Below are 72089 nucleotides of genomic sequence, written 5' to 3'. Positions count from 1 at the left end.
AAATCTCATCTGTGGTAATTTACTTCTTATAATATAATACATTTGATTTTTATTTTTCTTATCATGAAAGATTGTAACAGGAAAAAGAGGGAACATAATGATTATGAAGAGAATGATCGAAGGCAGCATGGAGGGTATGATAATATGATTAGAAAAACAATTGGATGCAAGAGTTCGGTTTACCGGGGAGTTACCAAGTTTGATTCTCTCTCAACATAAGCAATTACATTACATTTCATGTTCCAATTTTTTTTTACCTTATTGAAATGCATATATAATCTTCATATAGGTGCAATGACGAGCGTTTCGAAGCTTATGTGTGGGATAACACTATTCCAGGAAAGAGAGGAAGAACAGGTGAAATATTCGCATTTTATATTAAGATTTTCAATTTTCAATTTTTTTTGCTAGATTAAACAACTCGATCACTAACATAGTAACTTTATATTTGGTTGTACGTATGTCTGGATCTTCTTCGAAATTGCAGTTTATATTGGTAAGTACATAATGTTTTTCTATACAAAAAATTGCTGAGGTTAATGTTAATAGTAAAAAATAAAATATTGGTTTTATTTACACAATTAAAGTGATTGAATTCTTTCCTTGATATGCTTTATTTTTATACTAATCTTATTGGATTTTCTTTTGGGGGGAATTGGCAGGTGGGTATTCCACTGAAATTGAAGCTGCCAGAGCTCATGATTTGATTTCAATTAAGATATGGGGATTATCTACATTAACAAATTTTCCTGTATGTCGTAGTAGATAGATTCAAGAATTTCATGTAGATTTTGATTTAATTATTATAAATTAGTTGAGTTCCATCTCATAAGCATACTTTATTAATCGTATATAGGTGAAATGCTATTGGAGGGAAATCGATGAAATGCAAAATATGAGCAAAAGAGATTATATTCTTGCTATTAGAAGGTAAGATGTGAATTAACAGAAATAAAAAGTGTGTGATTAGATTGAATAACGTTATATTCTCTTAATATTTTTCTGTTAATATATTAAATATTAGATATTAAATATTAAATGATAAATTAAATATATTTAATATTTTAAAAATGTAAAAACATTTAATATTTTTCATTGCAATTAATTTTTTATAGCATACATGCATTATTTTAAAAAAATGAAATGGGGGGATTTTCTTGACGGTGAGTTCATTTGTTTTATGGTTCAGTAAAATTAGTTTTAAATTATTAAATATAATTAAAATGCGTGTCTATATCAATATTTGTCATAGACTTTACATGAGAGTTTTATCACGGTGAAAGAAATTCATTCTAAAAATTATCTAAATGGAAACTATCTTAAAGCAAAAATAAAAAAATTAAAATTGGCATGACTAGTTTGATTTGATTTTACCCGTTAAAATATAAGACTTTAGTTTTTAAATTTAAAGTCGAGTAAATTAATTTTTTTATACTTATATTAAAAAAAAACAGAAAAACATACGTGCTCATAGTCTAATCTAATTGATTGACATAAAAAAACAGTATAGTACGAGTCAAATTATATAAATTTATTACTCGTTAATAATAATAATAATTATTATTATTTATACATTTTGCTTATAAATTATAATTATATGAGTTGGTCTGCATAAGCCCAATAGTTATCTAAAACCGGGCTTAAGGCATCAATTTACAAGCCCAAAGTACGAAGGAATTGGATAATTTGAACTTACAGATTTAATGTATTCGTAACACTCTTATGATAACGAAATGAAAGTTAGGATTAATTACTTAAAAATTACCACATTATGCATGCGATCCATTAAAAAAAGTTGCAAAAGTTCCATACAAATACTGTCTCCAAGATTTTTTCACCCTCAGCTACGTGATTAATTCATTGCACCTTAGTATTTGTTTTACATGGCGAAGACTAAATCCTTAAAAAATCTTCAACCATTGATATGAGTTAATATCTTATCAAAATTTCAGGAAGGGCAAGGGCTATACTGAGAACGATTCCCCTTATCGTGGTGTCCAAAGGTTTGCACTTTCCTCTTCTTCTTTCGCTATTTAATCTCTCTCTCTCTCTCACACACACACACACACATTCCTATCAGAAACAGGGTCACGGAGGGTAGAAGATGGGAAGCGAGGCTGGATTATGAGGGGTTGCCAACCATATTCTTGGGAACATATTGTGAGTGACACTTCAATTCATTTTATAATTTATGTGAATTGTTTACCATCGACATGTATATGAACTATAAGTTATTTGTGTATAAATTGATAAAGTATGTTAGCATAGTACACTAAAAATTTAGTTTTGATATATTCTAAGTGTAAATATTTTTACATCATTAATCCATTAGAAAACTCTCTAAATATAACTTTAAAGTAGTTATTATAAAAATGAATAAATTTTAATCATATTATAATCAATCGAATTAATACTTGAATCATTGTTGGAAATACTAAAGTTAAATTTCAAATCTGGATACCGGCTACGATTCTTTTGCAATCCAGGTCATGCAAAAAACGTCAGGTCAGCGCGACCTATTTCAGTAAAGATCCTAAAAAAATATTTTTAAATTTTTTTTTTACAGAAATTTCTATTTCCCTGCAAGTCGACCCACTATTTATTATTTAAATTTTTTTTATTTTTTCTTTTCTTTCTTATTCTCACGTTTTCCTCTTCTCCATGTACATTATTTATGCTATTTTTTATTATATTATTATTTATTTTTTATTGCATTATTATCTTTTACTGCATTATTGTGATTCTTCTCTCAATTTTTTATTCTCTATTCAACATTTCTAGTATTCTCCTTATCTTTGTCAGAATTTCTATTTTTTATTTAACTTATCTTCTACTTTTTCTAATTATTTATTATTAACTATATACTGCTTACTTTAAAATGTTAATATATAAATATATTTTTTTATGTCACATTACTTTTATATTTATATTTTTTTATATTCTAAATTATTAATCTTAAATCTTATAATTCAATATATGATTCGATTCACGTTAAAAAATAAGTATTACAATTTACAATTTGAATTACCTTGACCAATATATTTCAATAAAATTCTTATACTAAAAATATCAGAGTGTAAATTTAACACGAAATATTTTTGTCTACTTCAACTATCAGACAGTGCTGAGGATGCAGCCAGAGCTTATGACATTGCATCAATAAAATTGAAGGGATGGGATGCAATTACGAACTTTGATTTGAATAGTTATGACGTGGATGGCATCGTGGGGAGTGCAAGGCCTAATGCATGGGGCATGTCAAATTCTCATATGCCACAACCAATGGATGGATCAGTTGTTTTGCAAAGAGGACACAGCATTGATGAAATTGAACCATATTCTCAAAGCAAACCTTGTAATAGCACTGGAATTAATGGCAATTCAATTGGCAACTATGGAGCAGCGTTTCCAATGCAGGGTGCTACATTGCATGTTAACAATGATTTCAATCAGAACCTTCTCAACAATAACCAGTTTCTGCACCAAAGTTCTAGCCTTTCCCTACTTGCTCATGGCTCCCAGAGTCTTGAGATACAAAAGTGTCTTAATTTCGCAGATTGGCCATCTAGTTTTGGAAAAAGGTTACTTGGGGGGAACATGAAATTGGAACATTTAAGCAATTTTAATAGTACCTTGAATAGTGAATCTCTAATGTATGATATTATGAATGAAAGTACAGGAGCAACAAATGGGGTTTGTTCATTTGGGTTGCAATCTACAGAGATCAACCCAATGGAGCCATCTAATCAGGAATTTGATGCAATAGAGATAAAGTTTCCTGAGCAGGACCAAAGTTATAAGCCATACAATTACCATCCCAATACTTTGAACCAGAACCCACCTCAGAACTTGAACTCTTGTTTCTCTGATAGTATTCAGAATCCCTGTTCTGAACCATACAAAACTGATTCCGAAAGTCAGATGACAGAAAGTCATAATGATTTGGACATAAGCGATTATCTCAACAGCTCTAATACAGAAAGTGATTTTGAGGAATGTTTGCAGCAATTAATGGAGGTTGACAAGGGTATGAACTAGTTAATTATCATTATAATGGTTATGCATAGATGATTGAACTTTGGCTCAAAAAATGTGGTCTGGATGTAAATTAGAATTAGTTCTGTATCAAGTTTCCGGAACTCGGATTTCTATTGCCTATGAGTGAGCTAGGTGATGGATGAATCCAGATGGTTAATTTTATTTTACCTTCATGAATTTGGAACGTGAACATTGTTGTTTCATGAGTCTCATGAACTTTGGTTCAATTTGAGAAGACATGACTTGGTGAGAGGCCTAAATTATTTGTTTCTTTTTCCAAGCCAAGGGCATATGCACATGTTTTTGTTTCTCTCTTAGGTGGTAAAATTTCACTTAATTAGGAACTTGTAGGCTTTAAGACGTTGGTAACTAAATTTTGGCAACTTCGCTTATGAATTTTCAATTGATTTTCCTTTAATTTAAAATTCATTCATCAATAAATTAAAATTTTAAATAGATGCGTGTTTTATAAATATAAACTTAGATAATTTTTAGTGAAGAAACTTTACACACGCATACACACACCTATACATATGCGTGGACACGTGTGCACAATCTTATGTTTAGTATAATTTATAAATAGATCAAACCATTGCTCTATTAATTATTTTTATGCACTAAAGTAATTATATGTTTTGATTTTATTTTTCTATCTTGGAAATTGGATGATAAAGATGTTGAAGTTATATTATGTTTATATTAATTTTTATAGATATTTATTTATATTTTATATTACCATTTTTATGTCATATATTTTTAAAGCTTTTTCTATCTCTTTTATCGTAAAAAATGCTATAAGAATTTATTTTGGGAGGAGAATTTATCAAGAAGTCGATTGATAGCTTAGAAAACACATTGATGCCCTCTATATCTCTATTATTTATTTCTATTGAATATTTGTGAGTTCTAACTCTTAAAAGTAATAAGATTTGTGAATTTGTTCTCTTTCATATAATCTTAGATAATCAAATAAAATATACTTTCTCCATTCACCTATGTTAAGCATGTAATTCACTCTTTAAAGCGAGAGTATGCAATTTTTTAGCTTTTTTTTACATTCTATTACCTATGATAGTCTGTTTTTAATTTTAAAAGTTTTATTTCTTTAACTCAATATTATTTAATATGATAAAATATTAGTTGTTATAATAAAATTATTTTTTAAAATTATTAATATACTTTTTTATTAAAAAAAACTTAATTTAATGTAATTAAATTCGTGTAATACACACACAAAAACAAAAATTTCTAAACGTATGTATTATAAATTATAAATTCTTGAAAATTATCTTCTATATATAGTTTGTTAGTATGGATTTTTAAATGAGAGTATGTTTGGGACCTTTCTTTAAAATTAAAATACTTTTAGTAGGATTTTTTTCCCCCCTTCATCATATTAAGTTTTGTTTTTTATATTAAGCATTTTTTTTTACTTTTATATTAATTTAAGTTTGACTTTTTCATCATTCATATTTTAATTTAAATTTTTTTTGTTCATCTTATTTTATTTAATATAATAAAATATTTTTTATTAATAATTATAATATTTTTATAATATAGATATTAAATTTTGTGTGCATTACATTAATATATTTTGAAATTGATAAATACAAATTAAAAATCAGAATCATTTTTATTACTAATAAATATTTTATTATATTAAATATAACTAAATAATAAGATATGACTAAATCATATTTAAATTAATATTATAATAATATTAAAATATAATTTATTTAAAACTGCTCTTAAAGTATTGATTAAAAATTATAAAAAAATAAAGATTTGTTTATGAAAAAATATCACTAACATATCAAATTTTATAATCAACCGCAAACTTCTTCTAAGAAAGATATCAAGTTTTAATTTTAACAATTTTACAATATTCAGTTTATTGTTTTAATGTGTAGACACATGATAAAAAGACAAATATATTAAATTATTAAAAATATTTATTATATTAGAAAATATAATTCATTTAATATTTATTATTTTTAGTAAATCCTTTAATACTTTCATTCGTATAAAATCTAAATTTGAACAAAACTAGTACATTATTTCTTAGGTTCTGTAGGTACTCTTTACAAATAAAAAATAAAGTTTTATTTTAATAAAATATTTATATAAATGATATTATATATTACTGAAATAAAATTCTTATCTTAGTTCAAGGAAATTATAAAAAATATTTATAATATTATACTTAAACTTTATTTTAAATTTTTGTTTGTATCTCTACCCGTAGAGACATCGTTAACATTTGAAATCTGACTAATTCTGGACATGTTATTTAATGATGAGTTTAAAATTCATTTGAAACATAAATATACTTATCATAGACTAGAAATATTTATTTTATTTTATTTTATTTTTTGTGTCCATTTTAATATATAGTTCAAAATTTTTAAAATACAATTAATATTACAATAAAAAGTTATATATGATAGGTATATAAAATAGTTATCAATCATTAATATATGATAAATATGTAAAACATTTAATAATTAAGTATATAAAAAGTAATTAGTATTTTATTTAACTAAAAAAACAAAAAACAAAATTTATAGAGGGGAGATATAAACTAAAGAATAAAAATACAAATATGTTAAAACACGAATTATAAACGAGCTAACCCAAAACTGAATATATTTATACAAATTTAAAAATATGATTGTTTTATGCATAAGATATCTATAATCTAGAAAATAAATAAATAAATATATCTACGTATATGAGTAATTAATGAGTGTTATGTGAATACAAATCTTATAATAAATAAGGCATAAAAATATGATAATTAATGCATTTAAAAATATTTTTTAAATTTTATAATTAAAAATAATTATATTAATTACTTCTTATAAAAAAATAGTAGAGAGAGTAGTTTTAAATATTGTAATTCTACTTTGTCAGTTAAAAAAAATATATATATATAAAAATAATTTGAGGTAGAACATAATATATTAATTTTGTGAGTGTGAATCTCACAAAATGTAAAAATGTATGTATTTTTTTTTTTTTTTTACTTTAGTGAACCATTCAATAGATTAAATGAATTTTTTTTATTTTCTATTTTATGGCTACATGCATGTGTGTAAGATCTTATGAATATAAAACTCATTTTTTAGAATAAGTATTTTTGAAATGTATTATAAATTTAGGAGTAGAATCTTTTAACACTAATATAAGTATAAAAATTTTTACACTTGATCTGAGTCTTTCATTTAACTTACATGTAATGGCTAGTAAAGTAATAAATTATAACTCATTAGATGTAATTTAAATAAAAGGCTTAGATTGAGTGTAAAAGTTTTTAGACTTATACTAATAATGTGAGAAATTTTTTTTTCCATAAATTTATGATATATAACTACTTTTTATTGATCTTGATAAATTAATTATTTGTTTCTTATAAAAATAATTAGAGGGAGTATTAGTTAATGAGCATTTTTTAAGTATTAAATAAAGAATTAATAAATAAAATGTCTTGAATGTAAATTAGGTGGTGTAGTGAAAAATATATAAAGAAAACATTATTATATTTTAAATAATTTTTAAATTAATATTCTTAAAATATTCATTAATATTTCCTTTTTTTTAGTAAAAAAAAGACAAATGAAAGAAACTCTTCTATCACTAACGTTTCCCCTTTTAAAGATTATATATCTCCAACCCAGATCTTGTCCTAAATACTAAACATAAAATGGTGAACAAATTAGAACTCATTGCATAGGTAAGGGAAGAAAAAGAGAGGTAAATACAATCTCATAGTACTCTTCTTTTCTCTTCTCAAAAATTAATTTAAGGAAATATTGATTTAATTTCTATTTTATTTCTATGTACATCTCCATCTCTATAGTTATAAGGTACAAGCGTTAATTTTTTTTAGTTTTGTGCAGGTTTTTTGGTCTTCTCAAACATCATTCTTCAAACTTAGATATCGGCCAAATCAGACTCTGGGAAGAACATTCTACGAAGAGTTGCTAATACTATTTAGAAACAGATAAGTATGTGATAAACTCATCTTTTACTGTAAAATTATTTTTCCTTCCTTTGTCATGATTGTATGAGTTGATCTCCTAATTAGAGAGAGTCTAGTTAGGTACTAATCCAATTTTATTTTTAACACAATCTCTCAAGTTGAGAGATCTAGATTCTCTTTTGTTGTGACTGGAACTAGACATTCAATTCCATTTTCACTTAAGCGAAAATAGACTCCCTTAAGGAAAAATAGAAAAAATAACAAAAAAAATTTACGCAAAATTATTTTAAGCGAAATTTTTGTTTCTTAAGAGCATCTTTTCTTTCAATTTTCTCCTCTCTTTCTTCTCCATACCTAACACTCCCTCATCAATCTCTATATTCAACCATTATTTCCTTTTCATACCTAAGTCCTCTCTTCCTCTTTTCACCCTTACCTCACCCCATATCTATCTCTCTCTCTTTTCTCCATACCTAACTCCTTAACCCTCCACTCTTTCTACCATCACCCTTATACTACCTACTTTCTCCATCTCCAGCCATTCGAGTCCCCTCTTTCCCCACGCCCAATCCCTATATGTACAAAATTTGTTTAAACTAATTTTGCATAAAAAAATGTCATTTTATTTAAGCAAAAATAGAATTAGATGTCCAATTCTTGTCACCTCGAGAGGGGGTCTATATCTCAAGTTGAGAGAGTTCAAAATTGAGACTTGATAAACCAGGTCATATTTGGATGTGATTTTTAAGTTGAAGTTTTGAAAATTATAAAAATTACGCTTAATTTTAGTTTTGTGGTTTTGGTTTTATTTTTTTCTTTTATATAGTTTAGTTTCTAAATTTTTAATTTAAAATATACAAATTATTTATTACATATGTGAATTTATTTGTGAAACACAAGAATAATTAGTAGCAATAAATAGGCAATGGTAGTAAATAGTTTAGGTGATCAAGGATAATAATAAAAGTAGTGACTAATAGTGAAGTTCAAGGTGATAGCAATAATGGTGACTATAATAACTTATGGTAGTAATAATTGTGACAATAATAGTGATAAAAGAAGTAATAGCAGTGATAATAGTAAAATGATAATAGTGATAATGATTAGGATGGTAATAAAGGTGGAGATAGTAAAATAATACTAGTGGTAAGTGTTTAGAGAATTCAAGTAGATCATTCCTAAATTAGGCCAAAATATCTACAATTTAAAATGTCCATAGAGCCAAAAAGTTCTCTGAGTTAAGTAAGAGAGGCCTAACCCATTGGCCAATAACCTTTAAAAAATTATTAAAATCTATAAAAGATATTTTACATAATGTATTTTTTACTATAAACTTGTAAATAAATAAACTTGTTTAAAAATAGACAAAAAAAAATTAAATTTGTATAATATTAAATATTTATAATGAATTATTGTTATTAAATAAAATATAATACTTTATTATCAAATTAAGTTACATATTTATCTAATATTTGATTTTATTATTAATAATTATTAAATCATAGTAATAATTTTGTTCATATAATTTTATAAATAATTTTTTAAATATTATTTTATAATTTTATTTGAGTATTAACCATAAAATTTTTATGTTTTACTATTTTATATTATCATTTTATTAATTTATTTTTATAAATTATTTTAAAAATATTACATCTTCTTTAAATATTTTTAAAATAACAATACAAACACAAAACTGACAATAAAAAGTAATATTGACTAAATTTATTAAGTCATATGTTATCCAAATATTCAAAATAATTAATTTAAATAAAATTTAATGTGTTAAAAAAATTAAATGCAACATTGTTATTATGAAAATCAGTAGACATATAATATATAATATTGGTGAATGAAAACAATAAATAGTTGAGGTAATAGAGGTGAAAATAGTAAAAGAGCAATCATAACAGCAACATCGATGTTAACTGTGACAACTAGTAATATTAATATAATGGTGATACTAACCTCGGTGAGGATGAGCAATGACAATAATAGTATATAATAGGCAATAGATTCTTTTATTATTTAGATGGTTAATACCGAGATCGAGTGCGGAGGGTGACAAAGAATTTAATTATATAAATGATATTATTATATTTTACATTTTTTATTTATTTATTTTTATTTTTTTTAAAAATTATTTTTTTTCTAAAGATTAATATTTTTATATGTTTTTTTAGAGAAAATAACTCGGAGGTTCATCCACTTAATTGAAAACAAATGTGTAATAGTTTTTTTTTTTACTTAAGGCTCTTAAACAAAAATCATACCATGATCCAATGGTTCAACCAGCCCAATTGCGAAAAAATATATAAACTCCTATCACTACTTTTACGGTTACATGATAAACCCTTGAGAATTGTGCATTAATATCACTCTTACAGTGTTCCCAATGAAACTATTGTTTCCGAGTTTGGAAATTGGTGCTATATATGCTAACTAGTCTAGCACATGCATATATTCATTTCTATCAAGGTATACATCTATACTAGTAGCTCAATAAAGGAGTAGTCATAGTATATATATACATATGGGAACAATTGCATGTTACATAAATAGTACTATTTTATCGAAAAGATTGAATAGGATATATAGTAAGTAGAAACGTATGGTGTTTTTGCACTACCATATGTATGCATGTTCAAATGTGAATCAACCGTGACAGCTAGATGAGTGTTTATTCAAACTGTTAGTTTACTAGGAATTTTTCTTTGATCTTTAGGATTTCCCTTTCTAATCAGTAAGAAAGCAAGAAAAACATGAATCCAAGCTCCAATCATGATATCTCATCTGTTCAGCCTATTGCTAATGCTTCTGAAGTAACAGTTTTTGGTGATCATCGGAGGGATGATAGGGAGGAGTCCCAAAAATATGAGGGAGTACAAAAGTATGCATACTCCTTTGTATCTTTGCGTTGATAAATCTGCATTAATTATTCTTTGTGCCTAGCTAACATGGGTTTTGTGTGAACTCAGAATCAATGATGGACCAATGTATGAAGTTTATGTACGTGACATTAATGATCATGTAACCGAAAGCAATCGAACAAGTAATGTTAATTCATAATTTCCATTCCCTCTGTATATTACTACTGTTCTATCTATACATAATTTTGCTGAAACGATTAAAAAAAACCATTCACCATTTGTAGGTTCAAGATTCTAATATTATCTTTACCTATGTATCTTGCAGTTTATCTTGGTGAGTGAACCAACCTGCTCAAGTACTTTTTAGATTCCTTACAAAAGGGGAAGTTCATTTTTAATTCAACTTTGATATATATTCTTGCATTGCAGCCTCTTTTTTTATATCTCATTACTTGTTTAATTTCTTTCTACCTTTTTTGCTACAATTTTTTTTTCTCAAAAGGATGTCCAACAATCTTATATATATAATACCTTAGATTTGACCAGTGATTTTTTTGAATGAGAACATTTCAATAATGTGCAAGGTGATGAAAACATGATATACCTTGTCGCTAATATATTAAATATTTTGTTAATGGTAGGTAAAAAAAGGTAATTTGTTATATGTATGATTATCTCTAATGCAATTAATAATTTTTATAGCTACATGAATTGAACTGAAAAAACAAATCCTTTGTAGATTTGGTAATTATGAATATATGTCGTGGATGCTTCGACTGATAAATAATTTGAGCAGGTAAATTTGACAAGGCCGAGACAGCAGCCAGAGCTCATGACTTGGTGGCCTTCAAACTTTGGGGATCCAGAGCAAAAACAAATTTTCCAGTAAGCTTTTTAAGCTACTGTTAAATTTACGTGTCATATATCTCTTGCATGCATACGCAAATAATACTGTATATGATATCATAACTAAATATATTCACTTTTAGTGGCATATGAAATATTTTTTAAAGAAAAGAAAAATACTTTTTTAACACTCAAAAGTAGACATATAAAGGTATTCTTTTGTGTTTTAGGATGTATTTTTGGAATACGTATATATAGAAAAAAATTTTAAAAAAATTATATACGATGTCTCATTTTAATAGTTCAAATAGCAGAATTGTTTTTTATAGCAAGAAATGGTATTAATAAGTGATAACACCGTAAAAGTTAATCTTAGAACTCCAGAATGTGTCGAGAAGTAAATTGAAAGGTACTATATATGAAAAGAATACTCAGAACCTCATAGACATGGCTTTCAATTGATTTTCGGTTAGTGCTCATTTTGGATATCTTTTTCAGTTGATTTTAGCATTATTAATTTGTTACAAGCATCAATCTGATTTCCTTAATACAATAATCAATCAAATTCACTCTTTGTTACCCTTAATCACATTATATTTAGCAAAATTGCATCTTCAAACACTATACAAGACTGGTGTTGTGGTAACGCTATTATTGTTCCAGGAAACTCAATACAAGACAGCACTGCAGGCTATGGCTGACATGACACAAACTGAAGTTGTGGATACTGTCAAAAGGTAATATCAGAAGAGAAATGTGACACCCCATTTTTTTAGTGTTAGATGGGTAGAGAGAATGAGATAGAAAATAAAAATGTGCCGGATAATGTGATAAAAAAAGAAGAAAGAGATAAAAAAATTGATATAAAAAAATTTATGAAAATATAAGAATTAGATATCAAAGTACCCTCTCTTTTCCTAACTAGTTTTCTTGGTATACCCAGGTTAAGTTTCACTTTTTCCAAACTCATGTCCATGTATCGTGGAGTCACCAGGTATATCAGAAGTAACTCTCTTGATTTCTAGCTATATATACATATCTCTCTCTCTCTCTCTCTCTCATTTTTACTTAATTGTAAAGCAGAGATTTATCAACTGGGAAATGGCAAGCATATTACGGTTTAGGCAGCGGAAACCACAGATCTCTTGGAACATTCGGTGAAATCATTTAACCATTTAATTAACATATTCTATATATGCAGTAGTATTTTTAAAATATTCATTTAAGCCAATTAATTAAAGCCCTGATTAGTTTCTGATCTTTTAATTATGTAAACAGACACAGAAGAGGAAGCGGGAAGGGCTTTTGATGTTGAAAGCATAAAGCTGAAAGGGCACAACGCCATTACTAATTTTCATATCAAGTTTTACAACGTTGAGGCCATTCAGCATGGGGAAACTGACGAGAAAATAATTTATAAGCCAAAAGACAGTGTCAACATCGCGCAAATTTTTCGGCCTTTTGCGCATCTTGCGAGAATTATGATCAATTGGAACGAAGAGGGGGAGCAGCAACTTGAAAGCCTAATGGAAATTGATGGTGATGTTAATGGATAAGTTGAGAAGCCTATGAATTAATCAATTCTCTGGATTTCAATGTTGAATAGGTTTCCCTGTGAAGAAATCTATATTGTCCATACTTGAAGTTAAACATTTATAATATAATAGTATGATAGTAGTGCAAGACTGGTGAACTTGAGAGCTTGCATGCAGCATGCTCTTTTATATATGTTGGCTTGAATATTTATATACCTTCTCGTTTTAATATGTATTGTTAAAATACCATATTATATATGACAACTTGATGATTTAAAGCTGAATTTGAACCCCGTTATCCTCCAAGCATTGTGCACCGAGTGTTAAGCATGGTTTTTAAGCTACGTACATTTATGCTTTCAAATTTAAATTATGTTTGTTTTTTTTTTTTCCAAATAACTATATTTTGTGAAACTTGATTTCCGTCTATGGTAAGATACCAGTTTAGCTTTGTTGTTGTACGTACAGTACTTTTTTTGGTCATGGTTGTTGTATTAGTACTTAGACAAGAGGACTCAACGGTGGTTTGGTCTGGTAGAAATTAATTGTAATTGTAAATGAGAGGACTCGGTAGTGGTTTTTGCTCTGTATAGAAATGAATTATTATTGTAGATGCATCTTAGAGTCATTTTTTAGGTGAGATAAAAGGTGAGCTCTATATGTGCTAATAGGTAAGAATTACGCGATTCAATTTCTTGAATCCAGATTCAATTCTTGGATCAAATAATGAATTGAGTTGGGAACTTGAAGGTGAATTCTAAAATGGACATCAAAAGCATGTTGGACTAGTTTGGGATGTGCAAAAGAAAAGATAAATTTGTTGTAGTCATTATTTTAATGGTTTCATCAGTGTGGGCTATTTTTAAGTATTGAAAAGTGATACATTTTTATTGACGAAAAAAATATTTACACTTTTGCTTTTAACTGGTTTTTTGACAGGCTTACTCATATGACATGTCACTCTTGACACCGAATGTGAAGGAGCTTCCGTTGATTATGCATGGTCAAGAAATTTTGCTTTCTCCAAGTGATTTTAACGCTGTAAAAAAAAAATCACGATTTAGAGTTGGAGATTACATATCTTCTTTTTTCGCTATCTATTAATAGCCTGTTTTTAATATATTGAGGGATCCCATCAGATACGTGAGGTGAAATGGAATAAATTAGCGTTAATCGATGGTGGTTTGAGATAATTTATTTGCTTTTTATTAATTACATGTAGTTTTGTCTTTCTTAATTACTATTAGATCTCGTGCAAAAAAAGATGGCCCATGTCAAGCTTTAGACTGGAATTCTTAAGGTTATTATTTGTTTTGCTGGAAGGGTGAAATGCTTGTGTAAAAGACTTGAATATTTGTTGACAAAAAAGAACACTTAAATGTTTTAGTTTGGTTTTTTTTAATCTAATTAGATGTCTAATTTAATTTATTAGAGTTTTTTAGTGGCTAAGGCTTAGTTGTATTCAATATCCTACCTTAAAAAGTTGTTCTCCCGTTCTCTCTTTTTTAATAATATTATCTTTTTTTTCAAAAAAAAAAAGAAGTGTCCTACAGAAAGCTTATTTGCATTTTATATGTGTACAAGTATGGCTCTTTCAAGGACTAACTCGATGGATTATTAAGAAAATGTTAGTCTTTATTTTCATTATCTTAGGATTTGAAGAATTAAAAAAACTTGACCCTAATTGAGAAATAATGGGCAGCAAAGCTTTCTATTGCATAAAAGGGCTCGAAGTGATAGTTTAAACGTGTCTACCAATTTAAAAGTAAATAACTATAAAAATAAAAATTTATTAACATTTTAATTATTAAAAAATAATATTAAATAAAATTTTATTTAAATTAATAATCTTTTAATAAAACATTGTGCTTTTTTCTTAACTTATACATTTTCTGTACAAGAAAAACAATTGTTATAAAATTTGCTCATGATAAAAGTAAAAATCACTAAAACTTTACTTATAACAGAAATTTAAAGATAATATTATTAATTTATTTCAAAACATGAAACAAAATATGAATTTCAAGGTAATTATTAATTATATTTTTATTAATTGTGTTATGATTAATAATATTCTTAAATTATATTTTAATTATTTATATTTAGACAAATATTTACGTACATTATCATAAATACTATTATTGTTATTCTCTGATGAGTACAAAAATACCGAGTTTCACTAAATCCCCTCAGTAATATATATAAGTAAATGTAAGTAACAATAAAAGTTTATATGTATTGCTGATTGATATACCGTACCTATATACTGCACCTATTTTTGTTTTTATATTTATTTATAAATTATTTTTTAAATTTTTTTCTAATTTACTTTTATTTTTTACAAAATTTAAGTATAGGATACTATTGGTGTTATTATCCAATCAGAATTGAAGTTTCACCTTAATGAAACGCATGATAAAAATTGAGATTAAATATTAGTACATTAATAAAGGTGAAATTTTAATTCTTATTTAAAAAAACACCAAGAATACTTATATTACACCTAAATTCTGTCTTTTTTTATTTTGTCAAATTTATTGGTCGAGTACCATAAAATGGGCAGAGTTTTCCACTTTACTTGGCCCAATAAGAAACATACTGTGTAAACGCTCAGTTTCTTAAAATGATGCTGAGTTGTAGACCCAAAATAAAAAAATTGTGTATTAAAAGTTATTTTAGGCAGCTTATGATGTGATAAGAAAATATTTTAAAAATACATGCATATGAAAAAAAAAAGGTCAGAGATACAAATAATTATACAATGTCAATTTTTAGTTAATAACCTAACGAAATTAAACCTTGTTTGACTAAAAGTAAAAGTGTTTGATTAACAAATTTTTACTAACTCATAACTTTTTTAGATTTTATATAAATAACATTTAACCTCATCACTTAATGTTATTATATTTATTTTTATATACAGAAGAGCTAAAGCCTTAAAATTACAAAACTAGTCTCGAGCAAAAGACCCCATAAGCATCCTATCTAATGATAGGAATCAAGTAACTATGCCGATTCTCAATTATATTCATAACTACAGAAGCAGTATGACCAAGTTTTACTTAAAATATCTGCAGCTTTATCCTTAATTAATACTTTAATAAAATTTCTCATTTTTTTTTATCTTTTAGTATTATAGTTTACACTATCTATTTCAATAAAATTTCTCCAATAACATTACATTATTCTTATTATTTATTTTAAATTTTTAATAAAATATTTTATCATTAAACAAAAAAAAATGAAAAGTTTAAAAGTAACTAAAAACATAAAACTATAATTACCTAAAATATATTTTATATATAAAATTACAGACATACAGAAAGATAATCATATAAACACATTTTTGTGTGAATTTATATTTATTAATTTAGTTAGCTGTTAGTTTTATCAAACATACATTCAATATATTACCTTATTATATTCCAAGTAAAACTTATCTTTTTTCAATTCAATTATTTTTTTTTCTGAACAGTCTAAACACAGATGTGCGATTTGTACATATCCAATACATGTTTTATAGAAGTCTCTTTATAATTAGATCTAGATCCAGTTTAAGTAAATTTTTAATTAAATGCTTGAAAAATTGCAGTCTTGCATACTTCATGTTTAAATAAACTTAAATGAGAAAAGTTTTGAAAAAAATAAAAAATATAAATTAATTGAACTGATAAAAATGATTAATTAATTTTATTTTTTATTTTCACCTCATAGATATTTATTAAAATGTTAATCTAACCGCAGAAGATCTTTAGAAGATTCAGGAAGTTGAAACAGGCCACGTTGACCAAAAGAAAGAAAAGAATCAAGTCACGTGTTGCCTTACCCAGAAAAGTGTGGTTCATAACACCCTAAGAAACGTGAAAAGCATAGAACGATGTCGTATCAAGTTAAGCTAAGCTAATACTCTGTAGTGCATAAGTTTTGAAAATCTTTTAATATACTCTTAATGACAAATTAATATTAAAAAATCTATTACAAATATATCTTGCAAGCTATAATAATAATTAATAAACAAACATGAAGATGTAAATACTTGAACAAAAATTCTTCAATGCTAAGCTAAAATGACTTATCCTTATATACAAGAAAAAAAATGCAGGTTTTAAGCTCTGCTATTGATGGAGATTCTCAATGTATGTAGAATCTTTCTAATCCATTTATTTTTATTATCTCAATTAACAATTCCTTGTTGCTAAATATTCATTTATCCTTTGGTAAAAGCGCTCAGGTACACATGTGAAAGTGACAAAAGGTTCACATGGACCAAACTTCACGTAAGAGTTGATATCTAGCATTTGTTATGGGGGGGTTTCCTTGCTCTTTGTGGTTACCTTTTCCATTATCAGAGATTGTTGGAGATGAAGGCATTTTATCAACGATGGATGTGAGAGGGGAATCAAGTTCCTCTAGCTCTTCATCACTTGTGTATCCTCTCCTTTGAACAGCTGATACATTCCTTCCCAAGTGAGACTTTCCTCCTGCCTCTGCAACTTTCTCTGCCACATTAGCTGAAGAGGGAGGTGTATACACAACCGGAGCAGCCACATAGGGGAAGCTTCTTATAGATTCCGCCGATAATCTTCTCTCCACAATAGTCTAAAAAAGTAAACAAATTCATTAAACTAGTTTTCAGAATTATTGTGCTCTTAAGTATAGCAGAAGGTTAAAATACTAGTAAATCTATTTTAGTCCTCTAATAATAAGAGTCGGTTAATTTTATTATTAACTTTATAAAAAAATCACTTTATTCCTTTTAGTCCTTTTTTACTTTATTTTTCATTGTTGTTTTATATCAAAAAGAACTAAAATAAATGTTGTCTTGTAAAAGTCAAGTGAGGTTTTTGTAAAATCAGGGATTATAATTGTCAACACTTATAAATAAGGAACTAAACTAGATATTGACTTATTTAAAATATTACCCCTTGAAATATTAAAGGCGTCATTATCAATTTTAGAATAGAAATAAATTGTTTATTCTTTCCTTGCTAATGAAAATTGGTTATGGTGTTAAGTATGATGAGTGAGAGAAACCAAACTTTAATAGCCAGGAGGTTGGTGTTTATAACATACCATAAAATAACAAAATTTAATGTTGACTTTATTTTTCTGTTGTAACCTTATGAACAACTTAAATGGAAAGTGATGTATGGTATACCTCCCCATTTAAGGCCTCCAAGACAGCTCCTGGAACAGGGTCTGGACAGAACTCATCTGGAGTGAAGTTACAAAGAACACGTATAATCAATGAAAGACTGATGGATGGACACACCTGTAAAACAATACAAGTGATAGAATAAATGCAATGACAAACCAACAAAGAGTGAAAATGATATGCCACAGAAGAAAATTGTATTTAATTCATGAAATTAACCTCCTGTCTGATTTTTGTATCTATAAGCATGTCTTTAGGGAGCATCAGAAGGTCACTCAAGTCATTAAGGAGAACAAAAGATTTAGGTTCACCATCTCCACCCTGCCTTTCATTATTCTCACTGTTCTCTTGATCTTCATGTAGACTGTCTTCAGCGTCCATGCCAAACATGTCAGTAAGCCATCTAGACCAATTGCCAACCTGCAGTTAAGGTAGCTCTTCCGTAAGCATAAACACCTAAAGCATGACTTTTCTACATGATGAATCACTGATACTGCATAATAGTCACATGACTCACATCAACTAAGCAATATAAACCCCAAATTTTGTCAATTCATTTTATCATTCCTTTCAATGGTACCATTTTTGGTGGCTTTGGACATTCCCACAGGAAGGAGATCAATAAACCATACCACAAGGCATCTGAAGAGTTAAAATCACATACGCAAACATGAAATCTTATGGGCAGATGATGATCTGAGGGGATTATGAATGAAGTTAGAATATATGGGGGTCCAATACACCAAATTTGTCATGAAAAATTACCATGCTTTTTTATCCCAAAAAAAGAAAAAATATAAAGTAATAAATTCATGCTAGACAGAAAAGTTGAACTGACAAACAGAAACAGTACTCATCTTATACCCTAGATATCTGCAGACAGATGATGGAAGAGGTACCTACAAGATTTAGTTTCAACTCAAGCAGCTGCTTAGAAGATAAAATCTCTTTATTGTTCTCTTAATTTTATAACAGGTTTTTTTAAAGGCTCCCATCAAGAACTATCCCCCAAAGAAACAGATGTTCTGTTGTAGATGAGAAAGTTTACTACTGCCAGATTAGAAGTACATATATAGGTCCAATTTAGATAAACTTATCAATAAGTTATTACAGGAATAAAAAATTAAGTAATAAAATAAAACAAATTCCTCTCTTGAGTTAAAATCAACCTATGCTTCTCTATTTTTTAGATTTGTTTAGCTTCTCTAAAAGTTGAGATGTACAAGTTGTTTTTAATTTATGAGAAAATTTTTATTTATTTTTTATATTGATTATATTCTCCTGTAAAGACTTGTCTATAAGCTTGCCCAAGTTGGGTCATATTCAAATTCAACTTTTAGACAATGTGTGAACACCAAGCAGTAACGAGCAGAAAAAAGACATACAGAATTTTTTAGCTGTGCACCAGACCCAAAGCTTAAATCTCCTGCTGGAATTGGCAAAACCTTTGAATCTACAATAGGATCTGATATAGGATCAGTTGGGATCTCAAGGGCTGACTCCCGAAGAATCGCATTGAACATAGCAACATCTAGTCTTGCAATGCACTGTTCCATAACCTGGTGAAAGAATTTAAATCTATTCAGTCCTTAGAACAAAGGAAAGGGAAATTATAAACATCTACAAGAATGGAAGGATATTATTAAATAAAAAAAAATCACACCATTCTAGCCAACACAGGCAAACAACCACACTCATGCCCTCCTGCTCGAACAGGACAGAGTCGTTGAAAAGCATCTTGGAAAGCATTTCTCCAGAGATTGATGGAAAAGTTTCCTTGATTGTGATCACCCAAAGCAGGTCCCAGCAGTCTCCCAATGGGTTTATTAGAAGAAGAGTCCCCAACTGGAGACTGCATATGGGGAGTCAAAGCCTGAAAACATAACATGATTCTTAACTCATTAAAAATGCTTTCAAAAATTGTATCAGATCAACCATGTCCAGAGCATCCCAGAGTGCATGAGATGTACTTACAATATATCAATTCTGCAACATATTGAATGAATATTATTGATGACACTTAAATAAATGCCATACATTTAATGACGATCATTATAAGCTTATCTCAAGTCAAAATAGCTATATATGTAAGGATGGTTATTTTCTTACATCAGTGAATGCATCCATATCTTAGATAGAAGCACAATTATGTAACACACACAAGGCAACATTTACCTGCCACCACACTGACTCCACTATCCGAGAAAAGATCCATGATTCTACTCTTTCTAGAGCAGAGGTAAAGGTTCCTGTCTCTTGCCAATCTTCAACAAGAGACATAAAACCATTTCCTGGTTTACCGTTGGAGCTACCCTTCCATTTCAATGCCGCAGACTTCCCATCATTTCGCATGCTGGCCCCATTTGACTCAGCCAACCTTTTAAGGGGACTAGGTTGACATGAATTTCCAAAAGCCTGAGTAATTATCTCTCTCAGCACAGTGGTATTTGACAACCAGAAAGTTAGCCTAAATCACAAATCAAGAAGAGCATATTTATTGTTCATATTCAAAATCAGTAAATGACAAATTTTTAAAGTAGTGCACATACACACCTTGAAACATCATTACCACAAGACTTCGCAACCAAAATAAGGCCAGAAACAGTATTCCTGGCAATTATTGCTCGCCTGTTTTGGCTCCAGTGCTTACAAGCATGTATATACAGCCTGGAAAGGCGCCGAGCAGGTGTGTGCACCTTGTGTGCTGAGCTACCATGCTCTGGTACAACAGAATAAAGTGACACTTCAAGAGCAGCAACTTCTCTCAGTTCCTCTTCAAGCTTTTCAATTCGTAATTCCATTTCTTCAATTTTTATTTCCAAACCTGTCTCGTCCTCATGTTCACCATTTTCTTCAGCATTAATGGTTTCATGACTTTCATCTTCACTTCCCACACTCTGTGCACCATTGGAGGATCCATCCAGGATATCAAGTTCCTTGACCTCTGGAACAGGTTTTTCATCAACACCTTCAGAAGATTCAGACGAAACATTTACAGGAACTTTAACAGTCTTAGAATTGGTTGAAGCATTTTTGTTTGAAACTTTGGAGGGTCCTTTATTTGAGTTCATTGGCTTCTTTTGATTGCTATCAGATACCTTTGATTGCAATTTATTTCCTTTTCCATCAGATCTCTCCCGAGATCCACGATTGCTTTCTGAAGGATTCACTTTAACCTTACTTTTAGGATCTTTTGCAGCTTTTTCTACTTTCTCATTCTCATTTGTGAAAGAATCACCTTGGGAAGATACAGAATCCTTTACTGTCTCAGTATCAGATAGTTCTTCATTCACTTCCTTTTGCTCTTTCTCCAAATCACTGGAATGATCATCAGCTACTTCATTTTTGTTTTCATTAGCAGCCGTTTCATTAACTTTCATCTTGACAAGTGCCTCCTCAGACCTGTTGACATCATCCACATAATGTATAACCACGTTTTCATAAGTTTCCGAATTCTCTGAGACTGTGTTTGAATCACTCATAAAATTATTTGCAGTTGGTCTACTATCCTGGGGTGTCTTAGGTTCAGTTCCTTTTTCATTCAATATTTTGGAAGAATTATCTTGATGCAATTTATTCTCTCTCCTTTCGGTTCTTCTTGAACCCTTTGTCTGACTATTCCTTGAAGCTTTTCTCTTCTCAGTTTCTTTCATACTTTCAAATTCCTTCAAATATCAATCAAATGAAGAAGCTGTGGCAGGGGAAAATGATAGCATTAACTAACCTTATCGAGCTCCTTAAGCGCAAGGAAGTTCTCAATTCCTAGAGTCTGAACTGAAACCACTATTAATACCTACTCCCCAAAATAGTGCTTCACCTTCCACCACCATAAAACTGCGTGCAGAACCTCTTGTATAGCTGTTTTCCTAGGGGCTCAAAACAAACTATGTTCTACCTACAAAAGCAATGATAAAACTAAGTGGTTAGATTCGCAACAACAACAACATCATAATAATAATAATGATGATGATAAGCAAAGATCACAAAAGGAAACCAGCAAATATTATATGGATTGGAGGAGGGGTAAAGGCATTTGAACCATTCATCATAGCGAATATCAAAGCATAAGCCCAAAATAGAAAAACTTGAAAGATGTCAAATGCAGAAAGTTCATATTACACATAGTTTGCAGTAACTGAAAGGGAACCAAATTCAATTTCAAGCCAAAAAAATCAAGACCTCAGAAAGTAAATAACTACTATTGAGATTAGGCAGCAGCAGAAATCAAAATGTGAACATACAGGTATAATTATAAATAAATATAACATTAAGAAACAAAGCTCGGATGCATGAATCAGAGATATTGAAATGCATCCATTGCGATCTTGTCCACAATAGTGAAATTGAAGTTAGTTCCTAAAATTGACCGAACACATCATCACTTGTCTGTTTTACTCTTTTGCAGGAGCAAGACATGCACCTTTTCTGACAAGATAAAAAAAACAAACCACTAATTTGTGGTACCAAGTCGAATTAGTATGGAACGACAAGGACACAGTGATACCGAGGAAATATTCTTAACAAAAAAGAAGAATCGCCAACTAAACAAGATGCCGTTACCATTTCTGAGAAAAAAATTAAAAAAAAAAAAATCTCGATCGTGTAGCAGAGACCTAGAAGTAGAGGATTGACAAATATCCACCATCACCATCGTCAAATATGCTAGCTGGCTATATTCCAATAATTTGAAGACCCATTTAACAACTGTCACTAATCTGTTTAAAAATGTCGTCTTTTTTTTTTCTTTTAACTATTAACTTTGACCAATCCAACCCATCAAGGAAAGAGTAACATCAGGATTTAGGAGTGGAAACTTGAACAATCAACTGCTACATTTCCTTAATTTTCCAAAAAAAAAAAAAAACGCGCACACAAAACAAAACAACAACACAAGGAAAAGGAAGTTATAGTCACTGCTTAATGACAAGAAAGGGGAAAAAAGCAAAATAAAAAAGGTCAAGTACACGCGAAATGCGAAGATTTACATAAAAAGACAACGAAACTCGTATCCAGAAACATTCCACATTTCTACATATAGACAAAAGAGCAAAAAAATTAGTGGAATAAAAGAGGTAAGTACAATACAGAGAATGAAACAAGAGTGTAGAAAACGAACAAGGAGATTGAGAGAAACCAAGCAAGAGTGTGTAGTCAATACGGGAGTTTTGAGTTCGTGAGGACATGATGACATATCTCACGTGAAACGAACAGAAAAGAAGTACAAAGCATAGAAGGGGAGAGAGAGAGAGTAGAGTAAAAAGCTGTAAGCCTGTAACCGTGATAATAAAGAAGGATTGGGGAGGGGCAGTGAAAAACGTTGGAACTTACCCCGAAAACTGCAAACAGAGGGAGTTTTTAATCTTGAAGTGATGGGTAAGCAAAAATGATGGAAAAGTTGGCAGGGGAAAAAAAAGGAATCCTCGGGATTAGCGAGTGTGGTCTGTGTTTTGTTACAGACAAAACAATGAGATGTTGTTGTGATTGTATCGTGAGTTGCGAGAGACAGGGGCAGGAAGAGAGTGCGGGAACGTGGACACATTTTAAAACGGAACAGGTAGTGGTGAAGGTGACCGGGAAAGGGTGTCGGTGCGCGAGGTTCACCGGGTATGGCCGGTTATTCTCTGTCTTTATTCTGTAATTAAGTCAACCTTTTCGCCATCTCATTGGGTGTGATGTGATCCTTGTGGGGGCCCTGTTTCCTAACACCACTCTTCTTCCTCTTCCTTTCTTCCATCTCATTTTTAAAATTTTATTCAATTATTTTAAGTTTTTATTTTAAATTTTAAGAAATTGATATTTTTAACTCCTTAGAGGATCTACAAATCCTTTAAAAAATAGTGACATAAATTAGAAAGGAAAAGTAAAATAAGGAGTGTTAAATGAGTGTAAGTTTTGAAGTGTTTACAAGTTTGAGTTAATTTTTTAAATTCTTTAATAAATAGGAATATGCTCCGTAAGTTGGTCTAAAATTTATTTAATAAATAAAGATTATTTATTAAATTTAACTTGTTTAGTAAAGCTTAAAAGTGTCCAATGTAACTTCTCTCAAAAACTTTATATTCATCTTTACTTTAACGCGCAATCAAACAAATATTATGTTTAAAGTAAAAAAATATAATTTTATTTAAGTTTAAAATAAATGAAAATAGAAACGTATTATCGTATATAAATCCTATTAGCTTGGTACAAAATATATTATTAATTTTTTTTAAATTAGACAAATGATTATCAATGTTCAGAATACTAATTAAAAAATTAATAAAAATTATTATTGATATGTTTTTATTATGAAATTTAATATACTTCTAATATATTTTTAGTAAAAATGATTATTTGTTTTTAATTAATACATTTGATATGTTAGTTAATAAGTTCATAAAAATATTTTTTGATAGAAATATTTTAAAGGACGTTTGATGTTCAAAAAATAATAATTTCTTAAAAATATGTTTTTCTAAAATTATGTTTCTTAATCATTTTATTTCTCGAGAAAGTTAAAAATTCGTTTAATATTTTTAAAATATTGTAAAATAATTTTTAAAATATTTCATTATCGTGTTTAATTTAGATATTATTTTTTTAAGATATTAATGTTTGTTTCAAAAGCATACATTTACTCTCTATGATATTAAAAAAATTATTTATATTGTTAATTAAATGTACGTTCATTTAAAAATTTTAAAAAATAAATTAAAGTTTAAAGGAAAAAATACGTGATACTATCACCGAAATTAAATTATAATGACTTTTTAAATAAATTATAATTATAATAATGAGTTAACTGCCAATATTTTGCGTAAAGAATAAAGATCATGACAAGATAAAAATAGAAATATAGCATAAGTTGAATTTAAATTACGTATATCGGTAAAAGTATTGTTTTTTATAATAATTTAAAAAAAATATTTATCAAAATGACTTTTTAAATAAATTATAATTATAATAATGAGTTAACTGCCAATATTTTGCGTAAAGAATAAAGATCATGACAAGATAAAAATAGAAATATAGCATAAGTTGAATTTAAATTACGTATATCGGTAAAAGTATTGTTTTTTATAATAATTTAAAAAAAAATATTTATCACGTATTGCAATTAATTAATAATATAAACTTATCACGTATCAAAATTAAATTTAAAAAATAAAACTTTGAATAAATAAAAGGTGACGGAACAGTTTAATTTAAAAAAATTGGAAAAATAAAACAATAAAAAATTGCCATTGATTATAATAATTAAAAAAACAAAAAGATGCAATTAAACCCACTAAAAATGATTTCACGTATTTAAGAATTATTCTTTAACCAATATCGTGTGACAAAATATTTAGTGATAATTTGCATAAAATTATATGAAAAGGTTAATTAATTGGTTATGGTTGCAAGGTCGTTTTCATTGGCTGCTCCCATGTTACATTTGCCCACTGTTCGATCTTAATTCACCGTTTGTCAGTGGATATGCTTCTACTTCGACTTCCCTTTTCAGATTTTATAATCACTCGCATGGCTTCTACAACAACGCTAACTTCACTGCTTAGCAATTGAAATTTTTTAAACAATGTTTTTAACCATGCTTTCATGAGTTTTCTTTTTCTCTTTTTTCATTCAATTCAATTTCGAGAAAATAATCATATATACGCAACATTATTATGTATTCACGAGAAGCGAAATGATTTTTTTTGCTAACTTTTATGAAATAAAACGTGCAAATGATTACTATAAAATTTGTCTGTTTGTATGTTGCTTGTTAGACTCTTTGAATCCAAACTCCATGAAACAGTTGTTGTAAAGCTGTAATTGTCAAGTAGCTACACAATGCTCAATTTTCACTTTCAATATACTCAGCTGAATTGGAACGAATATATAACAAGTAAAATTATCAATTATAATTAGAAATGACAACATCTATATAATATATCTACGGCTGATTTCAATTATTTTAAAACATAGTTCAATTATAATATTTATTTTATATTTATATATTTTTTAATGTTGTGTATGAATGGTAGGTATAAGGAAAATGGAATCGCAGTTTAAGAATTAAGAAGAAGGAAGGCAGAGTGTAGGCTCTCCAGAGATCGAGTAGGTGGAAATCCAAAAGGACAACAACTTTAAAGAAGAGATGTAAAATAGTTTATAATAAAAAAAATTAATAAATTAGTTATTCAACAATCAAAAGAAAAGGTAATTTGTATACAATAATCAAAATCAAACCTGCATCGAAATAGTCCCAACTCACAGGAATTCATCAATGGGGTATTAGGATAGGAAAATTTTCTAGTATCCAACTACACACAAATTTGAAACAACTAAAATGATATTTTTTTTTTTAAACTTTTTAGATACATATAAAAGTAATTAAGAGATATAAATAATTATATATGATACAATTTATACTAATATTTGTTCACAGTTAAGTAACATAGCAAATCCAATTAATGATAAGAAGCGTTTGGAATTGGAAGCTTTATAGAAATAATCTAGGCATGTGATATATAATTTTTTAAACTTATTTAATAAATCTCACTAATATTTAAGCTTACAGACATGTTAAATTATTAATTAACTTAATTAAATTATTTTCTTACACATACTCATAATTAATAATTTAAAATTAGACCAATTATGATATCGCTTAAATAAGTAACAAGCGATATTGTAAGATTTTGTGTAAGTCCACTACATTCAGGCATGTAACTCAGGTCAAATTCAAATTAAATCAGAAAAAAAAATTGCATAATTTATTAAATTATTAAATATGTTGATTCATTAATTCAACTATAAAAATATTAGTATTAATTAAAAATAGATATTTAATATCACATAGCATATTAAATAATAGATTAATATAAAATTATAAAAAAGTCAATTAAAATTTAAAAATAACATAAAAATTATATTATATCTCATACAAGAAATTACATCACAATAAATAATTAAATAAAAAATATATAAATATGAATATACTTATTTGTTAAAATAAAAAAATGGTAAACAAAAAATATTAAAAAATAATTCAAAATATTTTTTTTAACCCTGATTATTTCTCAAGATTTGCTGAGAGAGATGACAGCCACGTTTTATTTCTAACACATTCTGTAACTTTAATTATTCTCAAATCTTACTAATTTTTAGTTAACTTGTTGCTCTACTAATCTCGAGTTATTCAAATTAATGGCCTCATTGATTCTCAATTCAATCAATCAAAATGATATTTATAATTTTATTTTTTAAATTATGCTTCTGAATTTCATAAATTCAGTACAGCAGGAATTAGCTTGAGAATGCAACTGATAAATATAGTTAATATGTAAAATAATTTAATTTAGGTTGTGAATGGAAATTAAATAATGAAACATTTAGCGTTAATCACAGTGCAAATATTATTTTTCGTTTGTGTTTATGTTATTATATTCGTTGTATTTTTATAGTATATTTAAGTGTAATAAAAAATAAATTTCTCTTGTTTTAAAATAAAATAAATTATAGTGAATAAAAGCGTGTACTGTAATTCTCTGGCTCCACACCTATACCTAAAATATTATTCGTACAAATAATTCTGAGCTGTTCCGTTGAAATTAATTTTTGCCATTTTTTGTTGTCAGGCACCGCCGCAAACAGACAGGGGATGCCCCGTCATCCGCACCGCCGACACATCTCTTTCTCTTGCAGAGGATTAATTTGGAATACTTTTTAATCATAAGTTTTATATTTAAAAAAATGTTTTTTTGGATTAAAAAATATTTATAATCTTTTAAATAAAATTTTCAATATACAACTAAACAGACATAATAAAAATTTGTATAATATTTTTATTAAAAATAATAAAATATTACATAATTAAATTTAGTACTTAACACATTTCTTTAAATGCACATTAAAATAATTAATTTATTTTTTAATATTAAATTTAAAATCTTCTCAAACTTATTTGGTAATCACAAGTGAAAATAACAATCAATAATGATGATAGTCGTAAAATATAAAGGACTCAATATTATATTAATGTATAAATTAATGCAGTCAATTAATGAAGATTATACATAATTTTTACTGACAATAATAATAATAACAATAAAATAATAATAATAATAACGATAATATTACTAAATTTTAAATAATTTTTAGAGTAATAAATCAAATGAATGATTTATTTTGACTAACGTGAAATCATATTATAATTGTGATAAGATAACAATAATGTAAAAAGTTATATAAATAAATATTATGATAATATTATGAGTAATAATAACAATATTTAGTAATGATAAGAATAATAATAATAGTGATAATAATGATTATTGTTATAAAAGTTACAAAATTAAATAATTTTGTTACTGTTAAGTAGTTATATATGTATTTTATTTTAGAGATACGAGTGTTGCATGATTAATTTTTACATTTAAAAATCAAAATTATTGTTGTGATTTCAACAACAAGGGATTATTGCTAAAGAAAAAGGAGATGATCAAAATTTAATGAAAAGTCCAAAAGACCAATATAGCTTATGATTTTATGGTTTTGTTTGTACCATATTTTTCACACATATTTTTAAATAGGAAAAAGTATCTTTCAATGTCTCACTAAAGCTGTATTGGGTAAAAATTACTAAACTTTAAATGTTCTCTTAATAAAGACCAAATATTCAGGATAAAAATAATAAAACTTAAATGAAAAAATGTCCGGTGAAAGATAGGGTCCACTTCAATATATTGGGAATGGTTAATGAAATCGATGGTAATGGGACCACACGTCAACACCAAAAATAAGGTGGCCGAGTTTGTATAATCCAATGTTTTCAGGTGAAGATGAGGTCAGCACGGGTTCCTTTGTCGTTTAACCCGATCGTTGAAACAGAGTTGGATATAAATTATTAAAAAAATTGAGAACAAATTATAGGTTTAGATATACTTTTGTTATATGATCTTGAGGTTTTCGTTTTATTTTTTTTACTTTTAAAATATTTTTTAAATTTTGTCAAAGTTTGTAATTTTAATCTTCATTGACTAGTAAGTAATTGCACAATTTAAAAAAAACTATTATGTATTAGTTATTTACGTAACCACATTAATAAAAAAGATTAAAATATATTAATTATACAAATATAGAGACTAACATTACAAATAAATTTAGAAAATTTAAAATAAAAGAATCATATTCTCAGACGCCCCTCGAGGCATTAGAATGTTTGTTATTGTTATTTATATTATTCATTTTTTTTTATCTGACATGTACATTTTCACCGGAACTCCTACCCCAAGAGTAACGCCATTATCGCTGTTAAAGAGTTTTCCAATGCTGAAAACTTGTTAAAATTAAATTCAAAATAAATATAATTTTATTTATAAATTATTCTATGGAAAGATTTAGAAAATAAATAAAAATAAAATTAAATAGATGCTTACTTTTGTACCTTCAACACGATTTTATACAGAAAAAAAAATTATTATTATATTTTTTTCAAAACTTAAGTTAGCTTTCTAAAATCATATTTGTATTTATGTTTTAAATGTGATGGAGACAGTAATCAATATACGATTATCTATGAATTATGATGAATGATTTTGACATTCTCTGATGCAAATTAGAGCACACTCTTAATCTTTTTATTTTTTAATATTAATTTTAGGATTAATTTTAAATATACAAAACAATATTTTTATTTAAAATATAATAGTTATCATACTTTATTTGTTATAACAATAAAAAAATTTACTCAAAGAGACTAAAATTACTAGCATAACATTTTGTTATTGTTTTATTATATTCAAATTCTTGCTCTAAATGATATTGTTAAAAAAAAACAAACAAACTTGTTCTAATTAATTCCGATTAATTGGCCGCGCGGCTGGCCAGATTGTTCTTTAATCACCTGCTAATAGGGATGACAATGAGTAAAGTACCCAATGGGCACCCGCAAAATTTACCCATAATGGATAGGGTATTTACCCGCTATACGGGTACGGGTATGGGTGTGGGTAAAAACCCACAAAATTTAATGGGGATGGGTGCGGGTATGGGTATCTAAGTACCCACCCCGCCCCATACCCGCACATATATATATATATATATATATATATATAATATTATATTACTTATGTAAAGTTATATAAGATTAATATAAAAATATATTTAATAATAAAGTAAACCAAAAAATTTATTTTGGTTTATATTTTTAATAGAAAAATTTATTTACTATTTTATATCATTTAATTAGGCTAACACAATTTAATTATTACATAGTTAATATAAGATTGACTTTTTTTAAAATATTATTTATATATGACACACATAAAATATTTTTTACACAAATATTTTTGTTAATAAAATTATATTGATGTTTAAATCATAAAGTGAATGATAAATAATAAATATATTATAAATATTTTATAAATTTTACAATCACCTACTATTACCGTAAACTTATTATTTATTAATAATATTTAAATTTTATTTTTATATTTTAATTTAAAATAATATTTTTCTATGTAACATATGTATTACAAGCACAACTATAATTTATTGAATCTAAATAATATTATTCTTACTATTTATTCACATGCAAAGAAGTTTTTGAAAGGATATAAATATAAAAAATTATTGTTAATTTTTATTTGTTAATTTTTTTTAAGATAAAAAAGTATAATTTTTTTAATATACACGTATATTTCTTTATTATAAAATTTTATTGTAACTATTTATCTTTTATTCAAATTCTTTTTTTTAAAATTTATATACATTATAAATATTTAATTCACTAAAATAATTTTTCAAAAATTTATATTTTTGATAAAATACTTTCGTATAGTATATGAGTTAAAAAATACTAGTATTAATATATACATATATATATATATATTAATTATATTATATTATTTTAATTAAATCTATTATTTTTCTTACAATTTCAAATTCAAAAGTTAAAAAAAATATTTTATGTATCAACTTTCTGTTATTAGTATTGAACTTCTCTACTTTAACTCTATTCTCATTCTCAATGTCTGTCTCACTAAAACTTAATAACTATGAAATGTTATTCATTAGAGATAGTTGTTAATGCCGTCACAAGAGGTTACTAAGTGATCCCACACGAAGAGACAACCATTGTATAGATCTATTTCGTTGTCGTTTTGACGTTACCAACAATCAAATCTCACACAAGATATAATTATCACTCACAAATAACTTGTGTGTTTAGTTTTTGCTTATTGTTTCTAAGAATTTTAGTTTAGAAAATTATTATATTAAGATACATTTAACATTTATGATTTTTGAATATTTGTTTTTTATCTATATTTGTACCTTGTTCGGCAACTACATGTTGAATTTTTGTATTATTATGCTACTTATGTGAAGTTATATAAACATATTTTTCTTTATAAATATTTTTTTCTCAAACAAGCGCGGGTAATGGGTACAAGACGGGTATACGGATACCCAGAGGGTACGGGTACGAGAATTAATATTCATACCCACGCGGGTATGGGGCCGGGTATGGGTATTTTTTTAAAACGCGGGTATGGGGATGGGTATTATAGTACCCTACCCATACCCTACCCATTGCCATCCCTACCTGCTAATGACCAACTTATGGGTTATATTAGTTTGATTATTTTTTGATTCATACAACATTACACACTATAAAAAAAATTATGTGCAATAAAATTTTATTATAATTATAGAATTTAATATATTTAAATGTATTAATATTATTAAATATTATATTTTTAATATATTTTATTATTTAATAATTTTCTTATTATGTATAATGTTACATAATATAACATCATGAGATATTTATAGTCGTAAAATATTTATTAAGTTGAAGGAAAATTTTTATTATATTACTATATGATTAATTATAAAGTGAATGTTAAACTTAAAAAAAAAACAATTCAAAGGAGATTGAGAAGGAAAAAAAATAACAACATATAAAGTAAATGAGTGGATGCTAAAAAAAAAAAAAAGGACAAAAAATGATACTACATGCAAGAATAAATTAAATAATTGATTAAAAACCAAACTGAATGAAATTATGTGATTTATACGACTGACATCCTAATAAAATAAAACTTTATTACTGTACAATGTTATAGAAATTTTAAAAGATATTAATTTAATCTTAAAAATTATGTTAAAATGTTAAATAAGATTATAATTCATTAGAGAATAATTAACTTATTAAAATTGACTTTAATAATATAGTTTTATATATAAAAATAACTTATTAACATAGACCTTCGTCAATAAATAATGTATTATATTATTATTTAATAATATATACTAAAACTTTGTAGTTTTTTACTCTAAATTACATGTATTTGTTATTAGATATAATTTTATTTAAACTGAGTAAAATTACTATGTGTAGCAAAAATTAACCTCAAAATATTTATTACAATTGTATTTACGAGAATTTAAATTTGAAACTATTTATTAAATCAGAATATTTTCTTATTAATTTATCTATGTGTTTAATGATAACACCAAAGTTATTTTTTAGGATGGAATATAATGTTTAATATAAATTCAAAAGTGAAACTGTTGATACTACTAGTTTTTTTTACTAGTTTAATTTTTGCTAAAAGAATTAATACCGATATATACTAATTTAACATTTAATCATTAATACATTATAATTTTTTTCAGTAAAATCGTTATTAGAAAATCATCAGATAATCCACAAAAACTATTATTAAGGTAAAGAAAGTAAAGCATATATAAAATTTTCTCTATGAAAAAATGTAATTAAATTTTTATTTATCAAGTAAAGAAGATGACTACTAATGCTCATGATTTATATATAGATGAGATAATATTGTCTCAAGCTGACGAAATTAGTTTTTTAATAAAATTTGAATTAAAAATATTACTTAGAAAAGTATACATGTATAACAAGTCGAACCAATGACTCGTATACTATACGCATTTTTTGGCCATAATCTCCCAGCGTTATAGAAACATTAGTTGCATAAATCTTGATGGTGGGTGGATGCAAGATTGAATCTACGGATAAGTCACACAATCTGTTGTTTGCTTGTTGAGGATATTTCAAAATTTTCGAATTCGCATTGAGAAGGACCTATGTTAATGTTAAGGGAAAGGCTATATTGTGGGGTTATTATACCTACGTTGATTGTTTCCTTGTCTGGTAAGACGTGGGTCAAATGTTTCAATGCATTCTTGCAGGGTGTGGTGGGAGCAGGAAGAGTGGAGAAGAGCTGTGAGGCGCAAAAACAAGTGAGGGAAGTGCCACCGACAGGCATATTTGACCCTTCAAACACACAATAGAAAATCTTAAAAGGAGATCACCTTGTTTGGTATAGACGAACTTTGTTCATATTTAATTTAAAGATGGTTGGTTGCCACACAACTTGTGTGGATCTGTGTTTGCTTGACCAAACAGTGGCATGCAGTAGGAGGTGGACAGTAATTCACTGTTAGAAGAGTGACATGATTATGACTATTGACTATCCCCATAATATACAGAAATTCCACCATTCTGGGGTCATATCAGGGCAAAACAATAAATGTTTTGTTATAATTTAATTTTAATAAATCCTTTGATGCTTAATGTATGGCTTATCAGATTTTTTTGAAAAACACTCATTTACATTTTGAAATTGGTCTAACTTTAAAATTTAAATAAAACCAAAATTTCAAAATATTATTTTAAACATAAACAAATTTTAAAATCAATCCCTTTAACCTTTTTTAAAATAACTTTAATCAAAATTTTATTGAAACTTGTTAATTTCGGGCAACCTCTATATTAATCTTTGTTTTCGGTCGTGGACAATTGCTTTTACTTAACATACTTAAAAAAGTAACAGTTCTCTCCCCCTCTCTCTCTCTCTCTCTCTCTCTCTCTCTCTCGGACAGCAAGTATAACAATGGCGATTAGTGCTGGGCTTACATGGGTTGGGTCAGCCTAGTTATCTAGCACTTGGCCATTTATGTCATCACTATACCAGGCCTATACTTAAAAGGATGGTCAAGGATTAAGCTTTTTGGAGGGCTAATTTCATTTTTTTTAAATGTTTTATTTGTTGATGTGTGTGTGTGTGTATATATATAAATTTTTTTATGCGTGTAAGAGTTCAAACTAATAATGAATGATTAAACTCAAAATTTGTATTATTAATTTAGAACAAAAGTTTCATGAAATTATTTAGAAAAAAATGAACTTTACAATTTTAATTAATTAAAGGATTTTATTGTAAGCTAATTTTTAAATCCACTCGCAGTTCCTCATATTATTAGCACTCGATTTGTTTCGTAAGGTAGATATTTAAAATGACAATATTCCGATACTTTTATTTTGAGGTTTTGTTAAGAGTAAATAATAAACAACTAATAATAATAAAATTTTATTAAAAAAATAATTTTTTTTTATAATTTTAATATAATATATATTAGATATATGATTTTGTCATATTATTTTTTCATTTATAGACGCTTATTCAGCGCTAAACTAGGAGGCTGAAGTTATCAATAACTTTATTTTAAAGATAAAAAACTAAAATTTTGCCACATGCATCATTTATTTAAAATTCTTGAATTTATATTTTCAATTAATTTAATTTATGACTAAATATCAACCTTTATATTACGAAATACTAGGTATTTTCAAAAAGAATGCGAAGGTGTGAGAAACCTCCTTAATGTGGACTTTCTTTTTTCTTTTTAATTTTAGAAAATAATGCACTTATAAACTTATATTATTACTCATCAATTACAATTTATTCTTTTCACGATAAAATTACTGTTTTAAATGAAAATTTTATATTTTATGCAGGTGTACGATTATGAATTAAAAATTACCTGGCTTTTGAACGAAATTTTCTATTTGACTAAAAATGTTGAAAAAGAGAGTCAATTAAAGCATGTAGTTTTTTTTAAGTGTTGATGAAATCAATCCAAATGTCACTGAAGATGTAATAATGTAAGAAATTAATGACATTCATATCGCAGATGCAGAAAGTGAAGCTCTAGATCAAAGATTAACAATTGAACTATATTTAACAACATGCGAAAACGAAAACTAAGAAACAGAGAACAAAGGAATATGCCATAAATGTTTGAAAAATAGAAAGTAACACGACATTTCTTTTGTTGAGGGAAAGATATTGAAATGATACACTGTTATAAACATAAAAATTTCAATGCTTTTCTATCACATTTATGAATTATAAAATGCACTAAACCTATAGTGAAAAAGCATATGAACCCATTCCCCAATCTTTCTTTATTAATGCACAAATGCTCCTATCCTCTTCTGACCCATGCATGTGCTTTTGGAACTTGTCCTTGCGCAGACACAAAGTTAATAATCTGATTTGCTATTTATATCTGTACGCAAACCAGAATTAAAATTAAGGAAAGAGATGTTATTCACAGTTGATGGCCTAAACTCTAAAGGATTATTCCATTGCTCTAGTTCATTGTTTGACCATCTCATTTCAACATTTTTAACCTCAAGACCTTCAATGTGCTCCATCATGATGCCTGCAGTTCTGTGTTTAACCAACTCTTGGCATCCTGGTCTATAGTCCAATAACCCACCAGCATAATTGGTGAACCTTCTAAATGTGATATCCATGTTGATGAATTTCAAATTTCTTAGCAATCCTTTCTTTGAACCAGACAGGAAGATGCCATTTTCAGAATTTGCAGTGATGTTAATGAAAAGTATATTTGAGATTGATGCCTCCTTTGAGGTTGAGTCTCGTGGGCAAGTTGTGACATAGATAGGCTCTGCTCTCCCCCACCATGATGGATCATAGTATCTTGTGCTGATATTTATGTTTGAGAATACAATGTCACTTACATTTCCTGCACAAGGAAGTTGAAAGAATTTCATACTTATGTTCAAGGCTAGATCATTATTTGCACAGGCTAAGATAATAATAATAAGCGAGCTCCTGTTAATCAGGCACTAAAAAAAGTGTGAGGGTTACTAGGCCAAGCTCAAGTAAGCTACAAAAATGTTCAAGCGAAATGCTGGTAACATAGTCTTTGAAACAATTTCTAACACACTTCATTGGTTGAAAATTCATGTGACCTACTACTGAATTGGGAGTAAAACTCATTAAACAAGATATAAGATACAACTCATTAAGTAGGAGATACACAAATTTCAATCAATAACAAACACTATGTTGGAAAAAGTAGGTCAAGGACTATATTACAAGCATTCCTCATATGTTAAATTACAAATTTAAGATATGTTTGAACTTTGAAGAGATATTACGTCAATTACATATAGGCATGGCAAGAAGAAATTAAAAAAACAATGAACTGGGTTAGTGCGGGTTTGATTCAGCTCATTTTGGATAAGTGCTTGCTTACTTTTACCATTGTGAGAAACTTTAAAAAATAGGCGATTATTTCTCTGAAATAAAACAATTGATTATAAAACACGGGCCACGTATTTTAGGTACATGTTTTGCATTCAACATTTTCGGGTAAGAAAAAAATTCAGTTAGTTTCGGATGCAATAATGTATCTAGTTACCTCCATCACGGATCTGGAACCCAAGGCCTCTGTGAGAATCAACAATGGTGATATTGTCAAACACAAAATGCTTGAAATCAAACCAACTAGCACTGCCAAGTTTAATTGCAGAAGATTTGGAACGAATCCAACAATTGGTGACTGTGAGGTTGTAAACAGGGCCTGTGGATGACTTTGGACAGATTGCATCATCCCCTGTGTCAATGTGGCATCCAGTGATTACCGTGTTGTTTGAGTCCTCAATGTCAATTCCATCGTTGTTTGGTATATTCAAGTCCCCGTATATGTCAATGTCGTGAATGGATATGTTTTCACTTCGTACCAAGTGTAAGCTGGTAGTTAATATAAACTCTGTTAGGATGTGGAAAAACGTGACAATCAAAATTTAAAACTAGTCTAAATGTATAACTTATGGTGAGAGAAATGCTGCTGATATCTGAAAAAAACAAGCTAGTATTGTTAAATTTAGAATGAGATCGTGTTATTTTTGTAATTTTTTAATAAATTATAATGAATATTAAATGGTGTATTTGAAGAAATACATCAGCAGCATTTCTCTCACCAACATTGAAAGACTTTTACTTGCTAAAAAAACTTGAAAAAAATTGTTAAAAAGAAAAGTTGATACAAATAGAAAAAAAGTTAGTTCCGCACCACCAGTAAGCAGGTTGGTTAAGCGTAACGTTGGAGACTCTAACGTTGTTGCAGCCGAGAAAACCGACGAGTCTGGGTCTGCATTCGTCTCCCAAACAAGCACCTGTTTGGTTCCAGCTAACCATAATGTTCTTCCTCGGATCTTCTCTCACCACGAACTTCGCTGCTTGTCCGTCCACCACTCCGCCGCCGCTGATTCCGACGTCCGTCGCGTTCTCCGCCACCACCACGTACCACCGCGACGAATCCTTCGGGTAGTCCTCTAGCCTCGTGCCGCCAAGGATGGTGGCTCCGCTCTCCACGTTCAAGATCACGCCGGATTTCAGGAAAACAGTTGCCGTTAGGTATTTTCCCGGCGCCGGGAAAGTGACATGGCAGGGGCCACCGTCCGGGCAGGAGTCGATGGCGGATTGGATTGCTGCGGTGTCGTAGCGGAGGCCGTCGCCGGCGGCGCCGAAGTCGGCGACGGAGAGGGTAATAGGGATGGGGGTAAGAGGGTGTGACGTGGCGAGGAGTGATGGGGTGAGAAGGAGTAAGATGATTTGGAAAGGGAAGAGTGGTGGCTTGTCCATTCTGGGTTTTGGATCTTCCCTGGCTTTGTTCAATGGATGTTATTGACTCCTGTTTCTTTTGGATGAATAACTTAACTAGGGGTTTATTTAAACTTTTTCTTGTACGTATTTAATTTTTTCAGTTTATCATGTGATGAGACAGGAGAATAAATTCTCTTACATTAAATTTAACAGCATAGAATTATGTTCAAAATATGTATCTATTTCTCTTAAATAAGTAAAATTTACAATATCTTTTATCCATTGTTGGCATCTCAAATTTTTTTGTTAAGGTTCAGTAACTAACAGGATAAATCTTAAATGGAATATTACTATGTTTGATATTCTATTTTAATTGAATTAAAACTTTATCTTAATAACTTGCATTATCTTTTATCCATAATATTACACCAAAATTTTGTACCATAAAAAATAATCACAACATATTTTTTCCTCAACATGACAAACATTGCTTTTTTTGGGTCAAGACAAACATCGTTTTTCTCAACTACTAAATCCGCGCCAATATTGGCAAGCCTTAGCGCGGATTTGGTAGTTGGAATCATTGTACAAGTGGCCCAACGTGTTTATTAAACTTGATTCTTCAACTGGGCTTCACTGTGAAGATGAATATGCAGGAAATGAAACTAAGCTGTAATGGAGTGATTCCACCAACCACTCGGTGTTAGGTTAAAAAAATAGTATAAAAATGAAACAGAAAATGGTAATGGGCTTCATACAGAAACAACTGCGAATCAAGTGACAATGTACATTATGCCATACAATAACTGCTATCCAATTCTGTCATCGGTATTAACATGAACTACATTTTTCACGGCATTGTTCAGGACTCCATCTGGTGATTGTGCACTCTTCAATGGTATAGTTTGACAAACACGATGGAGAATCATCACTATTACCATTTTTCATGACATGTATAACCAATAAGATTTTTGCTACACTTCCAAGAAGTCTTGTTGTACAATGAACATCAGACCATACTCTCAATCTTCCATTCAGATCTTTATCATCCTCATCACACATAACAAGCACACCATACTCAGAATGAACCCGAGTTGGATGATGACGATAGACAATGAAGTCTACACCATACTGACCTCCTGATCTCACTACCCAATTTTTCATTCGAAGATGTGAATAAGCCTTGTAGAAACAAGGGAATGTTTCTTTCTTGCACTTCATGTAATGCCATAACTCTTTATTATTTTGAGAACTAGTATCACTGCCATTAATCTTAAGGCATTTCAAGGAATATATTAGGTAGAATGCTTCCTCAAAGCTTAATTGAAACCATTGTTTGTCCTTTTCAACTGTTCTCACTGGTCGACCAAAGCATGCTTTATCAAGCAGTTCAATTTGTTCTGCTCCCACTGCTAAGTGTACACTGTTATCAGAGAGAAATCCACAAGTATCTGATTGAACTAGAGAAGATTGAAGTTGAGATATAATTTTTGACATCGGTTCCTTAAGTGCTTCAGCTTCTGCATCCTTTTTAGCTTTCATATCTTTTCCTTTCCATCTTGTTGCCATTTGGCCTTACAAAATTAGTAACAGATGGATCGATTCCGAGTCAATGTCAATATAACAAAAGCTCAATAAAAAAGGTTACGATTACAACAATAACGACCAAATCTTATCTCACTAGGTAAACTTGGCTACATGGATCAGCGATGCTATTGAGCTAAGTAAAAACCAAATTAAGAAAGAAAAGTAATGACAGGAGATAGAAATTTTCTTGCAAGGGAAGGGGGGAAGAGGATTCAAGTTCCCAAAGAAAAAAATCACCAGAATGCATGGGAAAAGGTCCACCTCATTAACATGCCAACCCAACAAGTCATTAACATGAGCAATTCTGTATACTTACTGCTAACATATGCAACCATCAAGTAAATATGATCCAAAGTCCTCATAAAGATTACAGTACTTATTCAAATTATACCAGTATCCTTGAAAGGATTGAAAAAAAAAAAAACAAAAATTAAAGGTGATCTAAGTACACAGAGAAAGGTTACAAAAGTTACTAAAATATAACTAAACGCTTGACTAATATATAACACTTAGTTTTAATACATATGCTGACATCAAAATGGCCTAACTGTCTTTTAAACCGGCTTGTGTACTAAACAAGAGCAAATAACCTTTGATCTCCCCCCACCCCTAAGAACAGGAAATGATTAAACAAATAAACATCCAATACTTCCAGCTTTATTATATTATTATAGCAGATCCTTTTCATTCATTCCACTGATTCCCAACTAAACTATTGAATTCATATTTTTCCAAAAATAATTCTTTTTGGCAAACATCCTTCGAAATTAAAGCAGCAGTGTTATCTAAACAGAGTAATAAAACAATCCAATCTCAGAGTGCTCCTCATCAACTTTAGCAAACATTAAAAATCTGAGGATACAACAACATGGCTATTGATTCATGTAGCAAAGTAAATGGGGGCTAAAACTGACATTCGACAAAAAAGGTTTAAAAAATAAAATGGGCAGCATTTGACCACATTCATGATCCAGATTTTATTATGGCGTTTGGATTTGGATCCAGTTTAACACAAATTGGAGTGCAGACAAAATACAAATGAAAATATGTTTGAGCATGGTAGATAAAAGCCACTTTAAACAGAAGTAAACAGATACAGAGCATATGAAGAGAGTCCTAACTCTCCCTATTTTCCCATCATCACATGCATCAGAGTAATATCCAATAATCACTCTTCTACACTGTCTTAATCATTGCTTAGATTATTAAACAAATAAATATAGAGAAAGTTATATTACCACGCTTTACGTCTCTACCTCCAAACACGCGAGAAAGAGAGTCGAAGAATTAGAGCACCGCGAATAAGCGAAGCAGAGAGATGGGCCACCTTATGAAGTTGTTACTTGTTAGTGATTTGGACCTAACATCTTAGGCTATTTAAATACAAATTGGGCCATTGACCAAAATATAAACAATGGGCCAGTCTAGTAATCCAGCTTTAAAATTTGTTTTTAGTTTTTGGATTTGGATTGAAGCAAGGACAGGTGGCACATGATTTTGCCTTTCTTCATCTTCAGAATCGCCTCCACCACTCTTATTTAGTTCAATCTTAATCTCTTTGCCTTTTTTCCTTTCTTCAAGATTGTCTTTTCCAAGCTTTTCCATGTACTTTGCTCTTTCTTCTTTTGTTTTTGGTCATTTTATTTTGCTCATTCTTTAAGACCCTGCTGTATTGCTTTGCGCCTTTTGGCCCAGCCCTTTATTATCGATTGTTTGCTTCAAACAGAGGATCCATTCAAAAGGGTTTCAAATTGTTGAAAAAAACAAACGGTTTTCAAACTCTAGCTAATATGAAACACAATCGTGACAAAAAGAAAAAAAAATTAATCCCAAGAGTAAAAAAAATACAAGATTATACCCAATGAATGGATGGACAATTAGCAATTAAATCGGGACTAAAAAGGTTTTTAACCCTTTTGGAAACAAATCCCTTATTCTAATTTCCAAACGCTAGAATTAATAATAGATTACTAATAAGTATCTCGTATAATGCACCTATTATATGTATAAAAGAAACAAAAAATTAAATTTTAAAAATATTATTTTATTGATGCTTTTTAAATTTATTGTATTTAAAGTTAATTGAAAAAAATTAAATGGTGACTAATAAAATTAAAGAAAGTAAAGATGTACTTTATTTGAATAATTAATTAAGAAATAAATGAATAGATTTGATTTAATCAGAAAGTTCATGAATAAATCTCAATGTAAAAGGATATTAGTTTGATAAGGAAAAAAAGTATGATTAGAATTGACAAAAATTAAGAATGAAATAGTTGATTTGATATATAACTATGGATTGAAAGAAAAAGCTCTTACCAAAAGGGATCTAGATTCACTCTAGTTGTGACAAAAATTGGACATTAAATGAGTCATCATCGAGAGCACTAAGGAAAGACAAAGAACTACTGAGAAAGAGACTTGGCCCAGCATGAACCCACTCCGAGAGTTTCTTCATCTATAATGGCGGATGGGTCATCGTTGAGAGCACCAAAGAAGGACAAAAAACCATTAAAAAAGAGACCTCGCCCCTAGCATGAACCTACTTCAAAAGTTTCTCTTTCCCAAATGCTGATTTTCAATGTCCTTGCTCACCTCACAAGGTACGATAAATTGCAAAATAGGATTTTGGGTCAGAGCAAGTTTATTGATTGGAATGTTTTGCAAGAGTATAATTTGGATGAGGAGGTGTGGGAATTAATAAGATGTGGGAGTTAGGAGAATTTATTTGTCATTATTGAACCCACTTATAAAGAGCTAACTTTAGAATTTCTAACCACTTCAGTTATTGAAAAGAAGTTTTCTAGTTGAGATTTTGCAAATTTTATATAGTTTCACATGATCAGGAAAATGTATAAGATGGGTTTCCTGAATTTTTTGTTTGTATGAGATTGTATACATCCGACTTTGTGCTCACTAAAGAGTACAAAAGCTTGCCCAATATTCCTGTATTAGGTTGTTCTAACAAGGATTTTTGGAAGAAGGTTAGTGTTGCTGATAAAAATTGGAACTCCACTCAGTACAAAGCCTCTAAATTGAAAAAGCCTGCTTGGAGATTTACACATACATTATTAGCTCATACTTTGACAGGGCGAAGTCACAACTTTGGCATTGTTGGCACGAAGGATTTAGAATTCTTGCGAAGCATGATTGAAAAGATTCTCATTCATCTTGGTATTTGTCTAGCAAAGTTTTTATTTTCTCAAGCTAATGATGATCGTATGGGTTGCACTTATGCTAGACCGCATGTCACTTGGTTAGCTAAGAGTTTAGGAATTCTTAATAATGAGTTTACTTTCACTTTGGTTAATAATATTGTTCCCATTCTACAAGACATTATGAAAGTCATGCACTTTGAGTTGGCACCTGCAGTTGTCCAGGATAATGTGAATGACCTTTTTTTGCCATCTTGGAGAATCTTCTTGCTCTCCTGCATCTGCTGAGGCTCCAAATCCAGTATAGTTTCAATTGCAGCAAATCATTAAATCTCAGCAGATTTTGGAGAACAATCACCAAGACTCCATTACTAGGTTGGCAAGGTTGGAGTCCACTATTGAGGCCAACTTTGCTGCTCTATTGGTTATTTCGGTATTTTCGCAACTGTGGCCCTGCCTCCTACTATATCTCCTTCTACTAGATTTCATAGCTCACGTGAGATGCTAGTGCAGAGTTTTATTGTAAATTTAGGATAGTACTAGGTTTCTAATCCTTTGATTTTATGTATAATTTGATATTTCTCTCTGTTACAATTGCACTTGCTTCTTTTTCTCTTATTCAGTTCTGTCTGAAGCTACAAAGGTTGAGAGCAAACATTTTTTTTTAAGAATTAAAAAAATTCTTATCCAATTTGATTCTTGGTTGTCAAAAATAATTTTGATCTGCAACCATACATCAACCATTTGTTTTGTTTTGTATATCTACCTTTACAGTTTATTAAAATCCACCATTTGCTCTATTTTTATAGTATTTTTAGGATAAAATATAGATAGATCTATTGTTCATCTTAGCTTCAGACTTACCCTGAATCTGAATGACATAGTGAAATTAAATCACTCTTTGACGCATAAGCAAAGAGGGCGAATCTCAAAGACCCCATTCCATTTGCTATTCAACTTATTTGAAAGCAAATCTTATCAGATAAGTAATAGTCTTCTGACAGAGTTAATGTAGAGGTAATTTTATCATATCAACAACTTATATTTGATATAAATTGTTTTCTTTTACTATTTTTTTTCATACTTTAGGTGGAATAGTCCATTGTCTGTAGGATTTGTTGTTGAGGAGATGGCTTTTATCCTTGGATTGAGTACCCAAGGAGACAAGGTAGAAGTATTGAGCAATAGTAGTTGTCCTTCTGAAGTCCTGAGACTATATGGTGGTAGACATATCAACAGTAAGACAATTTCAAAAGCCTTACACTGTAACTAGGACAACATAGACCATTGTTGTTGTCTTTACATTGCAATGACTTTGAGAAAAAAAAAATCACAAACTGGAGATAATTTTTATGTCTAACCCTCTAATCTAGACAATTTAGATCGTCTAAATTCCTACAATTGTGGTCAGATTGTTTTTTATTACTTGGTGGATGGGATTAATTCTGCCATGACCAAACCAAGCAATGCAAAAATCCGTATCAAAGGTTGCACCATTGCCTTTCAAGTAAATATACATCTTTTCGTTGGTTTTGATTACATTTTATTTTACCACGTATAGGTAGATGATATTGATTTTATGTTTAATTAAAATAGATATGGGCACTTGAGCATTTTTTTTTATCTTTTAAAGGTAATTGATGAGTGACTTCCCTCGCCTTTTCCATTGATTGATTGTCTATATGAAGGATTCAGAGGCAAAATGTGTCTTCTTTAACGCCAATGAGGTTGATATAATTTATATTTCTAATAAGAAATCTATTTATTGTTTTAATATTGGCAAAATGTGCCTTCCTTGAAGATGTTGATGTTGGTCACAAAGATGATGATAGTACGAGTTCACTTGCTGACTTCAGTACACCACTTTGTATCAGTAATTATTTTTATCTTTTATGTTCAAATTATTGTTGATACTTTTATTTTTTTATTAAAGCTGTGGTGTATAGAGCCTAGAAAATAATGGAAACATCTGTAATAAAAATTCACATCCAACCTTGCATGAGTTTAGAGGAGATTGTCAAATTAAACAAGAAATTGTTGGAGGCTCAAAGAGAGAGAATTAGGAAGACACCTTTTGGGTGGTTGCTGAAGCTATCTGATGAAAAATCTCATCAGATAAGCAACATGCTCTTAGCAGAGCTACTCTAGAGGTAACATAATCAAACATTTAAAATTTGATTTAACTAATTAATTTTTCAATTATTTTTTTTTTTTCATATTTTAGGTAGGAGGGCCGAAATTCTGCATTTAGAATCAACAACAAATATGTGAAGTTTGCTATTAAAGAAATTTCCTTAATCCTTGGCATGTGTACCCAAGGAATTGAAGTTGAGTTAACAGGCAATAGTCATCCATCTATTGTCCATAACTTATGCGGTGAAAGTATCATATATTCTTCAATTATAAATGTCTTGCAATAAATGGTGACAATATAGACAATTATTATCGTCTTTTACTACAAAAAAATTTTGCTATTTAGTGGTGGTTAAATTTTTTAATCAGCAGCGATTTTACCCGCCATTAAATAATATTTTGATGGTTAACTAACCAACAATAAAATTGGCCATACTAAACTAAATTGTAGCAATTTTTTAGTGGCAGTTAATAAATAAAAAACCACCAGTAACTAAAAATAAAAATTAAATAAAAAAAAGTATTAGTAGCAATTTTGAACCATCGCTAAATTTTTAAAATATATATATATATATATATATATATATATATATATATATATATAAAATATTGTGGCAGTTTTAACCACTGCTAAATTATAAAAAAGTTAAAAAAGATTGTGGCGATTTTAAACGCCACTAAATTATATAAATGTATTAAAAATTTGCTTGTAAAAATATTAAAAAAAGGTTGTGGTGGTTGAAACTAACACTAAATTTAAAATTTTTTTAAAAAAAATTAAATATAATTGTGACATTTTTTGTGTTGTAACTACCGTTAATTATAATTTTTATGACAGTTTTAAATTGTCAATAAATTTTAAAATTAAAAAATTTATTATTAATAACCGCTATTATGTATTTATTTATTTATTTTACTTTATTATTACTATGCATTCAACCTGATCACAACAAATTAAAATTAAAATATCCATAGATTTAGCACCTTTAAACACTATAGAAACATGAAAATTCATCAAAAAATAATGCTAATATAGGTCAAATAAGTTAAAATTATAATTAACATTTGTTTTTGTACAACAACAATATATAAGTTTAATGAACTATAATAAGAAGGACTTTACATTCCACCATGCGGTTAATTACTTTTGTAGGCTTCTTTGAAATCAAAGGACAAACTACAATAGCAAGATTTACTCCATTACAAGTTTGTAACAACAAAGCAAAATATAATCATGATTTAATATGCAATTTACCATCACTGATGACAAGAACCTTAGTGCAATCTATCACAGTTGGTATCCTGTGAGCGACCATGATTACAGTACAATATGCAAACTCACTCTTGATGGTTTGTTGCAGAATCAAATCAGTTGCTTCATCAAGCACCAATATATGATTTCTCCTCAAAATAGCACGCTCCAAATAGAATAATTGTCATTGCCCCATGCTTCAGTTTGCTCCAGCTTCAACAACTGTATAACATTTTGTCCCTAGTCATTAGTAACTAGACAAGAATTGGTCACACCAATGTTGTTACAACAAAACTTTAAGCATACCTGAAGAGTTTAATCCCTCTTCTTTCTCTTGGACAACTTCTTGCAACTGACATTTCTCAAGAACCTTCAAATAGAAACAAAAATTAGTTCACAGTTACCATGAGAAGTGAAATAAACAAACATACTAGATTTACCAAGATACTAAAAAATAATGTATCAATCCTTATGGTGCATTAGGCCTATAACGTATCTATTTTGATTTAAAGGAGCAAATTATGTGCTTTAATTTAAGTGTTCAACTCCCATTTTTCAAACATGCAATTCATTTATTTCTACTCTACCAACAACCAGCCAATTCACTTGAGGATGTTTTCCTTCTATTATTTCTGGGTCTCACTTCATATATGCATATATTGATTTAGCCTCTACACTGATATTATATAATTTGTTATATTGCATTAATTTTGAATTGAAAATACTAAGAACATGTTAAGTGAAAGGCCATAAGAGAGAGCCATGCCAATAAATCCTGAAATAACATCATATGTTGAAATTATGATACTTGCATTGGTCCAGCTACTAGTATTGAACACTATAAGTGACTTTTCAAAGGTAATATGGAGGAATTCTCACTAGAGTTGAAATTTCCAGGTAAAAGGACATAAATTCACAACATATAATGTGACATTTCAAAGGTAATATAGAACACTATACAATATTAATAAATAAAAAGAATCAGCATAAATTCATAACATAGAGCCCCCAAATATGTCAAGCAAAACAGCCATAAGTATTAACCAAATTTGTTCATTAGCCTGGCAAATTTAGTTTGCTAAGAAGAAAGATGCAGTACGTAAAGAAACACTTTTGACTTCTAATTTAACATATTTTTACTTGGAAGGCAGGCAAGATCTTCTATTTTGTCCTAAACAGTTCAAAAGATAGCAAATATGTCTCCAATGATCAACATGAATTCTTCTGCAATAATTTCAAGTATTTTGTGGCTTCCAACAATGAAGTAAGCATAATGTCATTTGTAAACACTCACAAATAAAATTACTATAAGAAGTACTACATGTACACAATGTCTAGTTCAATCAAAGATTGTATTGCTGAAGAAAGCTGACCCCCAAATTCAAGCTTGGTAATCTCTTGAGCTTACATAATAACAGTTCTTTCAGATTTACTTCTTAGAAGAAGAAAAAACACCAGAAATTATGAAATAATCTTTCATATCTATTTTAATTGAAGAGGCCTAAGAAACTAAGTAATAATAATAGTTTAATTCTTGAATTACTGCAACAAATTCCATCCCAACCACTGCCGCAAGGATCTGTTCCTACCTAACTTGTTGGTTTTTTAGTCTAGAATTGCATGAGAAATGTTACACCAACATCTGTAGTAATACAAGAATTATGTTGAGATATAGAAAAGAATCCTGCCTACTTGTAACTAATTTCCCTCCAAGAAACTAAAATAATACTAATATTGCCATACATCAAACAACAAATAAAGAGCAAAAAATAACAAAAGTTGAATTGAACTTACAATATCTACTATCTGTTTGAGCTGCTACAAGAACAAATTGAAAAAGAAACAACAGTAGAAAAATGAGATTGGGATTCAAATATATTATGAATAAATGAGATTGGGGTTCAAACAGGGGATGAGAAAATGTGAAAATGAGATTAGGGTTCAAATAGGGAATGAGAAAATGTGAAAACGAGATTGGGTTTCTCACAACATAAATGAAAAAATAAGATTATGACTCAAACATTGGATGAGAAAATTGTTAGATTTTTTAACATTAATATTAATATTTATACTAATTTGTGGATTAGCATTATTAAATTATTATGGTTATATTGTTATTAATTATGACGTAAAATAAATGTGTATAATAATAATAATTATTATTATATAAATTTTGTAATTGGGCTCTTACGGTGAATAGTTTGTGATGGGTTGGACTATTCTATGTGCCCAGTGAGAGATTCCTGCTCTCATCTAATTAGGCTTATATAGCTGTTGCCCCACTAGACAGTTACTAGATTGAGATAATAGCAATAAGATAAGAGAGTAGTAAACGCTCACTCAAAAACAAGGATTGCTTATGACTCATGGGTTCTCATCAGGATTGCTTATGACTCGTGCGTTCGCATCAGATACACGTTTAATGCAATTATTCAATTACATATAGTTGGAATTGTATTGAGATGTTATGATGTGTATTATATATAATTATGTTATCTTTAATTTTATATTTAAAATTCCTGCAAATGGTATCAGAGCCAACTTAATACACATCGTAATTTTTCAACTTTGAGCAACCAAAATGCTATAATTTTATGTATGGATTTGGAAAATCATTTAGGTTTTTGTTCCTCTTATATTCATAAATATCATATCCAAAAATTGTTAATTTTTATCGGGTATGTTAAGAGAATTTCACAGTTTATTAATTTTTGAAATTATAAACCCTAAAATCGTTTTCTTTCAAATTCTCTCAAAAGGACAAAGGTTTATTTAAAAAATTGATTAATGGCTTTTGTTAATAAATTGAACACGAACATAATCTAATAATTAATTCATTATTTCGTTCAATTTAGATTGAGAATTTATTCTTTCTTTCATTTTTGCGTTCGTCATTACCCTATTTTTGTTGTACACATCACAAAGAATGTAGTGGACCCTACTCATGGAAAGAAACTGTTTGGGTTGCTTGAATTCTCACGTACTTTGAATCCTCCATGGCTGCGCGGGTTTTAACCTTTGAAACTCTCTTTTGTTGTTCAAAATACACTCTTTGTAATAATATGAATTGGTGCTTTAGAATGCATGATTGAACTAGGTCGAGTTTCTGAATTTGTTGGATCCGTTTTGCAGCTAATGGGTTTTTTTTTTTAAGTGTACGAAGGCCACTCGTGTGGATAAGAGAGCATCGAGTGAAGGATTATTTTGATATTAAACTTTTTGGACAATTTTCATATTTTTTTTTGGGCACTGTAAATATTTTTTAATTAATTAACTTGTGCCTAAATTAATTAAATAATTATTGTATTGATGGAATATGATCCAATTTTTTTATATACATTATTATACTAATATTTGATATTTATGACATTTTTTTTATACTGTTCACTCTCTTTTTTGAATGTCATATATGTTAAAATAATAATAATAATAATAATAATAATAATAATAATAATTTAGTTTTATATAAATTATTTGATGTAATTTTGGTATAATTATGATTTCATGCATAATATACATATTTAAATTAATTATGAATGCATGATTACTCTGTATAAATGTCATCCAACCTATCGTTAGACCATTTATACATGACTTGTGTAAATTATATAATTATATATTGCATTAATAATAATTATATCCTATCAATGTGTTGTTATTAATGTGATTTGAAAATATTATGCAATTGTGTTTTGCTTATGTCAATTTTGTACTGATATCCTATCGGTGTTAGGATTCTTGTGACATGAAGTTTTGTGCATTGTATTTGTCTTTCTTATTTATTGTGATCCGGGATCCTTAAGCGGGATCATAGTAAGTAAGAAATTTTGTGATAGGCATATTATTATTGCACTTGAGCTAATTACGCATATTAAATTTTGTTATTTCCCACATCAATGTATATGCCCACTTCGGTGAAAACTTTGAACGTGACTAATTATGAGGACTAAGTTGACTTTTTTAAATTATTTTTTATCATTTTCTAGTGTTAATGTTGCCTCTACTAAGAGAATGAGCCTAAATTTCTCACACCTAAATCTTCCGCTGCCGTTATAGTAAAACATGATAAGTGGGTTCATTTTAATAAAATATGTCTAGTAACTATGAAGGTCACTATAGACAATGTTCTTTAGATGAGTAGTATTAAGAAGTAAGTTTAGTCACAAAATTTGTTGCAAATAAATTAGTGACAAATTTTTTGGCAAAGATTCGTCGCAAAATTGTGAAATCTTAATAGTGCCTCTAGGCAAGAAACTTAAGAAATTTGATAAGACGAAAAAGACTTATTATCTTTCATTGTTCATAAAAATCAATTAGCAGTTTCTTTGTAAAATATTGTGTAGACTCCAGTGGTTCTAGATTTTATTGTCCTACTTATACCACTAAAGTTGTTGAGTGACATGATATAAGTATTTTATAATGTATGATATCACTACTCCTTCGAGTATGATTTTCTGCATTGTTAAGATGTTTATAGTTCGTGTTAGTTTATTTTGTCATCTTGTTATGGCCATATATTGTTGATTAATATAGAATAATAAAATGTTTTGATTTATGTTGTCCAAGTGGGAGATAAATTGTTGAATATTTTGTGTGAACTAACATAAATCAAATTTTGTTATAACTTGAATTTAATTCTAGAATAATAAAATCTATTTATGATTTGAAGTAAGTTTCTAGACAGTGGTACTTGAAGTTTGACCAAGTGGTCACTTATATTGGCTTGAAGAAAAATGCTTGAGATATGTGCATTTACTTGAAGATGAGTAGGAGCAATTTTATCATCTTTGTCATACATGTTAATGATATCTTTGAATGAGAGAAGAATATGTTGAGTAGCCATTTTGTCATACGTGTTACTCTTAGATTGTCTCAGAAAGGGTACATTGATAGGATTCTCAAGAGGTTTAATATGTATTCTTGCTCTCTATGTGTTGCACCTGTTCAAAGGGGTAAGAAACTCTAATTTTTAGTATCCTCATGATGATAGAGAGTTGTTTAAAATGGAGAAAGTTTCATATGCTTCCGCTATTGGGAGTTTGATGTATGCTTAAGTATGCACTCATTCCGATATTGCTTATGTTGTTAATGCTTTCGGCAAATACTTGAGCAACCCATGTTTGGGTCATTGGAAAGCCGTGAAGAAGGTCTTGAGATATTTGTAGGGAACCAAAGATTATATGTTGACCTATGTGAAGTCTGATCAACTTCAGGTCATTGGATACTCTAATTTTGTGGGTTGCCCTGACGACTATAAGTCTACTCCAGACTTTATTTTTATGATGGCGGGAGGAGCTGTATCTTGAAAAAGTGTCAAATAGATAGTTATAGCTACTTCTACTATGAAAACAAAGTATGTCGCTTGTTATAAGACTACCCGCTAGGCTATGTGGCTAAAGAATTTTACTTCTGGCTTCCGCATTATTAAGAGTATATCTAGGTCACTTGTTATTTTATTGCGACAATACTGCTGCTGTACTTCTCTCTTAGAATAATAAGAGTTCTACTCATTTGAAACACTTTGATCTAAAGTATTTGTTTGTTAGAGAGAAAGTACTTGAGTTTTAGACTCAAATTGTGTATATTGCTACAAAGAACATGTTAGCATATCCACTAACCAAAGGCTTAACCATTGGAGCTTTTTAGAATCATGTAGCTCATATGGGTCTCAAGTCTTTTGATATTTTGGATTAGTGGGAGTTAAATTTTGTATTTGTTTGTTGACATTATTATCTAATTTCTTTATGAGATATATGTTTTGTTGACGTTACTTTTATTGACATATCTTTTATGACCTTTGTGAAAATGATATTTATGTTTCCTTTATCTATATTGTGATTGGAATATAAGTTGCTTGTAGTATGTAATGTATATCCCTATCAGATATAATTGTATACTATCGAGAGCTTATTATTTCTTTGGTGATAATTAATAACTTGTTACGACAACATAGCTTGTGGACTTAGTAAGTAATTTAATAATGCTATCCAAGTGGTAGAATGTTAGATTTTTTTAACATTAATATTAATATTTATACTAATTTGTGGATTAACATTATTAAATTATTATGGTTATATTGTTATTAATTATGATGTAAAATAAATGTGTATAAGAATAATAATTATTATTATATAGATTTTGTAATTGGGCTCTTAGGGTAAATAGTCTGTAATGGGTTGGACTATTCTATGTGCCCAGTGAGAGGTTCCTGCTCTCATTTGATTAGGCTTATATAATTGTTGCCCCATTAGACAGTTACTAGAGTGGGATAATAGCAATCAGATAAGAGAGTACACGCTCATTCAAAAACAAGGATTGCTCATGACTCATGGGTTCTTATCAGGATTACTTATGACTTGTGAGTTCTCATCAGTACACGTTTAACGCAATTATTCAATTATATATAGTTGAAATTGTATTGAGATGTTATGATGTGTATTATATATAATTATGTTATCTTTAATTTTCTATTTAAAATTCCTGCAAATGAGATTGGAGTTTTCTATTTTCAAATTAATTAACAGGATTGAAGTGTATGCAAAAATAAGATTGGGTTTCTCACATCATAAATGAGAAAACAAGATTAGGAATCAAACATTGGATAAAAAAATGACATTAGGGTTTTCCATTTTCAAATTGATTAACAAGATTGAAGTGCATGAAAAACGAGATTGGGTTTATGGAGATATTTACAGAGTTAGATTTATAGCAAGTATCTCAACGACAACTTTTACAACTTGAAGACCTGTGGCGCAAAACTTAGGGTAGAACTGTGGCACATAAGAGTAATTACTTAGAGTAGAACTTGACGCAGAAGAGGAAAGAATATTGACACAAAAGCTTGACTAGCGGCAGTTAAATAAAAAACGCTATCAAAATCCTTTTTTTTTATTGACAATTACATAAAAATTGACAAAAAAATCTTAATTTTGCTGGTATTTTTTAAAATTGACAATAAACTTATTTGTTTTGCCCATGCTTGTTAAAACTGACATTAATTTTTTTTTTTTAGTATTTTATTGGCAATTTTTTGCAACTGTTAAACACCACAATTCTTGTAGTGTTTATATTGCAATGACTCTACAAAGAATGTTTTTTGCAAAAACAGGAAACAACTTTCTTTCACAGCCTTTAGGTATCTAGATGATTTAAATTGTCTAGATTCCTTCAATTAAGATAAGAAAATTTATGAATATTTGGTGAATAGATTTAACACTGCTGTAAATAAAACTACAAATACTGAAATTCGAATTAAAGGCTGTAACCATTGCCCTTCAAGTAAGTGTATACTTTTCAATAATTTTAATTACATTTTATTATGCATAGTTTAATGTTGAATCTATATGTAATCATTTGAGCATCTTTGGACATTTGTGAGACCATTGTCGGGTGATTTTCTTAGACTTTTGCATTGGTCTATTGGTTATTTCAAAGATTCCATGGCAAAAAGTGCATTCATTGGTGTTGGAAATCAGGTATAGTAGTTATTACTATATTTTGTATTTCTAATAAATTAACTATATGTTACTTTTTATTATATTAATACTTGACTCTTTTTTTTTTGGTTAGATGAATGAAACTTTGGTTCCATTTGCTTCTGGAGGGAACATGATATAATTATGGAGGCTTTTTCTCTTGAAAATGTACCATCGTAAGTACCAATGAGCAAGCAACACATGTTGACTTGGTCACACCACCTCGTAATAGTAATTATTTGTTTTCTTTTTATGTTCTTGTTAATTGATATTTTATTTGTTTTTATTTTCATTTTGTACTTCCTTATTATTCTGATTTATTTATATTTCATAGAATTCATTGAGCTTATGAATGCTGTAAATTTTAATTTGAGTTACCTTTAATTCTTGCAATGATAGAGGAAGCTATGCTAATAATGCTTGTTTTGGATAAGTGCGTATTCAAGATATAAACTAATATATCTCAAGTTAATATGATATGACCTATAAATTAAGTAAATCACATATTATAGATCAAAGCTGCAAAATAATGTCTGATATGGTTGATTCAGGACTAATATTTAGCAGTGTTTTAGTCCATATTTTCTTTTTGTTTAAGAATATGTATTTGAGATTTGGTAACACCAATTTTTCCTAATAATTATTTGTTTCCTTTAATTTTTTGTTAGTTTATATTTTATTTTATTTTTATAAAAGGGGTAAAGAAATGATCAACATCTCCGATAAGGAGCTGGAGACTCCACTGGTAATAGTTTTTTTATAAGCTTTTGATAATGATCATATATTTTTTTTTCTAGGCTTTTAGTAATTATTTATTTGCTTTTTGAAGAGAATGAAAGCATAAAAATTATAGAAGATTTTAGTAGATGATCTAAGGTGGTACCAAGTGTTGAAGAGGGTGAGAGGAGACAAATTATTAATAATTTTGTTGATTTATGTTTAACATCTTCTGAGGTACATGTTCTTATTCTTCTTCTTTTTTTATCTATTTTTTTCTTTCAATATTTATGTATTTTATACAATGTGATTTACTTTAACTTTGATGCGGTACAACCAAATTTTGAGGGTGGAGGTTCAAGTACAGAAGTGACAGCAGAGGCGGAGGTAGACTTTGAGGGAAAGAGAGAGCTAGAGATGACAATAGTGGATAAGGAGGAGATGGTGGAGGAGGAGGAAAAGGAAATGGAGAATGAGATAATGGTAGAGGAGGAGGAGACAATTGTAGAGAAGGAGGATGAGAAGGTGGTGGTGGAGAAGACAATTGTAAAGAAAGAGGATGAGGGGGTGGGGTAAGAGGTGGAGAAGGATAACAAGGTGGAGGAGTAAACAATACATACAAGGCCTTTCCGTAGAAATAGTCGTTTAAGGAGTCATTTAAGATTAAATGTTGAACAGTCAGAAATGTCAAGAGGATGACACTTAATTCCCCCTAAAGTTGGTCAACTCTATTTATTAAATATAATTTTTTTAGTATGAAACCTATGAATTACACTTTAAAATAATTTTTATTTTATAATATAAATAAAATATTATTTTAAAACTCACTTTAAAAATATTATTTTTGACATTTTAAATAGAAAAACCCAAATTAATTTCCTTGTTGTTTTTACCTAAACCCTAACCCAAACCCTAAATACTAAATACTAAACCCTACACCCTAAAGTCTAAACCTAAAATTTATCAAATTTAACATGAACTAATTTTAAATGAACAAAGATTAAGTTACTTTAAAAGTTTATTTACTTTAAATATAATTTTTATTAAGATTAAAAATTTATTTGGGTTCACAAATAATTGATTTAAAATTTATGTTTATAATTAACTTTATATATAATTTTTTAGGATAAATAATTTTGTACCCTTATTTTTTTATATTTTGTTTTAAAAAGTGACAATAATTTGTTGTAAAAAACTGCTTTGAGACTCTGCTTCGTTCCTCCTTAAACTCACTTCCTAGAAAAAGTTATTTATATTTTAAATAACATAATATATTTTAAATTCTTTTAAAAGTAACTTTAATAAAAGTTATTTTACTTAATAATTTTTTATAAATATTGAATCTTATTTACTTTAAATATAATTTTTATTAAGATTTAAAAAATTTTAAATTTGTTTAAAGGTGGGTTTATTCCAACTCACCCTCTCTTTTCTTTAACCTCTAACAAACAGGACATCTCTTTCCTTCTATCCTCCTCCGCTAATGACTTTTGGCATCACTGAAAGGATCATAACCACATTCGTAGGCCAACAATTTTTTTAAATAGGTCAAACTATTGGAAGGAAAGGGAAAAGGAAAACTGAGGGAGATCAAAGATACTAACAGACTGATCACTAAATAGATATAAATAAGTGCAAATTCTAACACAATCACAAACCACTTAGTTCTTTCACTCCTTGATTCCAATCCTGTTTTAGTGCATCTTTTACTTGACAGTTGCATCGAGAAAGGCGTGGTCCCAGAAGTGCTTTTTCAGAGATAGCAAAATAGGATCAACTCACAGTAGGTACCCTCCTCTCTCTCTCTCTCTCTGCATGTTGGATTTATATTATTCTGGGCTGGAGTAATAACCTATTTGAAGTGGCTTATTTCGTACCCAAGAACCCCAATGTTAGTGGTAGGTCCTGGGGAGTTATAGACACATTTCCATACTTTGTGTCTACAGTACTTTATTTAATTTTCTCTGCAGTATTGGGCTTTGATAGTATTTATCATACACTGTTGGGACCTAAAAAATCTTTTTGACAACTAACTTACAAAAATATTTTTATGCTGAAGGAAAAAAATTAGTTTCATTGCCACATTCAAAATTTTGTTCCAAGAAAATAGTACGAGAATGCTCAGTGTTGAACAGAATTGATGCTGCTGTGATATGGTTATCACATAAAGTCTCGACACTGAAAATTGTCTTCAGTCTGTCTAAGCACAGTCCTACCAACCTTTTCAAAGTGATAGATTGTAGTGAAATTGCCATTATCAAGTGGCTTGAAGTTTCAGTTAGAAAAGATGAAACATGAGAATGAGAAGCAAATGATCTGGGACCTTTGAGGGGAAAGATTCTTATACTTGTTCGAAACCGGGAAATAAATTTGGTGTATTAACTCAAAATTATCAATGACTCCTTTGTAAAGAAGTCGAAAGCTCTCCATTTTGACCTACAAAATAATGCCAGATAAGAATAAGAATATAGTGATAGGAATTAGGAATGAAAAATTTTGTAGGAACCATAGCAAAATTTTTTTAGTAATGCATCTTTTCAATTTATTTGATTACCTTATGTTGATAAATTATTGTTCATTTTCAACTAAAATGATGGTTTAAATTGTCATCTAAATTGTTTTTACTTATACAATAATGTATCTTTTGAATTTATTTGATTATCTTAGTTTGATGAATTAATTTCAAGAATGTAATTTTAGTTAAATCTGAAACAATTTAGCTGAGAAAATCCCTCACCACAATATAAGGATCATGTTAACTTGTTATAACTAAGTGCGAATAGATCCTATTGACATACATAAAACTGCATTCCAGACACATGGAAGTCACTTTGAATATTTAGTGATGCCATTTGGGCTCACTAATGTCCCTACCACCTTTCAAGGATTAATGAATGAGGTTTTCAAAGAATACCTGAGGAAGTTTCTACTTGTCTTTTTTTTTTATGACATTCTAGTCTACATTGAAGGCTTAGACATGAATCTTTTTCATTTGAAACAGGTCTTGACTACTATGAGAAGCAAAAAGACATGAATCTTTTTCATTTGAAATAGGTCTTGACCACTATGAGAAGCAATTGCTTATTTGCTAAGTTGTCTAAATGCTATTTTGATGTGCCTAAGGTTGAGTGCCTAGGTCATCTTATTTCTTAAGATGGTGTTTCTACTGACCTAAGCAAGATAACTGCTGTGCAACAATGGCCCTTACCTCATAATCTTAAGCAGTTAAGAGTTTTTTAGGACTTGCTGGATATTATAGAAGATTTATTAAGCACTATGGTTGAATTGCTAGGCCATTGACTGACATGCTTAAAAAGGACTATTTTGTATGGACTAAGAATGCTAAAACTGCTTTTCATCAATTAAGGTGAGAGTTAGTACAGGCTCCTGTTTTGGCCTTACCAAATTTTGACAAACCTTTCATTGTTGAGGTGGATGCTTTTGGTTTAGGTATTGGTGCAATATTGATGCAGGACAATCATCTTGTGGCCTATATCAGAAGAAGACTTAACCAACATCAGTAGGCCCTTTCCACATATGAAAAAGAGTTGATGGCAGTAGTGTTCTTTGTGCAGAAATAGAGATATTATTTGCTCAATAAGCATTTTACTAATAAAACTGATCATTGCAGCTTGAAGTTTATACTGGACCAAAGACTCACTACTACTTTTTAGCAAAAGTGGTTGGTGAAACTCATGGAATTTGATTTTTCCATTGAATACAAGCAAGGTAAAGAGAATACAACAGTTGTTGCATTGTCCAAGATAGAAAATTCTGAATTGTAAGCTCTTACTATCCATACACTTGAATCTGACTTGTTGCAAAGAATCTGACTTTCTTGGGATACTGATACAGATTTGCAAAGGTTGGTTCAAGAGCTTGATCAAGATTCTTCTACTCATAAGCATTACTCTTGGCAACGGTCAGAACTTAGGAGAAAAGGCAGGTTGGTCATTGGTAAAAACTTGGACTTAAGAAAGGATTTACTGCATTGGTTCCATGCTTCTACAGCAGGTGGACATTCTGGTATTCATGTCACCTTGCAGAGAATGAAAAGGGTGATCTTTTAGAAAAGAATGACCAAGGATATGCAAAAATATGTTCAGCAGTGTAGCACATGTCAACAATGTAAACTTGAGGCAGTAGCATCACCTGGTCTACTTTAACCTTTTCCACTTCCTGGTATGGTATGACAACAACTAACCATGGACTTCATAGAGGGCTTACCTTTGTCCTTTGGTAAGTAGGTTATTTTTGTAGTTGTTAATAGACTAAGCAAAGCTGTTCACTTCATGAGTATGACTTATCCTTACATTGCTAAAGATGTGGCTTAGTTGTTCTTGGATAACATTTCCAAACCCTATTGTTGTCAGCCAATTTTGGCAAGAATTCATGGGCTCTACAAGGTGTTCAATTGCAATTATCCTTAGCTTAACATCCTCAAACAAATGGTCAAAATGAGGTAGTTAATAGGTGTCTTGAAACCTATTTGAGATGTGTATGTGCTGATAATCCTCACCACTAGTCCAAATGGTTATCACTTGCTGAATGGTGGTACAATACTTCCTTCCATAGCTCTATTTAGACCAGTCCTTATAAGGTTGTTTATGGTCAACCTCCACCTGCTTACCTTCCTTACCTTTCAGGTGAATCAAATGTGGAATTAATGGACATATGTTTAAGTAAACAAGAGGAAATGATGAAGCTGTTAAAGTTTCATTTGAGAAAGGCTCAAGATCACATGATACTGATCAACAGTTCAGTGTGGGTGATCTAGTCTATGTGAAGTTGCACCCCTACAAGCAAGTGTCTGTTGCTAATAGGAGTAATACAAAACATGCTCTTAAGTAATTTGGACCTTTCACGATTTTGGAGAGGGTTGGAGCTATTGCTTATAGGATTCAGTTATCTCCTAATTCCAGAATCCATAATGTCTTTTATGTGTTTCAATTAAGGAAGCATGTGGGAAGTGAGTTCAATTCTAGTACTATTCCGCATGATAATGAAGATCTTATTTTGATGAAGAAACCCAAGTTAATTCTTGACAGAATAACAATAAGGAGATTTGGCCAAGCAGCTACAAAAGTCCTAGTAAAGTGGAAACATCAATTAGCAAAAGATGCCACATAGGAGTTTGATTATGATATGCTATAAAGGTACCCTCATTTCAAGCCTTATGGCTAAGACTTATGTGGGAGAGGGGTTTGTGTTTCACATCACATCCTTGAGGACAAGGATTTTCTGATGGGGGATGAATTAATACGATCTGTTTTAGTTGATACTTTTTCTGTAAATTTTCATTAAAATGCCACGTGTAATAAGGGTGGGATCAGTAGCTAGTTCTGGTAGTTATTCCACTATTGGGGAAGTAGTTGCAAACTGCCAAGTTAATTAGTGGCTATAAATGGCAAATAAGCCTCATTTTTGTAGTTTAGCTTGTGAATTGTAATCTTCTTGTAATCTCTCAAAATTCTGATTCAATAACATTGTCTCAAATCCCTTTCTTCCTCAAAGGTTCCCTATTTTCTCATATTCTTCGAGTCTTCATACTCCTAGTTCATCTTCTTCCCTAAATTTTTCTATCATATTGTCCTTCCTTAAACGTAGGCTTTTGCGGGATTGAGGTGACTCCTCCTCCTCTAGCTCCTCCCTCACTACATTCGCTGCCACCTCCTCTGGCTCATCCCTCACTACATCTGTCGCCGCCGCCACCTCCTCTACTACTACCCCCGCTGTGTCATCAATTGCCTCCTCTGACTCCTACCCCACTACCTCACCTGCAGGCTTGCACGTCAATTGGCTGCACCTGAAACAACTTACAAAATTCAAGATGAACTAAGAATAAATATTATCAAGATACAACTTCATATAAATTTTGAAAAAATAGATAAAAAAAAAGGTTAAGAACTTGAACCTGAGGAGATCGAAGATACAAAATACAAAATTTATCAACTATTTTTTTATTTGAACTTTCTATACTTTTTCTAGATGAACCCTCGAGTCCATATATGAGATGATTTTTGAACCTATCAGTATAAAAAAAACTTTAATAAAAGATAAAAAAAAATCAATAATAATTTGAACATAGAAGTTAGAAAGTGGACTCGTACTACCATCATCACTCAGGTCATTGAATATTTGATGTCGAACATGAAGCAAAAGTTGTCTTTTTGCTTGGATGGTTCTTACTGTACTACCACTAATTTCAAGACCAACGAAAATGAAAAAAGCCACTGGCTTTTAAGGATCTTAGGAAAATTTGGGAGTGTTACGATCCTAATCTTCCATGGGACAAGGGATAATACAATCAATCCAACACATTACTCTTAGATGATTCTCCGTATAAAGTATTAATTAATCCTCCACACAACTCGATTTTTTCACTTACATTTGATCATTGCTGTAAAAATGATAATTCATTAGCTATTAGAGGTGATTTGCGAAAATATCTAAATGGATTGTCAAATGCTGAAAAATGTTCCTAAGTATGAAGAACAACATCCATTTAATCAAAAATCTATTAATGATACAAATCCATCTTAAAAATTCTACTGCAAGGCTATACGCTAGTCTTGATAAAAATGTTGGTGGACATTTGGCCTGCTAAATGAGACAGCAAATTTCAAAGCATTTTGTTCTTCCCCTTATTCAGTACACAACTATTCCTCAATTCAACAACTTGTGTTTGTTATCTGTCTTTGTTTACTACAGAAGCTGTGATATGATATTAGCTTTCAAAAGGTTGTGATATGATATTAGTTTTCAAAAGGTTTTAGCTTTTAACCCCTACACTTTTTGCAGCTGAGAAGGGAAGGAAATCTCTGGGCATCAAAGCGGAGTTTTCATTCTGCATCGTTGCTGGATTTTTTTAATTTTATTTTGCATATTTAAGAAATAATTTTCTCATCAACCTCTGTACTAGTAATACTTGAGATTTTTCTCTGCAGAAATTTTCCTATATTCAATTTTGCCTATGTTATAGTGCTTTGTAAAAGAACTACTATTCTCATTTGTATGTTTTCAAATTGGTAGTCAAAGGATTGGTGCTCAAGAGGGTGCTACTAGCATGGTTGTGAAGGTGGAACAGCATGTCTTGATCTTAATATGTGATACAACAAAAGAGCATGTGAGTCTTGTGGCCTCAGTAAAGACACACATGTTCTTTCGTTGTTGATGGAGTGAATATGGATCCTATCAAAGGTGGGGATTGGTTCACGGTGTTGATGGTATATCACGGGCATGCATGATTTGGTTTCGGATAAAAAATCAGACAGTAACAAATCAGTAATATTAGTTTGTTAGAAAACCAAATTCAGTTAGGTTTGGTTACAAAACCAAAATAGTTTTTATTTTTTGGAAATTGGTTTCATTTTAAAAATTGATTCTGAGCTAATTTTTTAAGCAAAATGGTCTAAATCAGTTGTAAACTGGTTTGACTAATTGATTTAAAACTGGTTTCTAACCAGTTCTGAACTGATTTAAACTAGATCAAAGTGGCTCAATATACATGCAACTAAAGACCAGTTTCAAGCTAAATTTTTCTAGCAGGTCTTGCACTACTCTATAAGGTACCTGGGTGTCACATCACATAATGGGAAGTTGGCGCGAGGAATATCATAGCTGTAAATGGATTTCAACAAATGGATGGTTAAAACAAGCAGAAAAAAAATTGACTACACACTCAAATTAATCATTTCTTTGATGTCGATGAAACTAGCAAAATCCAAGCTGCAAACTAATTTCAGCAATTTATTTATGTTCAACTCAGGCATCAAAAGATTGATCAACATCTATATCAGATGAGACTAGGAAGGTTATGCCAATCATTTTATTCAGCTTTGGATGTCAATACAATAAAATTGAAAGGACATATTATTCACCGCAATGCAAGCTAAGATCATTTTACAATGATTTCAACTTTTAATAGACGATAACTTTGGTCCTAGTTCCTGTTTATGCAGTTGAGGTATTCTCCAAAACACCACCAAAACCCATTTCTCACAAGACAGATTCTGTTCATTATATAAACTTACTATTTCTAATTGAATTTTCTTTCCCTTAACCACACTCCACTTGATTACATTCAAGTGACCCTAAGCCATGTTCTTGAACCTCTGCTCCGAAAAAAGAAGTACCGCTGTATAGTTAATGTTTGGCCAAGTCTAGGATAGCGCGTGCTTTAGTAATGCATGCACAAATACCGAGTTACTGGTCTTTACGTTGAAACGTTAGCCAAAATATCTGTTTGTGTCAAGTATAATCCAATACTTCAAAAACAGGCGTTGCCTAACCAAGACAATTGCAATATTATACTGCATCACATTGCTTGATTGCAAGATGTGGTCTATGCTATGTGATACCAAAAATGAATATTAGTTGTCATTTTATCATTCTTGGCTCTTTTTGGAAATCAATGATACCATCCAAAATCGGCCTCTAATACATGATGATATGATGGTCACTAATCACCAGCTGCATTTGAGAAAGTGATTTACCGTCAATTTCCCCTGATATCTTTTTCTTGTGCTTTAGTAGTTGAGAAACCCGAAATCATCCGTTCTCCTATTACTCAGTCTGCTTGGAATTGGTAGTATAGATTTTTGCAATATTTAGAAGATTGCCTACTCAATTGAGCTAAATTCTTGCGTTTTACCTTGGAGCATAATGCTAAATATTTTGTGAAACAATTTTTGCCATATCATTTGCATAGTTACACTTTCATGTATACAGAATGTAGGAGTTCTTCAAGGTACTTCTGTTTCTAATTGAAATTCCTATTTACCTCCACTGCTTCATTACTCCGTCTATTTTGCAATTAAAATGTTTCTTTAGTCTACCGAATAAAGCAATGAAAGTCGAAAAGGGATCTCAGTGCAAGATAACAATATAGACCGGCTGCTCAGCACAGGGATCAACGATAAACATGGGACTTCATGCTTTTATGATTTGAATGGGAAAAGAAAAAAGACAGAAGAAAGAAACACTGCGTGTAATTCAGAATTGAAGTATCATGTTTAGAAAAATCCTCATAAAAAGCCAATCATCTAAGTAGCATTCAATAAAAAAAGTAACTCACTCCCATGATAGTTCAGTAACAGTCCGTTCTATGATTTTACAATCTTAAATCAATCACCTCATGGATTGAATGACCCCTATAGTTAGTATACATAGTAATAATAATATTATATAAGGATAGCATACCAATTCTTCTACCTTTCTGGTCGAAGAAAATACAGGTTTCCAACTGACTCTGACAAATAGAAGACATGGAAACCCTGCTAAATGTTGAGACCGCTCAAATCACTGCTAGCTGCGAATACTATATTTGATATATACACTACTGGGCTGATAGCTACTGGTTCGACTTCTGTACGCTTTCACAGTTCCATCTTCAATTGATTTGAGTGCAGAGATGCTGTAACAAAATTTAAATTGAATTTAAATACCTTTAATTTTTCTTCCGATAAATAAAAAACTTTGAAACGTAATCTCTTTACTTCTGTAATTAGTATTTGAATTAATTCCTTTCCACCAATATGTAACTTCAATTAACAGACTGGAATCCTCCATTTATTACTTATGAGTGAGCATCCATCCAAGATTCCCATATGATTTCCGTTATGACAATATCCCATCAAAATACCGAAAACAATTCTAATCCCCACCTGCTTATTACGACCATTATCAACGGCAGTATCAATTATGATTCGAGGGACTTCGGAAAATTTTCTGCTAAATATAGTTAGTGAGAGTAGACAATAGAAGCTAAGATTCTGATTTACCTGAGTTTGCCGACGAGTCATAACTTAAAAGTGAGTTTTCTGGAGTCATGAAATTATGGTTGTCGTCTTCTCTCGCCCATAGTGGTTGGTGAAATGTGTCGAATTGCCACTGTTGTTGATAATGCTGTCGGTTACCATTGAGTGGGATTTCTGGCCACATGGGAGGTGTAACCATGCTAGGTAAGTTACTGTCCATTAGAGATGCCCCCTGTAAGTTACAGAGGAGATTTTCTCAGCAGTTCTTGTGGTAATATAAAGCATTGTACTTCATCAACATCACACACCCCAACTCCACCTCTAGCTGAAGTCATGCAAACACTCATTTTCAATTCCATAAACCACCTGTTTACAAGCATCTCTTTCCACATGTACTATTTCAGTTTCGTACAGCTATGAATTAAGCAAAGACAAGTTACATAGGACCATAGCACGTTTTGAATTTTTTATCAATCATATTTCACCTACATAATGCATAAAGGGTGTGGCACCAAGGACGACAGAACAGAATGTGCTTCAGAAAGAGAGGTCATACGTTATCACTCTACTATAGCTTTCTAGCTAAGCCAAAGAAGTTCAGTCTTTAAATTACTCCCCCAGTAAAAAATAGATAAAATTTTATTTTTTCAACGGAAGATAAAATTGAGTAAGTTAGATTAATTTATAACTTACATCAGTGGCCAATAAGCTGTCAAGGCTGAAATCAATTCTTGGGTTAACTGCTGCCAGTTTCATTGATAAGATCTACAGTCAGAGCATAAATCAGGGAGACCAAAATCATATTGATGAAAGTTGACAAAATAATAGTATAAGAAAATCGTTAACTATTGAGCATAATCACTAGACAAACCAATGACCAACTCTACAAGTATGAAACTTTTAGTCTCAAGTCCACAATATGAGGAAAGAATAGCAGGTAGAAGTGTAGAACCTTTAGGAAAGACATTTTTAAAGTAGATTACAAGCCACATAGTCCAAAATAATAGGACCAGTTTAGACAACCAATGCTTTATTTGTTCTAAATGACCGCCAAATTATTCCAGCATGCCACTCTAGCTCTGGGGGACTGAATATCAACTTTGAAGACTAGGAAGAGTTTGGGAAGGAAATCAAGCCCTTTATTTCAAACGTTTCTAAGCATAATCCATTGACTGAGAACCAAATAAATAATAATTAACAAGCATAGCCTGCTCATTCTAAAAATATTTTATGAAAAGTGTCTGCAATGTGAGAACCTGACCTCCACTTGACGCTGTAGAGATTGCACATGATTGATTATTTCATCCAGAACCAATGCCGTTCCTGATATCTGTACAGACAACCAATTCATGTCATCTATGTTTGACCTACATTAGCTATTTTGAGAATATGAACACCAACCAAATGCACTACAAAATCATATAGAGTGATTATGTGATTCAGGCTTCCGTATCAAACAAAAACAAGGGTTCATTTACGGATCAAGCCTGTATACAAATGCGATGAAACATATTACATGGTAATCGGGCCACAACAGGAGAATACATTTTGGGTCAAAACTTCAACCAGATTATTCTTCCCCCGTATTCAGAAACATCTATAAATAGAAATATTCAAATAGTACTTCAATATCATTGAGAAAATGCATGATAAATTTTCATGCATTGCAGCAAAGCTCACCAATCTCTATTTGTTTGCATCATACTGGTGACAACACAATTTAAAACCAAACCCAAAATTTTAGTTTTGGAAGATACAACAAAAATGGAGCTAAAATGAAAATGCATCTTTGAATCGATTAATGCAGAAAAAAAAGATTATTTTCTAGTTTAAAACCCTAATACCCCTAATACCATCATTTTCTTAGTTGCATTTGTTCATTTAATACCATAAAAAAAAAATAGTTATGTCTGTTCCAAATATATTACATTTTTTTTATCATTGTTATTGTTTTTGTTGCTTACCTTTGTATTTGCCAATATCACATCGAGAGCAATTTACATATAAATATGTAAATATGATTTCAGTAACTGCGTATTGTGAAATATATGATGTTGATATAAACACTTGAGCTTTAATTTTCTATATCAATGCACATGTCGTATATTATAACCGATTCTTGATGAATTAATGTTGAGGTATGTATTTAGTTTATGTTGAGGTCACATATTCATCGTCATTATTATACAAAAAGTGTTTAGGCGACATTAATTTGATTATACAGAAGTCCCAAGCCAGTTGGCTCTGCTAATTGGTAGCTGCACTACAAAAGTATGCATGTTTACTCACCACTCCTGACTATTGAAAGCTTATATAAGCAAATTCAGTTTATTTCACTAATTGTATGTTTGAGTTAATTTGTTTAAAAACATAACTATTAAGTTCCGAAGAAAGCTTTCAAAACAATTTTCTTTTTCATAATTATCGTAAAACTCAGTTTAGTTGCCTTAGTGTGTTGGGACATTCACCACGTGACGGCGAAAAGCACAAGTGGCTTTTTTGTAAGAAGCCACGTGGAATTGAGCCTTCTAGTGGGTACCATCACGTGGTGAAAGCTCCAATATTTTTCTCTTTTTATGCACATCAGCCATCGATCACATTAAAAGGCTGTGCATTAAATTATTGGAAAAAAAATCACGCCTTTTAGTCTTACCTAGTAACAACACGTGTCCCAACTCCAAATTGTCCAGTCAAGCGTGATTTGTAAGAAGGCACAACTTCATGTGGCTTTTAGATGATCACACATGAAATTGTGCCTTAAGAGTTATCGACCTACGCTAGTCTATGAAAATACGAGGATAAAGATACCTCAACATTTTTCTTTCTTGTTTTTTTGGGTCTACCTCAACATCTTTCTCGATCAGCTTAAATAGGAGTACAGTTGAAATGACGAGGCACCTAATTTGCAATTTTTTTTTATGTCAACAAACTTACAAAAAAAAATAAAAATGAAGACCCAAAGACTGCGAGAAGCAAGTGCAAAGAAGGGAATTTCCTTTCATACTTTTTTTAATTATTCGCATCGCTTGGTTTATTTTTATATATATGAAATTTAAAAATTATATACATTAAAATATGGTATTTTAAAAAAATTACAAAAATATAATATTCAAAATCGTTTATGACGGTTTTTAAAAAAAATATAAAAAATTAAATCTCGTCAATAACGATTTTAAAAAAAAAATTATATAGTACAAAGAAACATCACTAACGATTTTCTACTGTGATTTTTTTTTATCAAAATCGTCACTGAATTTTTTAAAAATTTTCATATTTTTGTAATTTTTATAAAACACTAATTTGGTAATTTTTCTTTTTTTTCATATAAAAAAAAGCCGCATTGCGTTAGATATTTTATTATTAATTTTAAAATTAGATTTCAGAAATATTTTATAAATTATTTTCTGAATTTAATTTCTAAAAAAATTAATACAATTGAAAATTTGAATTCCAGAAAAGTATTTATAAATCAATTTTTAAATTAAATTTTTAAAAAATTATTGAACTCTCTTTTGAAATTAAATTTCCGAATAGAAGAAATGAAGTGTTAAAAATTTCTCAAAGAAAAGAGTATTTAGAAGCTGGCATGCACGGGTCAAGTACATCAAGGAATTAGTTATGTCTAAGGCTTGTTATATTCGAATTATCCATCAAGGCATGTTAAACTAAGCTCTATTGGGTGTTGATGGTACAGAATCCCTCATCCTAGAGCTTAGTTTATGAACTTCAAGACTTAAAATATGGGCTAGAGAGCATAAAAGCCCACTTAGAACCCAGTTTATGAGCTTCCAAGATTGAATATGGGCCGAGACGTACAAAAAGTCCTTCCTATTGTTACAAAAAAGACCCCAAAATTAAAAACAAATAAATTTAAAATTATTCTAATTTCCGAAAGTGACCAATTTGTTCACAAGTTTATTATATATTATATTCAATATCAGCGAAAATCTTCACAGTTTAAAATGACTAAACAAACCTTTGGAAAAAGATTTGTAACCAAAAAGAAACCCCCCAAAAAAGCAAAACTAAAGAAGGTGAAATTACAAAAATACCATGTTTGACACTCGTTGCCAGTGGGCAGTGACTTCTCTTGATGTAAAAGCAATCACTTTTTTTTTAAGGTGTTGAAAAGGTGACAATGACAAAAACCGTTATTAAAGTCCGTAACCAAGAGATATAATTGCACTTTTGGGAGACAAATTAGACGGAAAAGGATGGCATAATCCAAAAGAATGAATAAAGCACGATTAATTATTTCCAGTAACCAAGTATTTAAGGTTTTAAGATTAAGACCACAAGAAAGAGAGACCAACCTTGTCGCAGCCTGGGACCAGCTCTTGCAAAAGCTTCATGCGAGCATTGATCTTCTCTCTCCTAGCCTACAGCAGAAACTCAATTAAATATTAGAAAATAAAAAAAAAACATTAAACTTCGATAAACACACTAAAGTGATCGGAATTAAATAAATTAATTAGTGATTAATTAAGCGGTTACCCTTTCTGCCAAGCTATGGCTGTCTGTGGCTTGACCTCGACGAACTCGAACATGGACGTAAGGAAGCTTCTCGCCGTCACCGGAGGACTCATCGGCGACGCTCTTACTCTTCTTCGACGACCCTTTCACCTGAATTCCACCAAAATAATCCATTAGGTCGCGTTTTGTTCATTTGAATTCTACGGAAAACACAGAAACCCTAACTCTCGGATCTGTTGCAATTGGGGAGGAGGATAACGTTATCGTTACCTTCTTCTCTCTCTCTTTTCTCTTCGCGGTCCTCTGATTCTTGTTCTCAACCGCGGGATCCGAAACGCACCCCTGAGTCGAGCAGGGGTTCGAATCAGTCTCTTGCGGCTCGTTCTTCACCTTATCCAAATTCGAACCGGACCCGGCGGGGACCAAGAGCGCCTCCCCCGGCGGCGGAGAGTTATCGCCGGCGAACACGGAGAATTTGGCGGCGCGTTCGATTAAGGCGGCGTTGGAAGGGAAAGTCAAATTGCCACTGAAAGAGTTGAGCAGATAGGGTTTCTGATTCATGCCGACGTGGCAACTAGGCGGTTTCCGAGCGTCGGAATCCGGCGCGTGAAGGAGCTCGACGGCCTGCGTCGGCGGGAGCTCAAGCAGCGCGGTGAATGAGCTGGCGTTTTCCGGCGCCGGCGCCGGCGCCATGATTCCTTGGATTTCTTCGTTGAATTGAATGGACTCGAATGTGATACCGTCGTGAACGGATCCGCGCAATCCTCCCGTAGTTTGCTCCATTGAGCGAAGTAAACACAAAGGAGAAAATCCAATTGAACCGGTTACACCTCCAATTATCTTAATTTGACCAGTGTTGAACCGTGACAGTGTTGAACCGGATCGTTCGGTTCAGGAAAACGGTCGAGATTGGATAATGGGGAATATGTTTGGGGAATTTTCTTGCGAATTAGATATAAGAAGCAGTGCTTCAATGGCGGTCAATCTCTTCTCTCTCTCTCTCTCTCTCTCTCTCTCTATCTATCTCTCTCTCTATTTCTCTCCGGTTCTGTGATTCTGTCTGTGGGATTGCTTCTCAGCCATTTGAAGTACTGCGAAAGCAACGTTGCTACGCTACGGTTACTCTGCTACTGTTGAATTATACGCGTACGGTTACAGCCATACGGTTTCGTTGAGGTGAGGTTAAAAGATTGGGGACCACCACCCTAAGTAAGAGGGCCCCATGAATTTGGAATTTCGGTTTTTTAATTTTCAGAAATATTGGTTTCGATTAAAGAGCCTTCGATCTCCACCGTCGATTCTGTTTGATCTTTTTTTTACGCATTATTTGTGTCCTTTTTACGATTACGGAGATTCCATGGATGACAAATTCAGCTGTTGATGAAAAGAAACCCATTGGAGTGTTCCGTATTCTAATCGATTTGTTGCTTTTCTTCAATTGCCGTTGAGACTCGTAAACTTGTATTCTTTCCCTTTCTTTGTGAGCCTTTTCAAGTTATTTCAGAGACGTGATTGACATTATAAAGCAGTTTTGCTATATTTAGGTCATTGAAAGCGCTTCTAATCCATTCATTATCTCCTTCTCGAACTTCTTCTCATTTTGCCTAATCTCATTCCTTCAATAATTTATTGCTTCCACATTATTGTGCTTCACATGAGCAAAAAGTTCCCGCTAAACTTCCTCTAATCAAAAGTTTAATTTTGTTTTTAATTCAGGGACTCAGTGGTAAAACCCAATTGATTTTAATGTTATGTAAGTACTATAAAGTTTTGCATTATCATATAATGACAATTTAATTTTAATTATATATGATATATTGTTTAATAAGTTTAATATCTTATTTAAGTTTTAAAGTTGTAATACTCGTTACAGGAAATGATAACATATCTTTTGATCACAACAATATTGATATATTAAAAGTAAACTCTACAAATTTTGCTTGATATAATGATGATAATTAGATTTGACCGTATGATCACATGTAGATTATCTAAGTTCATTATTTTTAGTCTAAATTAAGTGGCTTAATTAAACTTTATTTTATACATTATATATTTTATATTTAAACGTATTTGTTTTCGAGAAGTTAATGATGATCAGTTGAGTTGATAGATAACTAGTAACCTTAATTTCTAATATTCGAGTCATATGCTGAGAAAGGCAATATATGTTTCTCAATCATAGGTCCCTAACTAGGCTTCTTATTGAGTAATTAATTCTTCTTACAATTTTGGCTATTCACTTAAAATTAGTAAGTTGAGTAGTAGTCAAGTAAAATAAAATAAACATAGAAAGATGCAATTAATGCAACAATAAAATGTCGAGGCTTAAATATATACATATAAAAAAAAAGGGTTAGTCGGTGTCTTAAGAATATTAATTAAAGAAAAAAATAAAAATATTTTATTAAAAATGTAAAAATTATTTATTTTCATAATTTTAATATATTTTAACATAAGTTATAATAAAGTAATTTTTTCATGTCTCGAAGGATATATGTTAAAAAGTTTAAAAAATTATGAAAGATAAAATATTTATTATTCTATTATCAAATACGTGAATTAATTATTAAAAAATTGTTCAAACTTAACATTTTAAGTTCGAGTATATATATTTTATCTTTCTTAATCTATGTTTTTAGATATGTATTAAAACATTATTAATAAAAAGTTATTGTGTAGTGGTTTATTAAAATCAAAACATATATTATATCTTTTTAAAATATTTTTAACATTATTTGTCAATTAAAATTAATTTTTAATAAAAAAATTATATTTAATATGATCATATACACTAGACTAAAACTCTAATTTTGATTAATAAAAATACTAATAACACCAGAAGAATTAAACCTAAATTTTATCTATTCATGAATCAACATATTCTAAAGAAATTCATTGGCAAAACCTTAAAAATAAACAGACGAGTGCTAAATATAATTTGAAAGTAAATATCGAAATAAAATCGTGAAATATGGAAAGAAATCGAAAAGTAACAAGGAGACGAAAACAATGATGAACTAAATTGTGTCCGTAAATTTTTTATAACTTATACATTAGTGATATAACATAAAGTTTATATACTTTTAAACAAACCAAATTAAGGCTGGATTGGTAGGCCGCTCCTAAATATATAAGTTAAGCATGAGCCCAAATTCTGTTTTCAAATTTTTAATTGACAATTTAGATTAATCTCTTTTAAAATATAGAAATTACTTAATGTAAATTTAATAAAAATATTAAATATGTTTAAGAGATTCAATTATCCCTAATTATATCAGGTTTTGTTGGTGATGTTTAAACTAATGCTAAACATAAGATTATCTCACAAAATCCTTTTGTATTAATTTATATTCTAGTGATTCTCTCTCTCTCTCTCTCTCTCTCTCTCAGTCAATTCCTCCATTGAG

The 72089-nt window shown here is 29.9% G+C and overlaps 5 protein-coding genes across 11 annotated transcripts; 1 reads left to right on the top strand and 4 right to left on the bottom strand.

Moving 5' to 3' along the window:
• The first annotated feature begins 10782 nt into the window (after positions 1 to 10782).
• Positions 10783 to 13292, top strand: LOC113862154 (AP2-like ethylene-responsive transcription factor PLT2). Its single transcript, XM_027495284.1, has 6 exons — positions 10783 to 10910; positions 10999 to 11072; positions 11687 to 11775; positions 12400 to 12473; positions 12680 to 12741; positions 13015 to 13292. The coding sequence occupies exons 1-6, from the start codon at positions 10783 to 10785 to the stop codon at positions 13290 to 13292; spliced, it is 705 nt and encodes a 234-aa protein (XP_027351085.1).
• A 4059-nt stretch (positions 13293 to 17351) lies between these two features.
• LOC113861464 lies at positions 17352 to 23916 on the bottom strand. Of its 4 annotated transcripts, none has more exons than XM_027494291.1 (9): positions 23755 to 23916; positions 22151 to 22321; positions 20980 to 22080; positions 20602 to 20893; positions 20090 to 20299; positions 19812 to 19985; positions 18646 to 18846; positions 18430 to 18543; positions 17352 to 17870 (listed from the first exon to the last, which is right to left on the bottom strand). In XM_027494291.1, exons 3-9 carry the CDS (start codon positions 22077 to 22079, stop codon positions 17529 to 17531), a joined length of 2433 nt encoding a protein of 810 aa, XP_027350092.1. In that variant the 5' UTR covers position 22080; positions 22151 to 22321; positions 23755 to 23916; the 3' UTR covers positions 17352 to 17528. The 4 variants fall into 4 exon arrangements, with proteins under 4 accessions (XP_027350092.1, XP_027350093.1, XP_027350090.1 ...); XM_027494292.1 differs by having other exon boundaries at positions 20980 to 21828; XM_027494289.1 differs by having other exon boundaries at positions 20980 to 22317.
• Positions 23917 to 35752: 11836 nt separating this feature from the next.
• On the bottom strand, positions 35753 to 38168 carry LOC113863849 (exo-poly-alpha-D-galacturonosidase-like). The gene is made up of 3 exons (XM_027497603.1): positions 37597 to 38168; positions 36943 to 37274; positions 35753 to 36261 (listed from the first exon to the last, which is right to left on the bottom strand). Exons 1-3 carry the CDS (start codon positions 38166 to 38168, stop codon positions 35753 to 35755), a joined length of 1413 nt encoding a protein of 470 aa, XP_027353404.1.
• Positions 38169 to 38875: 707 nt separating this feature from the next.
• Positions 38876 to 40984, bottom strand: LOC113863542 (tRNA-splicing endonuclease subunit Sen2-1-like). Its single transcript, XM_027497171.1, has 2 exons — positions 40955 to 40984; positions 38876 to 39703 (listed from the first exon to the last, which is right to left on the bottom strand). Exon 2 carries the CDS (start codon positions 39696 to 39698, stop codon positions 38961 to 38963), a length of 738 nt encoding a protein of 245 aa, XP_027352972.1. The 5' UTR covers positions 39699 to 39703; positions 40955 to 40984; the 3' UTR covers positions 38876 to 38960.
• A 22495-nt stretch (positions 40985 to 63479) lies between these two features.
• On the bottom strand, positions 63480 to 69791 carry LOC113861387 (transcription factor bHLH48-like). 4 transcript variants are annotated; one of them, XM_027494178.1, is made up of 8 exons: positions 68950 to 69749; positions 68701 to 68829; positions 68520 to 68585; positions 65468 to 65536; positions 64900 to 64971; positions 64231 to 64438; positions 63946 to 64113; positions 63480 to 63863 (listed from the first exon to the last, which is right to left on the bottom strand). In XM_027494178.1, exons 1-7 carry the CDS (start codon positions 69460 to 69462, stop codon positions 64103 to 64105), a joined length of 1068 nt encoding a protein of 355 aa, XP_027349979.1. In that variant the 5' UTR covers positions 69463 to 69749; the 3' UTR covers positions 63480 to 63863; positions 63946 to 64102. The 4 variants fall into 4 exon arrangements, with proteins under 4 accessions (XP_027349979.1, XP_027349978.1, XP_027349980.1 ...); XM_027494177.1 differs by lacking the exon at positions 63946 to 64113 and having other exon boundaries at positions 68950 to 69791; XM_027494179.1 differs by lacking the exon at positions 63946 to 64113 and having other exon boundaries at positions 64231 to 64380.
• Between the last annotated feature and the right edge of the window lie 2298 nt (positions 69792 to 72089).

This window comes from Abrus precatorius, unplaced genomic scaffold, assembly GCF_003935025.1.
Source record: "Abrus precatorius isolate BTA unplaced genomic scaffold, Abrus_2018 Scaffold3, whole genome shotgun sequence".
NCBI lineage: Eukaryota > Viridiplantae > Streptophyta > Magnoliopsida > Fabales > Fabaceae > Abrus > Abrus precatorius.
This window is presented reverse-complemented; position numbering and strand designations above follow the sequence as displayed.

What these genes read in the sequence shown, in the direction of transcription:
- LOC113862154 (XM_027495284.1), top strand. Translation starts at nt 10,783, where the DNA reads ATGAATCCAAGCTCCAATCATGATATCTCATCTGTTCAGCCTATTGCT. An exon ending in AACCGAAAGCAATCGAACAA is followed by an intron (nt 11,073 to 11,686) that starts GTAATGTTAATT and finishes TAATTTGAGCAG; the next exon opens with GTAAATTTGACAAGGCCGAG. An exon ending in GTTGTGGATACTGTCAAAAG is followed by an intron (nt 12,474 to 12,679) that starts GTAATATCAGAA and finishes TGGTATACCCAG; the next exon opens with GTTAAGTTTCACTTTTTCCA.
- LOC113861464 (XM_027494291.1), bottom strand. Translation starts at nt 22,079, where the DNA reads ATGAAAGAAACTGAGAAGAGAAAAGCTTCAAGGAATAGTCAGACAAAG. An exon ending in TGTGGTAATGATGTTTCAAG is followed by an intron (nt 20,894 to 20,979) that starts GTGTGTATGTGC and finishes TTTGTGATTTAG; the next exon opens with GCTAACTTTCTGGTTGTCAA. An exon ending in TGCCTGTGTTGGCTAGAATG is followed by an intron (nt 19,986 to 20,089) that starts GTGTGATTTTTT and finishes TTCTTTCACCAG; the next exon opens with GTTATGGAACAGTGCATTGC.
- LOC113863849 (XM_027497603.1), bottom strand. Translation starts at nt 38,168, where the DNA reads ATGGACAAGCCACCACTCTTCCCTTTCCAAATCATCTTACTCCTTCTC. An exon ending in AACCAACCTGCTTACTGGTG is followed by an intron (nt 37,275 to 37,596) that starts GTGCGGAACTAA and finishes ATTAACTACCAG; the next exon opens with CTTACACTTGGTACGAAGTG. An exon ending in GTTCCAGATCCGTGATGGAG is followed by an intron (nt 36,262 to 36,942) that starts GTAACTAGATAC and finishes TTCCTTGTGCAG; the next exon opens with GAAATGTAAGTGACATTGTA.
- LOC113863542 (XM_027497171.1), bottom strand. Translation starts at nt 39,698, where the DNA reads ATGGCAACAAGATGGAAAGGAAAAGATATGAAAGCTAAAAAGGATGCA.
- LOC113861387 (XM_027494177.1), bottom strand. Translation starts at nt 69,462, where the DNA reads ATGGAGCAAACTACGGGAGGATTGCGCGGATCCGTTCACGACGGTATC. An exon ending in ACAGCTTATTGGCCACTGAT is followed by an intron (nt 64,439 to 64,899) that starts GTAAGTTATAAA and finishes TGTAACTTACAG; the next exon opens with GGGGCATCTCTAATGGACAG. An exon ending in TGACTCGTCGGCAAACTCAG is followed by an intron (nt 63,864 to 64,230) that starts GTAAATCAGAAT and finishes ATTTTGTTACAG; the next exon opens with CATCTCTGCACTCAAATCAA.